At 45.8% G+C, this 63,476-nt stretch overlaps 1 protein-coding gene across 1 annotated transcript; it reads left to right on the top strand.

Annotated features, from left to right (window-relative positions):
* Positions 1 to 3,760: 3,760 nt before the first annotated feature.
* KIF3C (kinesin family member 3C) lies at positions 3,761 to 39,749 on the top strand. The gene is made up of 8 exons (XM_027966582.3): positions 3,761 to 5,985; positions 22,677 to 22,778; positions 23,406 to 23,528; positions 24,612 to 24,730; positions 25,204 to 25,320; positions 36,569 to 36,677; positions 36,837 to 37,009; positions 37,249 to 39,749. Exons 1-8 carry the CDS (start codon positions 4,447 to 4,449, stop codon positions 37,343 to 37,345), a joined length of 2,379 nt encoding a protein of 792 aa, XP_027822383.1. The 5' UTR covers positions 3,761 to 4,446; the 3' UTR covers positions 37,346 to 39,749.
* Positions 39,750 to 63,476: the final 23,727 nt, after the last annotated feature.

Below are 63,476 nucleotides of genomic sequence, written 5' to 3'. Positions count from 1 at the left end.
TAAGGAGATGATGCGTCTGGACTCCGAGGAAACTGTCATTCAAACCAGAACTAAGAAGCAACTGTTCTGCCATCTTCACAGTAAGCTCTCCCCATGACAAAGAGGAAAGACCCCCAGGGTTTCAGTTTGGGAGTCTGAAGACTGACTAGTTACTTGATTAGCCTGAAGCTTAGAGTCCTCACAATATGGGGATATTAATATTTTCTCTTTTCCTAGGGGGTTGATGTGAGGGTAAAGTGAGTAATGTATATGATCATACTCTATTAACTGCAAATCACTCTACAAATAGGAGTTTATTACTTTGTCTTGCCTCCCTATTTTCTTGTCCTGAACTCTCATTCATTTGCTTAGCAACTGATACTGATTACTTAAAAAAAATTTTGTCAGCACCAGATCTTAGTTGCAGCACACAGGATCTTCAATCTTAATTGTGGCATGTGGGATGTAGTTCCCTGAACAGGGACTGAACCCAGATCTCCTGCACTGGGAGCATGGAGTCTTAGCCACTGGACCACCCGGGAAATCCCAGACAAGTGTTTTTAAAAAGAATATTTTATAGAGAATGAATGGGTAGAAGTAAGAATAGACTGAAGGAGACCAGACTAGACACTCCCGTGGGAAGCCAGACCAGTGAAAATGGTGGCTTGGGTCATGATATTGGCTGTGAAAAGGGAGAAGAAGTTGATAGATCTGAGAAATATTTAGGAAGCTGAGTCGATAGAATCTGGCATTTGAACAGATGTGTTGAGGGTAGGGGAAGAGCTGTTTATAGACCTAGGGACATTCTTGGAGGAGCAAGTGTGGAGGGGAGAACGATGAGTTTGGTGTTCAGAAGTACAACTTCAGGTACTTGGACCATCCAAGTGGCTGCATGTATTAGAGAATTGGATATATAAAAGTGGAGAATAGAGAAGTTTGGACCGGTAGAAATTTAGGAATCATTTAAACACAGAGTGAAGCCATAAGCTATAGTGATCACTAGAGGGTAGCATTGGAAGGAAAAGAAGACTTAGGACCAAGCTTTAGGAAATTACAATATTGAATGTTGGGGTTGAAAGAGGTCAGTTGGTTAAGGACTGCCAAAAAAGGGAGACACAGAATGTGAACAACCTTTCATGCAAAGGACAAAAGGAAGGAAAACTACTATTTCATGACTATCTTCTATGTCCTGGGAGTTTTCACATACGTTATCTGACTTTATTCTCACGTAAACCCCATGAGTCAGTAAGCGTTCCTATCTTCACTTTCCCACTGAGAAAATAGATGTTCAGAGAAGTCGAATAATTTACTTAGGGCCACACAACTTATAAGCAGTAGTCTCCTCCAGTCTCCCTCCCATGTGGGAGGATCTGGGTGAGTGCCTTGTCAGGTGGTGCATTTGGTGGAAAGAACAGGGCTGGAATCCCCTTTATTCAGCACTCTAGTGCCAAGGTTGTAAGCCAAAACATAGAAAGGGTAGTCCAAAAACCAAAGCCAAGTGCAACAAGAAAACAGTTCAAGAGCCAAATGGTCCATTCAGAAGTCAGGTTGCCAAAGCCAAAACCTCACCCAGTAATTGGTTCAAAAGCCAAGTTAATCACAAGCAGTAGAACTTGGTCAAAGAGAGGGCTGAGGAAGGTCAGGAAACTTCAGAAGTGGGGAAGCCACCAGCTAAGCTTCAGGCTTCCAGCTGAGCTAGCATTTGGGTACTGGGGATTTGAAGATGGGGAGGAGGTGAGGAGACAGGTTTTGTAGAATTGAAGAACTGAGCAAATAGAAAATAATGTGACTGGAAATGTTTTGTGGAAAGATTCTTCTGGTGACTCTGTGAAGAAGGGCCTTAAGATGGGAGAATAAGGACAAGTCAGGCCCAATGCATAGATTCAACTCCCCTCTGCAGAATGAACAGGGGTAGGACACTGGCTTGTTCCCTGGACTTGAGAAATTATACTTGATTTGTATCCTAGAGGAAAAAAAAATATGACAACCCAAAAGTGGAATGCCAAATGTAGACCTGGTTTGTCCAGGATACTTAAGGAAGCAGAGCTGTTGGGCAAGCCAAGCCAGGACACATGTATGTCTTAAGGGCTTTCTTAAAAATGAGTCTTCTCATTGGTACAGTACTTTATAATCAGCAGTAGCATTTGAACTTCACAACCACTTTAAAACCAATGGCTTTAAATAGATGAGAAAACTAAGGCTAGGGCAAGGTAAATTGTGTGCCAAAATTCACACAGTTGGGTGGAAATCAGAACTGTAGCTCGAGTCCAGGTTTTGTTCTATGCAAATTCTGTGTCTTTCTCTGTAAAAGAAAAGAGATTGGTCAGGGAAGGCTTCACAGAGGAGGCAAGGGCAGGGTACCAAGTACAGAAGAGTAACAGGCAAAGGCACAAAGGTGCAACATGGAACAGCCAGAAGGCAACAAAACCTGGTTTCTAGTATTGTAAGGGCCTTGAGGACCAGAAGTGCCAGTTCCTAGAATGAGGCCTGGGGTTTATCAGGCGCTTGCTGTTGTTTGTTGTTCAGTCACCCAGTTATGTTCGACTCTTTGCAACCCCATGAACTGCAGCATGCCAGGCCTCCCTGTGCCTCACCACCTCCCAGAGTTTGCCCAAGTTCATGTCCATTGCATCAGGGATGCCATACAGACATCTCATCCTCTGATGCCCTCTTTCCCTTCTGCCCTCAATCTTTTCCAGCATCAGGGACTTTTCCAATGAGTCAGCTGTTTGCATCAGGTGACCAAACTACTGGAGCTTCAGCATCAGTCCTTCCAATGAGTATTCAGGATTGATTTCCTTGGAGACTGACTGGTTTGAATTCCTTTTTGTCCAAAGGACTCTTAGGAGTCGTCCCCAGCACCACAGTTAGAAGGCATCAATTCTTTGGTGCTCTGCCTTCTTTATAGTCCAGCTCTCACAAACAAATGTGACCACTGGGAAGACCATAGCCTTGACTATACAGACATTTGTTGGCAGAGTGATGTCTCTGCTTTTCTGTTCAAAGGAATGAATGTCTAGAATATAGATTCTCTATAGGAGAGTAGCTGGAAGTGAGGCTGGGAAGTGGCAGGAGTCAGAAGATGGAGAGGCTTTAATACAATATGGAAGGCTGGTGTTGGAGGAGGAGAGGGGACCAGAGTGCATGTGCAGAAAGGATGCTAAGAGAGAATCATCTGGAAGGTGGTTCCAGGAGAGAGAAAAGGAAGGCCAGAAGTAAACCAGGGCAGGGAGAGGAAAAGACAGTCAAGAAGAATTTCTGCGTTAGAATGCCTGGCAACACCCTGAAGGGGAGGGGGGTGACATGTAGGGGTCTGGAGGCAGAAAGGCAGGAGCAGGAGAGAGAGAGAGAGAGAGAGAGAGAGAGAGAGAGAGAGAGGATGCTGGCTGTGGAGGAAACAGGTGTGGGCAGTGGATACCCCGCATCCTCCAGCAGCTAGGCTGCAACCTCAACAGTCACTCCGGAGGCTGCAGGCCAGAGAAGGAGGGGCCTCTCGGACTGGAGAAGTCATTAGCAACCTGCCAGAACCGGGTTAACAAAGGCAGGACTACAACTCCCAGCATGCCCCGCCCCAGTGGGGTGACGGCGGGCGGTGGCTGCGCTGCACCCGCTTGGTGGGCGCAGGACCTGGGTCGGCACCGGAGCCTGTCATTCCGGAGGGGGGCGGTCTGCGTGGCGGGGGGGCGGTGCGGGCGGGCGATGCACTCGGGTCCCCAGCGCACTGGCCGCGCCCGGCTCGCGTCTCCCGCCCCGCGGCCCCGCCCCTTGCCCCACCCCAGCCGGGCGGTTTAGCTGGGGCCGCAGAGCGGCGGCAACATCATTCTCGCCGCGGCTGCTCCGCCCCATCCCCTTCTGTTTTTCTCTCTCATTCTCCGGTGGCGACGGCGGGGAAGGCGGAGGCAGAGGCTGCGGCAGCCGCGCTGGCTGCAATGAATGATCCCCCAGCTGGGGGAGAGGACTCCAGGTGAGCCTCTGCCCTTGGGAGGGCCGGGACCCCCGGCCCCCCAGAACCTGCAGCACCCTTCCCCCCATCCCCCGCCATGGATCTCTAGAGGAGGAGGAGGACGAGAAGACAGCTCTGCCGCCCACCCCCATCCCATTTTCCTCTTCCTTTATCTCATTGTTGCCCGTCGCTGTTTACGGCAGCGCTCCCTCTGCCCCAGCATGGGGCGGGCTCTGGGTACTGCCGTTCGGCAGGCGCTGCTCCCGCGGCTGCCCGGCGATTCTGCCTAATTCTCCCTCCGCAGCCGGTGCAGCGAGGACCGGAGAGCGGTGGAGGCCCGGACTGCAGTAGCGGCAGGGCCAGCTCCCAGCATCTCCACCCTAGGAGGCTGCATGCGGGTTGAAGAACGGTGCCTGGGGGCTGGGCCGGCCCCGCTGATCCCGACCTAGGAAGGACAGCAGGACTAACCAGGCTGCGGAGGGGGTCCGGGGGTGGGGGGTGTGCAGGAAGGACAGAGCAGCAAGATGGCCAGTAAAACCAAGGCCAGCGAGGCCCTGAAGGTGGTGGCCCGGTGCCGCCCCCTCAGCCGGAAGGAGGAGGCTGCTGGTCACGAGCAGATCCTGACCATGGACGTGAAACTAGGCCAGGTGACCCTGCGGAACCCCCGCGCTGCCCTGGGGGAGCTGCCCAAGACCTTCACCTTTGATGCCGTGTATGATGCCAGCTCCAAGCAGGCAGACTTGTATGATGAAACCGTGAGGCCCCTGGTAGACTCGGTGCTTCAAGGTTTCAACGGCACCGTCTTTGCCTATGGACAGACAGGCACGGGCAAGACCTACACCATGCAGGGGACCTGGGTGGAGCCCGAGCTCCGCGGGGTCATCCCCAATGCCTTTGAGCATATCTTCACCCACATCTCGCGCTCCCAGAACCAGCAGTACTTGGTCCGGGCCTCCTACCTGGAGATCTACCAGGAGGAGATTCGAGACCTGCTCTCCAAGGAGCCCGGCAAGAGGCTGGAGCTGAAGGAGAACCCTGAGACAGGCGTCTACATCAAGGACCTGTCCTCCTTCGTCACCAAGAATGTCAAGGAGATAGAGCACGTGATGAACCTGGGGAACCAGACCCGGGCAGTGGGCAGCACACACATGAATGAGGTCAGCTCCCGCTCCCATGCCATCTTCGTCATCACCGTGGAGTGCAGTGAGCGTGGCTCGGATGGCCAGGACCACATCCGTGTGGGCAAGCTCAACCTGGTGGACTTGGCTGGTAGCGAGAGGCAGAACAAAGCAGGCCCCAACACCACTGGAGGGACCACCACACAGCCCACTGGTGGTGGCGGTGGTGGAGGGGGTGGAGGCAGTGGTGGAGAGAGGCCGAAGGAAGCCTCCAAAATCAACCTGTCGCTGTCCGCCCTGGGCAACGTGATCGCTGCTCTCTCGGGTAACAGGAGCACCCACATCCCCTACCGGGACTCGAAGCTGACCCGGTTGCTCCAGGACTCTCTGGGGGGAAATGCCAAGACCATCATGGTGGCCACCCTGGGGCCAGCCTCTCACAGCTACGACGAGAGCCTCTCCACCCTGCGCTTCGCCAACCGGGCCAAGAACATCAAAAACAAGCCCCGGGTGAACGAGGACCCCAAGGACACACTTCTGCGGGAATTCCAGGAGGAGATCGCCCGCCTGAAGGCCCAGCTGGAGAAGAAGGGGATGCTGGGAAAGCGACTCCGCAGGAAGAGCAGCCGCAGGAAGAAGGCCGTGTCAGCCCCAGCCGGGTACCCGGAGGGACCGGTGATCGAGGCCTGGGTAGCCGAAGAGGAGGATGACAACAACAACAACCACCGCCCGCCCCAGCCCATCCTGGAGACAGCCTTGGACAAGAACATGGAGAACTACCTGCAGGAGCAGAAGGAGCGGCTAGAGGAAGAGAAGGCGGCCATCCAGGACGACCGCAGTCTGGTGAGCGAGGAGAAGCAGAAGTTGCTGGAGGAGAAGGAGAAGATGCTGGAAGACCTGCGGCGGGAGCAGGAAGCCACGGAGCTGCTCGCCGCCAAGTACAAGGTAAGAGTCCCCAAGGAAGCAAGGGCTCTCCAGAGGCCCCCAGAGGGATCTGGGCTGGCAGGCTTTGCTTTGAGGATCTGCGGTCTGGCCTGAAGCAAGGTGTCCTGCCCTTCTGCCAAGTGCTCCCCTGGAGAAGCCTGGCAAATTTCTGCGGCTCTGGGCTGCCAGGCAGAGCTGCTGAGGAGCACCTAAAAGGAAACACAGACTCACACACAGAGCAAAACCAGGCAGGCAGCCTCTCAAGCTCGTGAGCTTGGGCTGGCCTGACCTGCAGCCTGGCAGTCTCTGCTGGTGGCCTCCAGAACCGGTCAGGCCCATGGACAGCCAGGCAGGCGTTGAGCCTCATTTAGGTGTGGGTTCTCACTCTTGCTTAGCTGCCTCCCTTGTGATGGCCTCCCCTTGCAACACCATCAGACCTCACGCTGCTTTAATACCTGACATTTGGATAACACTTCACAGTTTCCATAACTGTGTACGTGCTCTCAATTGATCCTTATGGTAGCTATCTGGGGTCCTGGTTGTTAAATCCCTATGTTTACAGATGAGGGGCTAAGGCTCAGAAAAGTGACATGAGGTTCCATCCTACAAAGTAGCAGAGCCAAGCTGGAACCAGTGGCCCTTGGGCCCTTTCAATTCTTGAATGGCAAGGTGGGACTATAAATGGGTCCTGCTCCCTGTGAAGGCAGTCCAGCAGTCCACAGGGCCTATTGCTTGGAAGTTTAGGGAGGAGATCATGCTGAGGGTAGGAGAGCACCTCCGGCTCTACACTGGAAACCTGGAGTCTAGGGCTAGATGTACTGTAGCTCATTGAGTGACCCTGTGTTTATTGTGTCTTCCTTTCCTCAACCCTCAGTTTCCCTTTTTGTAAAATAGAGGGTTGGCCTGGGTGATCTCTGAGGTTCTTCTAATCTGAGCAGCAAACCAGCTAGCTCCTAGTAAGACCCAATTCCCCATTACCCTGAGAGACCTCAGGGCCTCAGCATTCCCACAGCCCCAGGGACACCTCCAGGCCCCAGTGGAGCTAAGCTGCAGAGGTCCCCCTGCCTGGCTGGCCACCGACCTATTAAATTTTGTTGTCACAGATGCCAGGAGTCCCTGTCCCAGGCGTTTCCAGGTCCATAGAGTCCTTAACTGTGGATTGGAGGAAGGGTGCAGGGAACCATGAGCTGACGTCTTGCTGGGGAGAGCAAAACACTATCGTTTCTTAGTCCCTCTCAGGAGTGTGGGCTGGGGCTCAGGGAAGCACCGCCTGGGAGGGAGCATGGCAGCAGCTGGAGGAGGGACAGTTGAGCTGCACACCATTGTCTGTGTTATGAGAATGTGCTGCTGCACCGGGGGGTTCTGGCCTTGCTTCTTTAATATTTAATTCACCACCAGGAGCTCAGCAAGGGTTATGCTGAGCCGCTTCCTCAAAGAAAGGATCAGGGGCCTGGCACATTTGGGGTCCTCCTGGAAGAAGCAGGATGTGAAAGCCAGGACAGTTAGACTCAGCTCTTCCAGGAGAAAGGAAATCTGGGCAGTCTAGTGCTTTCCACCGGGAAATCTTACAGGGGTGGTGTGTCATCAGTTTCATCACCAAGAGCCTCACCGCTACCCATTGCTCTCCACCTCCACCCATCCTTAAAGCCAGGGGGCAAAAGAGGCTAAAAGGGTGCTCTTTGCCCCCGAAGACATGGGTAGAAGGGATAGAGCGAAGGATCCACTGGAATCCTTTCCACTGGGAACAATGGATCTCCCACTGCTGCCTACTCCCTGGCTCCCTCCATAAGATTCTTGGAGCACAGATAATGGGGCAGTCAAGAGATCAGTGGCCAGTGGCAGAATTCTTGCAGTAGAGGCATAGCCCACTGAATCTCCCTTCTTACAACTGCCAGAGGCCTTGGGAAACTGAGGCCCAGACTCACCTAGGGCCACACAGGTGAGTTAAGGAGAGCCAGACTCTACACTTGGTCTAGCTTCTTTCTATTACACTAGAGTCCTGCTGTTGTTACCTTGCTACTTGATAATCAGAGTAATTCATTTTTATGTAACTCTTATATTTTGATCTCATGGCATCCTCGCAGCTATCTCCAGAGATGAATATTACTATTTCCATTTGACAGTGATGAAAGCCAAGGCTGCCGACAGTCTCAGTGACCTGGATTGATAGGTGGCAAAGTCAGGACTGGAATCCAGGTCTATGCTGTGCTGTTTTCAGGTCTTCACAAATCCCTCCATGTGTGCTGTCTGTGTGACTCGTGACGAAGGCCTTTGCCTCTCTAGGCCTTGGGTTTCCATTTGCCTAATGAGGGGAAGTCTGACGCAGCTCCTTGGGGACTGGGTGACATGGTCATTATGTGCCAGGCTTTCGGATATAAGCAAAGGGGGAGGGGCGTCTGGGAAATTCCAGGAGAGGAATGATTCCACATCCTGTGACTTCTTGTCACACCCAGCCCAGGACCAACAGCAGCCAGCAAGCCCAGAACAGAGCCTGGACAGAGGACCCCAGGCTTCCTAAGGCACTGCTGGTTCAGAGTTGGTTGTTTGGAGGATGGAGGAAACAATTTGAGGGCCCTTGAGGGATCCACTGGGTAATGAGGGGAGGAGCATGGCAGAGGTCCTCCCAGGCCTGCCTGGTTCACAGGGTTGTGCTGAAGATGAAGTGAGATCATTAGTGTGAGGGCATTTGAAATAAATGGAGGGCATTAACAGCCGCTGGGTGGCTTCTGTCTGCCAAGCAGGGGTCCAGTGATCTCCAGGACTGATACCTTTATTTCTGGCTTAAGGTTTTCTTTCCCCTGCCATTTCAGCTGCCTTGCCTGCAGCTGTGGGAGCAGAGCCAGGCGAGAAGGATCTAGGAGCCCTCCAAAGGCAGGAGCTCGGATCCCTCCTGGAAATGAGTTTCTGCTCCCCATGTTCGACACACTCCAGCTCCCGCTTTCTGAGATATGACATCAGCTCCCCTTCTCATCCCCCCCTCCCCAATTCCCTTCTTCCAGTTCACACTGCCGCTGGGGGCAGTTGAGCAGTAGCTGAGGCGACCCAGTGCCCTCATTCATTCTCTCTGACTCATCTTACAGTCTGTCTCACCCGTTTTTCCTGCCCACCACCTCTGGGGTCCCCATTCCCTTTGTTCTCCGCTCACTGTGTACAAACACAGTGCCTATCTCCTAGGAGTCTCCTTTCATCTCCTCTCATATTTACCTTGAACCTTAGGGGGTTCGAGGTGTGCAAACGTGTGAGGGTTGGTGATTGTCATCAGCGCCCTGTTTCTGGGTAGTCGTTAGCCATCCACACTTCCACCGTGTCTCCGGGGGGCTTGAGCGCGTACCAGACCCGAGAGGTAGGGGGAGTTGGTCAAGCCACAGGCCAGACCCACGACTGAGGTTCCGGCTCTGCACAACAGCAATTCCAGTGTGTGCACAGTACAGTCTCACTACCTTGAGAATATGCAATGTGTGTGGGTGGATCGAGAGAAAGCCCACTTTCATTGTGCAAGGAACATGTTTTAATACCTGTTTTCATTTTGAGCTTAATTTTTTGAGGGCTTGGACTAGATGATTTCTAAAGCTTTGGTTCTAGATCTTTAGAGGGAAAGAAGGGTGTGTAGGGGAGGCAAGGGCTGCAGATGATACAAAATGCAGGCTCGAAATGAAGAGAGGCCTGGAAGAGGTAGAAACAACACACTGCTTGTTGATCCCCACGTAAGTAGGTCTGGAGGGGGTGGAGGGAGGGGGCTGCTTGGCTAGAGCCCAACTCTCTCTGTAGTGGGTATGGGAAAGAGACCCTGCAGAAGCCGCCCCTGAAGCCAGAGGGATGAGGTCACTACAGAGAGTACAGGCTGCTTGAATTTTCATTGTCTGTCTGTCAGTCCCCCTTCTTCCTCCACTTCTCAGCATTGGGATTCACCATAGACAGTTTCGCAAGAGAAGGAGTCTGACGCTCGAGAAACAACAGCACTAGCAAGAATCATGCCATTTACGTAGCACTTGTCATGTGCCAAGCCCTATACCATATATTGTATCCAGATTATCTCATGTAATCCTCACAGACACCTTCCAAGAAGGTGTTATTACTGTTTCCATTTTATACTTGAGACAACCCAGATTTTGTGACTTGCCCAAGGCCTCGTGATATGTATATGGCAAATCTAATTAGGTCCAGGTCAGTTTGACACAAACTCTGATCCTCTCGTGCTTAAAGAATTATGAATACCGGGACTGGTTGCTGGGGAGGTAGTGAAAAATGACAGCAGTGGGGGTACATGTGTTGAATTTGAGGTGACAGAGTCCAGTGAAAAGCGGGAGATGGAGAGGTTTGGTTTTTTTAATGATTTTTTTGTTATAGATCATTTTTTTAAAGTCTTCATTGAATTTTTTTTACAATATTGCTTCTGTTTTATGTTTTGGTTTTTTGGCCACAAGGCATATGGGAAACCTAGCTCCCAGACCAGGAATCAAACCCACACCCCCTGCATTGGAAGGCGGAGTCTTAACTACTGGACCGCCAGGGAGGTCCCAACAGGGGAGTTTAAAAACAAGTACAGGACTGGAAATGGAGTTGAGGGGTCATCTGTAGAAGAGGGCTCAAATGAGACCCTTGGCCCTCTGTTCTTGACCCTCCTTCCCTTAATGTAAGTGACTCCCAAATCAAGATCTGTCTGGGTCTTTGCTGACCTTTTTTTGTAGAATGCTGCATTCAGAGGTGATGTCAGAGTCAGGCAGGCCTGATTTACCAGTTCTGAGACCTCAGTTTCCTCATCTATAAAGTGGGATAATAGTACCTATGTCATAGTGCTCTTGAGAAGGTGACAGTCAACATTAAAGCATTTTGCACAATTCCTAGCATGTAAGCGTTCATAAATAATAACTTCATTACTGTTATCTTCAGTTACCTAATGGATGTCTTCACTTGGCCATCTTTCTGATATGTTAAACACATCACATTTTGTTGTGGCATTCAAGACCTACCAGAGCCTGGTTATCTCTCTCCAATGTCACCTACCTAAGAAAGCGATAGGAGAACTTAACAGCCAACTCCTCTACCCCATACTTTGAACTTAGGATGTTTCTCACTGCCCTTCTGCTGATTGTACTGTTTTTATATCACAGGTTGTCCTAGTAACCAGGGAGTGAGAATTACGGCAGCAGGTTAAACTCAATGTAAAGAGCTTCTTGATAGTTAGGATTGATCTGCTTCAAGAGATAATGTCTCCAATCCCTGGAAGTGTCCAAGGAGAAGCTGAACATCACAGTTGCTCTAAAGGGATTCAAAAGCCAGAAAAGTCATTGAACTAGGTGATCTTTAAAGTTCCCTCCTCTTCAAAGTCCTTTATTGTTAAAAGTAGCATTTTTTTAAGCAAAATATAGAGTGTTCAGTTCATCTTTTTGAAAATTCAGGTGATAAGATTTAAATGTTAATGTATGAATTCAACCAATAATGGAAGATATTTTCAGCTTTCTATCATGACTGGTTAGAGAAAGACAATGAGAAGAAAAAAATGGGAGGAAAGACAGGAAAGAAATAGAGAGGAAAGACAAATGGAGTCAGAGCTGGGGAGACAGATGGAGAGAGAGAGAGAGTGGGTGAAGAGATGGACAACAGAATTTCTGGGGAGAAGAAAGCCCAATTGGGAGAGAAAGTGCTTTAGAGGAGAGCATGAGGTAGTACTGTTCCGCTGGCATGATCTTGAGGTTAGTCTTCAAACAGGGGTGTGTCCAGTCTCTAAAGAATCCCCAGTAATCCAGGGAGCACCTATGTTCCCAAAGCTGGTCTGGTTCCTTCCCCATGTCCCCAGGGACACTAGCCGCATGCCAGACCCTCTGAGATTTATAGGGCCAGGAGATCAGGGAACTGTGTACCCTGCCCTCCCCACCCCCCACCACTGCCACCACCCATTCCAGCTGAGTCCTCTGTGATCCTTGAGAGAAGCAAGTAACCAGAGCTCCAGGCTGGGTCTGGCATCTAGGTCAGAGTCCATGGCTTCTTGGCACCACTGAGAGCAGTGACTTACATTCCTTCCTGTCCCTGGCGGTGTGATCAGTTAACAGAATTGCCGTGAGCTGGGAGCATTTTGTAATATAAAGATCTGACCTGCAGGAAGTATGTTAAGACATTGCCATCAGAGGTTCTGCGATTCAAGTTATGTTGGGACTCAGCAGGCCTTTTGGTCCAGTCTTAGGTTTCTCTTTCTGTGTGTTGGCTAGAGGAGTGTATTATCATATTGCCCTTAGTCATCTCCAGCCCCCAGACAGCACAAGATTGGATGAAGTGGCTATGATAATGTTCTTATTGTGCTTTGAGGACTAGGAGGAAGGGCCTGGAATTCAGCAGAAGGGCACGCCCTCCCATCTGTGCCCTGCCAGTCTGCTGCCCCTGGCCAGTCTGGGGGCACTTCTGGGGCTGACTGGGCCTGAGAGCTGCTGAATCAGGTAGCCTGAGTAGATAAGAAATGGTCTCACTTCCACCCAGTCTAACCCTTCAGCCACGACAAGTCTGCGTAAGGTGGATTCCAGTGCTCTGAGCTTGTAGGGTCCCTGCACTGGGGGGGGGTTGGTGTATATCTAGAATTTTGAATATCCTGAGAAATGCCTGGGCATTAAATCCTGGTCGGATTCAAGACTTACTTTCTAGTCATCTCCCTTTGCTCTCAGATATACTCGGCTTCCCTTGTAGCTCAGTCGGTAAAGAATCTGCCTGCAGTGCAGGAGACCTGGGTTCAATCCCTGGGTTGGGAAGATCCTCTGGAGAAGGAAATGGCAACCCACTCCAGTATCCTTGCCTGGAAAATCTCATGGACAGAGGAACCTGGTGGATTGCAGTCCATGAGGTCGCAAAGAGTTGGGCACGACTGAGCGGCTAACACACACACATACTCAATTGAGGGGTACCAGGCCCTGGGCTGAACTGTGTGTCTGTAATGGTAAGGAATGGACCTGCAGGCTTTCTCTTTCTTCAAGTGAGCCAGCAGAATAATAACAACAATTGGAATAATAACCGTAGCCACCATTTCTTTAGTGCATGCTTAATGTCAAGTATGGGCTCCCTGGGTGGCTCAGTGGTAAAGAATCCACCTACCAGTGTGGAAACACAGGAGACTTGGGTTCGATCCCTAAGTCAGGAAGATCCCCTGGAGAAGGAAATGGCAACCCAGTTCAGTATTCTTGCCTGGAAAATTCCATGGACGGAAGAGCCAGGCAGGCTGCAGTCCGTGGGGTCTCCAAGAGTCAATCATGACTGAGCATGCATGTACAATGTCTAGTACTCACTGTATTCTCGAGTTGTTTTATTTAGTCCTCACGCTAGCACCATGAAATAGTAGTGTTTTAATCTCCACGTGACAAATGAGGATACTAAGGCACAGTAATGAAGGAACAATTTGAGGTCACATGCTTATGAATGTTAGCCAGGAATATGAACCGGTATCTGCTTGATTCCAAAGCCCACGATCTTTCCTCCACCCTGTATCACCAGCTCAGAAAGGGGGCTTCATGCCAGATCCCTGGCTAACAGATCCCAGTGGGAGCTCTTGTCTGCTGAGATGCTGAACTCATCTCTGTCCTTACACATGATGCAAACCCCAGCCTCAGACCTCCGTCTGGGGCCGTTCATTCATAGAATCAACAAATCTTGAACGCTGTGGCCAAGAATATAAATCAATAGGTAGGGTTAACTTTGTCTTTAAATTGTTTAAATTTCTGGAGTGAATCACAGGAACTCACTAATAATGGTTATCTCTAGGGGTTTTATTAATAATAGGAAGGAGGCTTTTTTCACCTTTTTTTTTTTTTTAACAGCAAGCATATAGGGCTTCCCTTGTGGCTCAGTTGGTAAAGAATCCTCCTGCAATGCAGGAGACCCTAGTTCAATTCCTAGGTCAGGAAGATCTGCTGAAGAAGGGATAGGCTACCTACTCCAGTATTCTTGGGCTTCCCTTGTGGCTTAGCTGGTAAAGAACCTACCTGCAGTGTGAGAGACCTGGGTTTGATCCCTGAGTTAGGAAGATCCCCTGGAGAAGGGAAAGGCTACCCACTCCAGTATTCTTGCCTGGAGAACTCCATGGACTGTATAGTCCATGGGCTCATAAAGAGTCGAGTGAGCGACTTTCACTTTCGCTATATTACTTTGTTAAAAACAAATCTAGAATTTTTAAGGGAGAAAAATATGTAAAAGAAATGTGTTAACACATGGTTGGAAGATTGGCTTAAATGAATAATTGAGGGAGACCCAGGGTCGAGAATAACTCTTAATGGTACTCAGGTTTTGGTAATCCTGTGACTTGGACAAGTCAGTTCCCCTTCTGGTTCTATAAGAAACGATCAATCAATGATTCCTTGCTTTCTGCACTATTTGCTGATTCACGGTGGAAGCAGCAGGTCAGGAGCCCAGGTTTAGAGACCAGCCTGGATGAGGAACAGTAAGGGCTGGAAAGGAATGACCAAGCATTGCCTGGAAGCTGGAGGCTGAACGACCCAGGGTCTGTAAACTACGGAGTCTACACTTTATGCATCCTTAGGTCTCATCCAGTTCTGACATTGTATTAATAGCGTTCTTTTGTCTGGCTGGGTTTTTTCCCCAGTGTTGGAGAGAAACCCTTTAGGACAATGCAAATAAGTGAACGAAGTAGAGGAGAAAGACAAAGTTAAGGATCAGATCTGAAGTGATCATGCTTTTCCTACTCAAGCAGATGAGCTGATTTTTTTCTTCCTGTTTTTCTCCAAGGTGGACTGAAGCGTTTCTGGGCATTCGTATCTTGTCCAGTGCAAGACTGGAGGTGGAATCCAGCTCATCTCATTCTCTGGCCAATATGTTTCCTGATCTCTTAGTTCCTTCTTTTTTTGGCTGCACTGGGTGTTCGTTGCATGAGGGCTTTCTCCAGTTGCAGTGAGCAGGGGCTACTCTTTGTTGCGGTGTAAGGGCTTCTCATGGAGATGGCTTCTCTTATTATGAAGCAAGGGCTCTAGGCCCATGGGCTTCAGTAGCTATGGTGCTCAGGCTTAGTTGCTCTACAACATATGGAATCTTCCTGGACCAGGGATTGAACCCATGTCCCCTGCATTAGCAAGTAGATTCTTATCCACTGTACCACCAGGAAAGTCCTAATTTTTTCTTCTTTCGGATGAGAAAATTACTAGCATGTAGTGTTTTGAGGCATCCAAGGAGACCCAAGGCAGGAACTCAGACTCAGTTTCCTGATTTATGTTCCTGAGGGCAGAGAATCACTGAAAATAGCATTCTTCTTCCCCTCGCCATTGTTTCTTTCATTTCTTTTTCCCTTACTGCTGGTTCCTCAAGATCTATAACCAGAGGCCACAAAAGGAGAAACAGGTTTGTGACTGTAGGCGTGGCTGTATTCCCTAAGAGGTGGGACCCAGGATTGCTGCCCTGGTTGTTTGTTCTGTGTGATGAGTGGTGGATAGGTGTCAGGTACTGCAACAGGAAGTAACCTCTGACATTTGATTGTACATTATCATTTACTAGGTATTTCTTCACCTGTTCTCCAGCTCACCATTCTTACCAAAGCCTGCAAGGTTAGTGAATATTTGCCCCATTTTACAGATGAGAGAAACAGAACTCCAAGAGCTAATGCCCTAGATTTCTTAGCAAATAGGATGGCAGAGTGTATGCCAGGATTCATGTTCTCTAATTGACAGGCCTGGTGCTCTTTGTTTCTTTCCACTATGGAACTTGTGAGGTGGCCCTTCCTGTGAGCATTCGGGCTTCACCCTCTCTCAGGGACCCTAGTGATACTGATGCCCTCCCCACAAGCACACACTTAAGAGCCCTATCCCACTCATCTCAGAGGCCCCCATAAGAACTTCACACAGGCAGAAGCATCTTCAGCAGAACCCTGCCTGTTTCATCTGGAAGAGAAAGAAATGGTGCCCTGAGCTTTCCTGATGATTCCTGAGTTGGCAAAGGTGCAAAGACCAAATGCTACTTTCCCCCAAGGCACTTCCCTGCTCAAATCCAGGAGAAAACTGTGGCACAAGGACTTGGAATCAGGAGGCTGGTGTTTAAATACTACTTCTGCCATTTACTGTCTCCATAACCGTAATCTAGTCACCTCACCTGTCTGAGGATGGGATCATATTCATTATCTCGTGAAGTTCTTTTGATGATTAAATAGGATGATAAATGCAAAAAGCACCCAACCCAGGCATATGGCAAATGGCAGCCAGGATTCCTGTCTCTTGCAGAATGTCATAGGTTAGCTGGCAGTCACAAGGCAGAGCCTGTTTGGCTTCTCTGTAAAATCATACTTGATGGTATCTCCTCAGAGGGTGGCTGGCTGCGCCTGGCTGTCTCCTTGCTGGTTTTCCAGACCAGCGTTTAATGAGCACTGGGCCTCCTTTCTACTCCTGATTTTGCACTTCAGTTGCTCCTGGGATGGGAAGAGGGCAGCTTCTGAATATCCCAGGCTGTATCTGCAGGCTGGCCTGGTCCCTGTGGTGATCTTTGCTATTAACTGGGAGAATTTTGCAGGAACTAATAATGCCTGTGGCCGGGGATTTGTTATGTAAGTGAATTTTGAAACACTCCAGTCAGTAACATTCGGGTAACAAAAAACGTGTTACTATGTCTCCGGTCAGTAAATTGCTAATTGTCACAGCAGCTGACCTGCCTCTAATACCCTAAGCAAAGGCCCTAATCAAATTGGGAAATTATTTGGAAAGTGTGTAGTCAATATAGGAACGGATACACATGTGCATGTGTGTGCTCAGTCACTTCAGTCGTGTCCCACTCTTTGCAACACCATGGACTGCGGCCCACCAGGCTCCTCTATCCATGGGGTTATCCTGGCAAGAATACTGGAGTGGGTTGCCATTTCCTCTTCCAGGGCATCTTCCCGGCCTAGGGATTGAACCCATGGCCCCTGCATTGGCAGGCAGATTCTTTTATCACTAGCACCATCTGGGAAGCCTCAACAGATACACATACCGACTCCTTAATTATGAGTTCTAGACTTAGAAGTCTTCATCTCTGGGCCTCAGTTTCCTCCTCTGTGAAGCACAGGGCATTGGGGTTGATGATTCCCTGAGGTCACCTTAATTGTCTGGTGATTTGTTTCCCTCTCACAAGAGTCAGACCATGTCCTTGCAACTCCCTGCCCTGTTTTCCGCCCCCACAGCCTCTGCTGGCCTTTTAGTTACACTGGACATATTCAGAACCAGTAGAACCAAACCCAGCCCTGTCTACAGGCTCCACCCACCTGGACTCTTTTTCCCTGAGAAATCGCAAAGGCAGCATTAACTGGGGCAGCTAAGAGCTCTGGGGAACTTTTCCTGGGAACTGGAAACCCCATATTCTGCTTTGTACCCTTCCAGCCTGAAGTGGGCTTAGAGATTTGAGACATCCTTGTCCCCTGCCCTCCTTAGGTGATAAAGGCAGAGATCTCTGAGGAAAAGGAGGAGATGGTTACTGGTATCCTCAGAAAAATGAGAAAAGCAAAGAAGAAAAAAACCACCACAAAACTGTTTCGAAGCGAAGAACCAAAGTCACGTATGACATGTCTCAGAGCATGGGGGTGATGCAGGCAGCGATGGACTGAGGCTGGGGAGAAGAGGGAGCTCAGACTCTGCACCTGGATTGGGGGCCACCCCCAGGTTTTTGTGCCAGGACCAGCCCCCTTTTCTAGCACAAGACAAGTTCTATCAGGCTGGCTTGAGTGACAGTGTAGGCTGGGCCAGTGGACAAGACTTGGCAAGAAACCAATAAGGCACATTTGGCTGTCATTCAGACCATGTCTGTGCTGGGTCCTGGCAGGTCAGGCAGAGACGTGTAGGAGCAGTGGACGAATGGAATGGGGTGATACGGGCAGTCAGGCATCTCCCAGAAATTCTCTGCCTGGAGCCCAGGCCCTGGCCAGAAGGAAAAACCCTGAAACAGAGTTCCAAGGAGGAGGCCTAACACGAAGTCAGATGAGCAAGAACCAAGACAGAAACGAATCCTGGGCATGATGGCATGCGGGTGGCAGTGGGAGGAGCCTTGGGACTTGGCGGCCCTGGTAGCCTTGACTGATGCATCAGATTCCAGGCCTGATGGGCAGCCTAAAGTCTGCCTGTGTCCAACTTCTTGAGCTGGGTGTGGGTAGCTGGAGAAGGTGGGGGCTGAATAAACAAAGAATTGTTTTAAGTCACGTCCATCTCCTCACTTTAAAATCACCAAAACACAAAAAAGCAAGCATAAAAGTTTATGTTGGAAGAGGGGAGAGCAAACCTTTGCAAGCCTACCACAGAGCTACAGAGAATATAAATAGGAGACTCAATTTTATATCTATTGTTAAGCCAAATTGAAAATCATGATAATACTTCATGACTGTGAATAAAAGCGGTTCCATTATTTATTGCTGGCAATGGTTTTAAGTGGTAAAACTGTTAGAAAGGTAACTTGACAGTATGTTCTAAGATATACAAAATGTTTATAACTTTTTGTCCACTTCTGTAATTTCCTTCTAAGAAAATCATCTAAAAGATAAAAAATTGGGAATTTTCTGGCAGTCCAGTGGTTAGGACTCCATGCTCTCACTGCTGTGACCCAGGTTCAACCCCTGGTCTGGGAACTAAAAGCCTATAAGCCGAGCAGCATGTCCAAAAAAATTGTATGCATAAGAGTGTTTCTTGTAAACATTAACCAGCCAAACAAACTTTCTTATAATGGGGTTTATATTATAAATTATCCACTCTAAATATTATGACTCCTCTGTCCATGGAATTCTCTAGGCAAGAATACTGGAGTAGGTAGCCATTCCCTTTATCAGGGGATCTTTCTGACCCAGGTATTGAACCCGAATCTCCTGCATTGCAGGCGAATTCTTTACTGTCTGAGCCACCAGGGAAGCTCAAATATTATGCAATCATTAAAGTAACAGAAAATTCTTTTGTTTTTAAGTTTTTGTTGGAGAATAGTTGATTTACAATGTTGTGTTAGTTCAGGAAATTCTTGAGCTATTTGATAGTGTGGAAATAGCAAGATATAAACTTATATTTTGGAGAAGGAAATGGCAATTCACTCCAGTATTCTTGCCTGGAGAATCCCAGGGACAGAAGAGCATGGTGGGCTGCTGTCTATGGGGTCGCACAGAGTCGGACACGACTGAAACAGCAGCAGCAAACTTGTATTTTATCCTATGTCTATAGATATGAAAAATGATGTGTGCATACGGAAAAATCTGGGGTAAAAAGCTAATTTATATGATGAAGAATATGTGAATTTTTTCGTTTGTTTTATTTCTGTGCTTATTTTGACATTAGTGAATTTTTTTTTCTGAAAGCAAAGACAATAAAAGGTTAAAAATATGTCCCCAGAATCCCTTGATGAACTGTGAGTTATTCAATCCAGTACTCTTGAGATATCACATTCCATAAATATATTATCTTTTGTAAAGAAGAACTTCCCTTTGTCCTAAAAATTCAAGGTATAAGCTCTTATTCTCCCTACCAGAGGTTGATTAGAAAAGCCTAGATCTTTGCTTTTCACACCTTTTGATGGTATAGTTTCCAGGTCCATTCTCTCAGCCTTTCTCTGTCTTTGCCATCTGAAGAGTCCTATTTTTTTTAAGCCCTTGCATGGTTTTAGCCGCCCTTTTCTGAATCTTCTCTCTCCTTCAAGTCCCCAGAGATACAGTGAGAGAACTGTAGACAGTACTCCAGATTCAGCTGCATCATGGTTTTATATTAGGGTAGAATGATTTTTGTTTTGTTTCCAAAAAAGCCTTGGTGATGGTACCTGGCCAGATACTATTGGCTTTTTTAGCTGTGGCAGCATATTAAGCCAATGTATTCTGGGAACCATAGAGAATTAGTCCTCGCTTTTCCTCTTTTTGTGGTTTATAACTGACTGCTCACAGCTATCACTTAATGAAGATTTAGGATTACTTTTTTCCCCAATGTAAAACTAATTGAAGCTCATCTGCCATTTTTTGGTCCTTTCACATGGCCTAGAAATTCTCCTGCTCTTTCCCACCTGCAGGGATTTGGGGGCATCTGTGAAGTTGGCATTTCACCCTGTGCACCCTTTCTTGCATGGCTTCTGACATTTGAACATTTTTCCATCTGGAGAGATGCCTGTTTGTTTCCTTCCCCTCCTTCCCCTCCCCTTTCTCTGTTCCCTCTCCCCCTCCCCCATGGAGTAACCACTGATGTAGGACCATGCCAGGAGCATTTTAACCTCTTAAGTTCTGGCCACTGGCTTCCTCGTGGACTGGAATAATCTAGTCTGTCTCTGTAGAGTAGTCACACATGATTCCTCTTGCTGGAAAATGCTGCTTTTCTATTAGCAGGTTCTGCTTCCTAAAACACTGCACAGTGTCTGTGGTAGGAAGAGCCTGGGCTTGGGAATCAAGCAGACTTGGGTCTGGAGTCTCCATTTATATGCAACCGCCATGGTGTGACCTTGGATGGATTACTTAACCTCCCTGAGCTTTCATCAGAAGAATGATGGTGCTTATAGTCTGTCCCTAAAGCATGTCACACAAGTTACTGGAGGGGGTCTCAGATGCTGATTCCCTAGGCCTGTGGAGGGCCGGAGATTCTGCATTTCAAACAAGTTCTCAGATAATGCTGGTTCTGGGGACTGCAGAAAGCAGTGATTCTCCAATTTGATTGCACCCCCAAATCCCCTGGGAACCTTTAAAATCCACCGATGCCTGGACCTCACCACCTCCCTGCTGTTGCTGCTGCTGTTGCCGCCAAGTTGCTTCAGTCGTGTCCAACCCTGTGCGACCTCACAGATTGCAGCTCACCAGGCTCCCCCTTCCCTGGTATTCTCTAGGCAAGAACACTTGAGTGGGTTGCCATTTCCTTCTCCAATGCATGAAAGTGAAAAGTGAAAGTGAAGACACTCAGTTGTGTCCGACTCTTAGTGACCCCATGGACGGCAGCTTACCAGGCTTCTCTGTCCGTGTGGTTTTCCAGGCAAGAGTACTGGAGTGGGATGCCATTGCCTTCTCCCCACCACCTTCTTACCCTCCTCCATTTCCAGTTTAACTGGTGGTACGGTATAGTCTGGGATTTCCCTGGTGGCTCAGACTGTTAAAGAAACTGCCTGCAAGGCAGGAGACCCAGGTTTGATCACTGAGTTGGGAAGATCCCCTGAAGTAGGAAATAGCAACTCACTCCAGTATTCTTGCCTGGAGAATTCCGTGGACAGAAGAGCCTGGAGGGCTACAGTCCACAGGGTCACAAAGAGTCAGTTGGATATGACTGAGCAACTAACACTTTCAGGGTGTAGTCTGGTCATTGAGCCTTTTAAAAGCTCCCTAGGTGATTCTAATGTACACCAAAATCTTGAGATCCATTGCTTAAAGGGTTATGAGCAGAAATAAGTGTGAGACACCTGGCACATAGCAGGTGAGGAGAAAAGAATTATTTTCTTCCTCTTGATTCCTTGCCCTGTGCTTCTCTCTCCACCCTCATCCCCAGTCTTTAAATCAGGTAGAAAAAAGCAGGGCATCAGCTGTGGCCCTGTGCCTCCCTCACTCGAATCTTCTCTAGAGCATCTGGTTTGGGAGAAGCCCCACCTCTGACCCCCTCCAGAAGCCACCTTCAATTCCTGTCCTGCTCTGTCATCCATGATGTATGGGATACAGGGACCCCCTGCTCTCTTTTGCCAGCACTCCCTGCTTTGAGAGCCCTCAGTCGGTCAGCAACTTCCACTGGGAAGAATTCCAGTGGGGAGGCAGCCAGTTTCTTTTGGTGGCTCAAGGTGATTTCAACCTTCCAGGAGGCCTGGGATGAAATCAGAGAACAGCTGGGCAGCACCCTCAGACTAGCAACAGTGAAAATGCATTTTATGTAGTCACAACTGGCACAATTTATCCATGGCTGTTATTCTTAAAGCTTCAGATTCAGTGAGCACCTACACAATGTCTGTGCCAAGCACCAGGTGAGGGGCTGCACATAGCACAGGGCTCAGTGGGGAGACTGGTTCACCTCTTTATTAACCAGCTGCATGACCTGAAGCCAGTTGCTCTTAGCTGCCCTCCTTATTGATTGAGGTCTCTCTGAGGGTAAAGTTGGAGGCACCTGGCCAGTAACGCTCAGCGGATGTCTGCTGGCTGTCTTTCTCAGAGCAGGGGTGGCCCCAGGGTTACAGATGTGAGAGATGAAGGGTAATTGGGCTGAGACCTTGCAGTGAGTGGGTGGAGCTCAAGTCTTTCTGGCCATCTCCAAACGCCGGCTGCTTCTGGGGCCCCAAATGCCCTTCAGTGCTGGGGAGTCTTCTCCCTGTGTCTTTTCTTCTGTTTTCCAGCTGAAGAGCAGACCCTTTCCTGCTGCCTGAATGAAAGCCCCCTTCCTGAGTCAGGAGCCAGTTAGCTAAAGGGCCAGGCTGCTCAGAGACTGTATCCTGCATCTCCCTGCCTCCTGAACACCAGCTGGTCCTGGTTGCCAGGATTAGATTGCCGCCCGCATTCCCTTCCCCGGGCATGATGAACCAGCCTTCCATCCGTATCCAAAGCAAACAGATCAGGTGCCCTGTATTCTCTGAGGGCTTCCCTGCCTTGTCTCACCTAATGGTCTTGCTTACAGTGGGAGCCTTGTGCTGGGGCCCACGAGGCTAGAGGGGAAAACTTCCTTCTTGGTGAGGGTCATGAGCCCCCATCTGGGACATATCTTCTGTTCTCGCCCTGAAGGGCAGGGAAGCCAAACCTCTCAAGCTGGGGCTGCTCTGGCCCTTTGAAAACCCATCTCTTTACCCCTCTGTGTCCCCAGGCCATGGAGAGCAAGCTGCTCATCGGGGGCAGGAACATCATGGATCACACCAATGAGCAGCAGAAGATGCTCGAACTAAAGAGGCAGGAGATTGCCGAGCAGGTGGGGCTGGGGGCTTCAGGTCCCTGGGGGGTGGTGCATGGCCTTGAGGTCAGGTCTGGGGGGCTGAAGGCAGTGAGTCATCATGAACTCAGGGTCCCTGGAATTACAGGGCTGAAAACCTAACTCTGTGCATCCTATGGGTCCACCCGCCCAGGTGCTGGCTCTCTATGATGTCAGCTTCTACAGGGCACCCGATCCTAATTCCCAAACCTCCCACAAAGGTGTGAGTTCTTCACCAACTGTTTCCGAAAGCATCAAGAACCACAGTTTGTTGGTCTTACCCATCAGCTGTGATACTACACAGGAGAGGCTGAGACAGCTGAAAAGCCAGTACCTGGGCATCAGTGGATGTGGTTGACGGCCCTGGAAGCCCCAGCGGTTAGGGGCGGGGTCTCCTTCCATGTGGGGCAGTGCCTGCAAAAGCGTGGCCCTGTGAACTGGGAAGAAGGTCCAGAGAGGCCTCCACTGAGGATGGGGTGGGAGCGATGGACCTGGGCTGTGAGAACCTCTCTGTGTCCTCCTGGCTCCTGTGGCCACGACGGAGCCAGGTTCCATGACAGGCAGAGCTCCCTTGGGTCTTGCCGGTATGTGCTGCTCCTCTGAGCCCTGTCCCCTGCCCCGACCTAGAAACGCCGTGAGCGGGAAATGCAGCAAGAGATGATGCTCCGGGACGAGGAGACCATGGAGCTCCGGGGCACCTACACGTCCCTGCAGCAGGAGGTGGAGGTCAAAACCAAGAAACTCAAGAAGGTAAGTTGGCACAGCAGGACCCTGGGTCTGGGTGTGTGTGAGGGCCTGGCAGTCACCTGCCTAAGGCAGGTTGTGCTTTAGCGACCCCTCCCCACTTTGCTTGACCGCTGACCCCTTGAGTTACGTTGCCTGGGTACTGAGGTGAGGAGCCAGGGGATGCAGGGGTCTGGGTGGAATAGAACCTTTTCTCTTGCTTCAAGAGGGGCCTGAGAGGTTGGGAATGCTTTCACTTCCGCTCTGCAGGTTTGCTGCTCTCGTCCTGGGTCACTTGCCCCTGTCCTGCAGTGTCACCAGTGAGTCACTGTTTGGATAGTCAGGCACTGAGCAGGCCAGGGGAGTGGAGACTTGAGCCTGGGAGAGCTCAGAGAGGAAGCACAAGGCCCTCCAGAGATGAGAGTATTGGCCACCAGGCCCCTGTGAGGTCCATGGCCAGGGAATGGCAGGCGCATGAGCTGAGGGCCTAAGGCAGGAAGCCACAGATTCCAGCCTGGATTCTGGAAGAGCCTGGAAAGCCCTTACATTGCTGAGGTGGCTGCTCCAGAGCAGGCCCGGCAGAGGCCCAGCTCCAGCGGCAGTTTCCAGTTTCCATACCTCGCGGTGTGTTAGGAATGGGACAGACAGTGGGGTCGGGGTTGCCCTCCCCACACCCCTCCTTTTGAGAGCCACTGGAGAGGCTGGAGTGGGATAGGCCACCTTGCAAACTGGCTGAGGCTCCCCTGAACCCTGGACCAGTAGTCCTGATACTCAGGTCCTGATTCAGGCTCTTCTGCACCTTGTGTGTGACCTTGAGCAAACCTGTGCCTGAGTTTCCTATCTATAAAAAGAGGGTGTTGGACCGGAAGATTCCCCAGGTCCCATCAAACTTGAGCATTGTACGATGTGGACAGCAGCTGAGAGTGAGCGGTGTAGGAGGGACGAGGCAGCCCTTAAAATAGCCCGACCTGATGGATGGAGGGACATTCACACGGGGACCCTGGCCTCATCCTGGACTGAGCTGATGGACCCTGAGCCTGCAGGCTGGGGGAGTCGAGCCTCGTTGGGTGCCACTCCGTACTGCCTCTGAGCTGCACCTTCCCTCGCCAGCTCTACGCCAAGCTGCAGGCGGTGAAGGCGGAGATCCAGGACCAGCACGACGAGTACATCCGCGTGCGGCAGGACCTGGAGGAGGCGCAGAATGAGCAGACCCGGGAACTCAAGCTCAAGTAGGGCCCCTTCTCTTCCCAGCGGGGGCCCGCACAGCCATCTCTCAGGCTCCGGGCCTCTCCCTGACAGGCTCCTCTCTTTCCTGAAGGCTTCAGTTCTGTCTCCTCACCCATGTCCATGACCCATAGGAATGGAAGGAATGAAAGGGGGAGGGACCCATTGGAGTATCTTCTACCTCCTGTTTTCTCCTTTCTGTCCTCTGCCTGCATTAGATGAACCTTGTAAAGTGCATGCTGGGTGTTGCCCAGAAGTAACTCCTAAGGCCCTGAGTCTATAATCTTTGCTTGAGAAACTGTGATTTCCAGGCTCCATTGTTTCTCTAGGGACCCCCTCCCCCCGACTTTTTGGTTTTTCCATTTTCTCTGTTCCCTCTGCCTCTTTGTATCTTGCTTGTCTCTTCTCTTGCAACCTTCACCTACACTGCGTGGTCTCACTCCCCAAACCCCCATCTCTACCTCATTCCTGCTCCCAGGTACCTGATCATCGAGAACTTCATCCCCCCAGAGGAGAAGAACAAGATCATGAACCGGCTTTTCCTAGACTGCGAGGAGGAGCAGTGGAAGTTCCAGCCCCTTGTTCCTAGTGGAGCGTGAGTCTCCCATCCCACTGTCTGGGCCTAGGGACTCTCAAGCTCACCCCTGATTAGGGGTGGCCAGGCACTTAGGGGAGATGGAGGATGGGTTTTTTCAGGACCAAATACAGGGATCTCCATGAAGGAAGGAACGTTAAATACAATGTCTCGTTGGTCCAGAGAATACTAGCTGGCTAACATGTGGCCAGTCTGGTGAATATTCGTTTGTCAGATGCCCAAAACAACATCAATAGATAATATTGCCAAGCACTTACTGTGTGTCAGACACTGTGGGAGACTCTGCAGACAGAAGGTCAATAAGACACAGTCAGAGCTCACAGTCCAGTGAGGAATACAGAAAAGGAACCGGATCAAGAAAGGACAGACAGGTGAGGTCTTTGTAGCCTTACTCAGCGGGGTGATTCAGCATTTCCACCTGTTTCTACGTCCTAGCTCTTAGTTTGCATCCATTGGCTGGGTGTGCAGCTCCCTCTGCTGGTGGCCCTGAAGAACAAGACTGGACAGGCACACCCAGCGAGTGACTGCCTCACCCAGCCGAACCACTGCCCCTTCGTTGAAAATCTGGGTACAGAGGTGCTCCGGAGGCAGGACACCAGTGCACTTCCCCGGCAATTCTTTATCTATCCTAGGAATATTAATACCAAGTTAGGGCAAGAGTCTCCCCAAAGCTGGAGTGGGAAGCTAATTTTAGAGATCCGTAACTCCTCACTGGAGCATCAGATTGCCTACTTGATTTGCCTACTTTCTGAAGGGCTGATCCTGCCCAAGTCCTGCAATCAGTATCTTTGCTTACTGTTGAATTATTGCATCTCCTAGCCTAGTAAGGCAAAGAGAAAGATTCAGTGTTTTCTTTGTCATTGGGAAGCCTAAAAATTTGGCTCATTCCTCAAAAGCTGCTTGCTTTAGCTTACTCTGCAGTGTTTGCATTTCCATTACTCTTTGGGAAGAACCAATCTTGACATACATACCCCATGTGTAAGTTGGTAAGCAGCCAGTTCATGAGTAAAGGACTTTTCAATGGGGTCAGTTTGGAGTTAAAATCCACCTTTCCAGTCTAAGTAGAGACCTGTAGTAGTATATCATTTATTGCAGATGTTTTCCACCCTGGCTGCATCTAGAATCACCTCTGAGCTGGGCTCCAGATAATCTGATTTAAGGGGTCGTATGGGTGGATCCCAGGACTTTTTTTTTTTTAATTGTTTTTTTCAAAGCCTCCAGCTGATTCTACTGGGAAGCTAGGTTCAGAAACTACTGTTCATTGCCACCTACTGGAGGAAGATGCTGGTGAGGTTTTGTAAGGTTATTTTGTGCTTACAAAGTTCTTAAGGTGAAAGTTTGTAGGTAGAAGAATTTCTTTACATTAGATAGAGATGGATGAGAGAAGCTCTGAAAAGGTATGTTGTGTTTTTTTTTTTTTTTCTTACTGGCTAACTTTATTTTAAAATTTTTTATTGGAGTATAGTTGATTTATATTTGAATTTTTAATTTTGAAAATCAAGAATAATACAAAGAATTCCCGTGTGCTTTTCACCAAAATTCCCCAGTTGTTAGCATCTTGCCACATCTTGCTTGATTAATCCCCTGCCCCCAACAATTTGAGATTAAGTTGCAGACAGTCAACCTTTTACCCATATTTCCTAAGAACGAGGACATTCTCTTACATAACCACAGTACAGTGATCAGATTCAGGAAATTCTGTATTGACACCAGACGAATACACAACAAACAATATTCAATTTTAGCCAGTTAGCTCAATAATATCCATTAAGGCAATTCTTCCCCACCCACACCAGCCCACCTGTGATGGTGCATTGCATTTAATCATGCCTCTTCCTTTAATCTGGAACTGAAAAGGGATCTTGATTTGAGTTTTGAAAATTTCATGCTTCAGAGGAGTTTATTTGTTTCTCAAAACATTGTCCCTGCAATTTTTACTTGACTGCCTAAGCACATAATTCAGACTTCAAAGCATGGTGGTACTTTGCCTGAAGCTAAAATACACTTTCTGCTTAATGTGTATGAATTTTCATTCTTTATTCTGCTGCTTTTTTAAGTTTGCTTTCTTCCTTTTACTCAAATAACTTTAAAATTTTTTTAACTTTTAAAATAACTTCTCTTTTTGCAAAAATAAAGTGGTGTGCATACACTGAAAAACCATACACAGACTTAAAAAAATTAAAACAGCTATCTTAAAATAGCACATGTTAAATAATATTTAGAGTAGATACCAGTAACAGCTTGTAAAATAGAAGTCCTCTACTTGGTATCTTTGCTTACTGTTGATTTATTCCCTCTCCTGCCTAGTAAGGCACCTGGAGAAGGACATGGCAACCCACTCCAGTATTCTTGCCTGGAGAATCCCAGGGACAGAGGAGCCTGGAGGGCTGCTGTCTGTGGGGTCGCACAGAGTTGGACACGACTGAGGTGACTTAGCAGCAGCAGCAGCAGCAGCAGCCTAGTAAGGCAAAGAGAGAAAGATTCAGTGTTTTCTTTGTTATTGGAAAGCCTAAAAATTTGGCTCATTCCTCAAAAGCTGCTTGCTTTAGCTTACTCTGTAGTGTTTTCATTTCCATAACTTTTTGGGAAGAACCAGTGTACATACCCTGTTGGCTTAAATCTGTATACAGTTGTTCACCAGCCCACATTTGTATGTCTCCGTTAGCAGCTTTCTGACTGGATCCCAAAAGGACTGTGTTCCCATGAAATTTTATATTAAAATTGTAAACATATAAATACTTTCACAAGCTTTTTCAAAGTTACGGTTAAGTATATTCACAACTTAACCATGCTATTTCATACAGAATCTGTATGTCCCTCTTCGGAATGCAGAATATTTATTTTGTGTAGGAAATAATCTTGGTAAGGGTAAAAAGTATTAAGGTAATTGTGACATCCCAGTGTTCTCCACTGTACTTAAATACAGTTGATATAAACAGGTATTATAGATTTCTTTAAGAAAAAATTCCAATAAATAAATAACTTCAAAAAAACTTGTTAATAAATACCAGGTAGTCAACTACATGCTATTCTGAATTACTCCTCCAAAAATTATTTTCTTTTTTAATGTCACCTGTCCGTTGTCTGATAACTGCAATAAATAATATTTATCTCAGAACTTTTTAAAAAACCACAAAAATACAACAGAGAAGTAGTAACAGATCTAGGAAGATTTTTATGAAAGCAATTTTTTTTCCATAGCAGTTGGTGGTTAAAGTAAAAACACTTTCCTCCTAATTGGAATTTCCAGATGAGATAATGAGTCAGCACAGAGCGCCCCAGCGTAGCATCCCGGTGTCAGAGTCACTGGCCTGGATCTGTGCCCCAAGCCCCTCCTTTCACAGCCAGAGAGGGGAGGGCCTTGGATGCAGCTTCCCCCATTTCTGGGAGCTCTGGGGCCTGAGACTGTGGAACAAGCTGCCTCTCTGGGAGGACTGGGTCCCACTGTTTGCAATATAACTTGATCAGGGCTGAAAACCTCTTCTGTCCCCAAATATATTTAACGAATGAAGGCATTGTCCCGTTTGCTCAATTCACCTGTGGAGTATTCTGCTTCACTTTGGCCTGTGGTGTTCTGGGGATGAGACACTGAAGGCTACTCAAAATGAGAGGACAAAAGCCTTATTGGAAAGAAATTACCTAAAGTCATGCTGTCCCTCTAGAAAGCTTTTGCTGGAAGAAACATTTCCTCTCCTCCTCTAGCTGCAGGCATCTACCCCCACACTCTTCCCTGCACTTCTTTCTAAAACAAGGAGATATTGTTGGGGAGCCCTTGAAACACACTCCTATCAACTTATTTTGGAAGTCTGTCCCTTTTCTTTTCTCTGTCTCTCGCTGATATACAGTAACTTCAGGTGAGGTCTGTTCCACAATCGCAAATAATTTTGGTTAAAGTTACTTTGAAAAGAAAATATTGGCAGCTACCTTCAACCATCACAGTTTTACAAGTAGGACCTTTTATGTTTGGCTTCTCATAATAGACTTTATTTTTAATTGTATTTATACACAACTGCCTTCTAAGGGTTGTATATTTGGCAGTATCTATAGCCCATGTTTTGCGGTTCAAAAATTTTATTTGTAACTTTAGCCCTTTGCTCTTTGCATTCCTGGCCACTCTAGATTCTTTTCAGAGCGTCATGGTGCAGTAGAAAGAGGCTGGATTTGGGATGTAGAACATTTGGAATTCTGGTCCCTGCTCTGCCTTGAGAAGGTTTCTTAACTTCTCTGAACCCAAGTTTCTTCACCTGCAAAGTCAGGATGATGAAACAAAAATCCCTGCAGGATTGTCAAGATTGAAATGAAATAACACGCACGTGTCTGTGTGTGTTGGGGAGGTGGGGGCCTGTTCTAGGCCACTACCTCGCACAGAGGAGATGGTCCATCAATGGTTGCTGTCATACCAATAAGTCAACATGATAATTTTGGGGACTCCAGAGAAATCAGTTTGTCATCATCCCTTACAAGTGCCATAGAAGGACAGTTTGACTTGTTGCTTTTGTTTTAGATTTTGATTTTTAAATCAGTCTGCCTCCAAGTTTAGAGAGAGCATTCCTTGCTCTAAACAGAATAAGGATAGAAGGTTAAGCTGGATTTGTTACAGAGGCAAAGTTTACCTCAGTCAGAACATTCTCAGCTCTGGGTTGAGTCCCTAGATTTATTCCCAGGCCTGTGAAAACTGAAAAAGAGTCAGAAACAAGAAGTTTTTGCCTTCCCAGGCAGGCGGTGAGCCATGCGGAGGGGGCATGGGAAGGGGGTGGGGCAGTTCAGATGAGCCAAGGGATGCTGCAAGGTGGACAGCTGACCTACAGGGACGGGGGTACCTGATCGATCATGGAGAAAAGTCAGATTTGCGGTGGTGGGTGCTTGTAAAGGACATGGAATGAGAAAACACACCCTGTGATGTTGGCTGCTGGTTTTCAGAATAGAAGAAAGGTATGGTAAGCAGACAGCTGGCAATGAGATTGGGATCAGCCTCTGAGATGGGACTGATATTTTTAATATTAAGGGGAGAATATATATAATCTTGTGATAGAAGTTATGTGGAGAGAGGGTCCTAAGAGAACTCTGAGGATCTGCTAAGCACAGGATAACTGCTGTGGCTTTCTTTCGGGAGGGGTGGATACTCCAGAGCCAGGCCTCCATTCTGGGCTGTCAGCCACAGCCTGCTTACTACAGAGGGATCAATCATGGAAAGTAGGCCTGGGGCAGAGAGAGAGGAGATGGAAGTTTGGTGTCCCAATTACAGACTCCCCTCCCCCACCCCCTTCTTCCCTCCTGCCACCCAGAATAGCCCTGGCATCTTTATTGGGTCAGGCTGCCAATTCACACTGAGCCACGGCTCTGCTCATCCAGCCCTATTCACTTGTCCCGTTCCCAGAGCCTGTAGCCTTCGAGGCACGCTGAGGCCCAGACAGTTGTGTGTGTGCTCCTGAAAGACAGCATGGAATCTAAAAGGAGCATTTGGGAAAGTTCAGTTCCCAGTCTCTTTCTAGTTGTATGACCTTGGGCGCACAAGGCATTTCACTTTTCTGAGCCTCAGTCTCCTTTTCTGTTCCATCTGAACCTCAGGAAGTTGTAAAGTTTTAATGAGATGCAGAGATGCACCTTATAAATGATAAGCTATTATTTTACTGATTTCCCTGCTCCTCTCCGCTAAAAGCCGCCTCCCCACCTCTCAGAGGGTCCACAGCAGCAGAGCAAGCTGGGGCTTCTACAGCTTCCTCCTTCCTTCCTTTTCATCTATGAAGAGGGGTTGGTGGGAACCCCAAGTGGAATCCAGCATTCTTTAAGATAAAACCTGAGACTGTGGTTTTTCACTACTTGCTGTGGCAGAAGGCTGGCATTGTTCTGTCAGGTCCTGCACGGCTTGTTCTCCTAGTCAAGGACAGAATGTCCTATCTCTGAGTTACTCAGCCTGTTTTTTCTTCTCTTCTATCTTCTGTCTGCCTTTTGGCTTTTTTCATTGCTTGTTCATATCCCTGTTTGAAATTAGCAAGTGGAGCTGAGAATAAATAATCATCACAGTTGCCACGTATTGAGCCCTTGCGGTGTATTGTGCTACGCGCTTGTCTTGTTAAATCGTAGCAGTTCTGTAGGATGGTGAGATATCTAAAGCTCAGGGATAATAAGCTGCTTCCCAAGGTAACAAAGCCTAAGGGGTAGAGCCAACATTCAAACTTGGATCTGCCTGACTCTAAACCCTGTTAATTTTTTAGTGGAAATAACTGTCTTGTTTTCTTTCCTATTTTTATTTGTTTTGAATAATCAAATACCTCACGCTCATTAAGTTGCTGAGAGTATAAAAAGTCTAACATACTGTGAGTTGGCCAGAATATAAAGCAATGGGAACTTTCTTGTAGGTATATAGCCACTTGGGCAATATCTAGTAAAACTGAAGATGCACGTTGGAACCATTCCATTCCTGGGTATATACCCCAAAGAAACTGTTGAATATATACTTAAAGATACCCATACATACAGAAGTCTTTACAACAGCACTGTGTTAAATAGAAAGGGAGAGAGAAAAAGGAATTGACCTAGATGTCCATCAATAAGAGAACATATAAAAAACATAAAATGCTGTATTGAAACCTTAAGATAATCAGTATAATTAAATTGTAATCATCTAATCTAGAGCAGCATGGATAAATATAAAAGACATATTTGGGCACACAAAAAATGTATCTGTACTATACAGTACAAAATATAGAAATAGGCATACAATACTATATATATTGTTTATGAATATATACATATATAAATATTAAAACATGCCTGACATTAATAATCACCAAATTCAAGACAGGGATTAATTCTGGAGAAGGAACGTCTTAAAAACTGTGCCTATATTTTACTTCTCAAAAAAGATTTGGTGTTAAGTATAACAAAATGTTAAGATTTAGCAAAACTGGATGGTAGGTAAACAGATGTATATTATTTTCTGTGCTTTTCTGAGTATTTGAAATAACTTATTAGATATAAACTTATACATTTTAAAAATTGTAAAACCATCCAAAGACAATTACTATTAACATTTCGTTGAATATCCAAACTTCTTTCTAAGCATCCACACATGTATACACACTTCTTTAAAATCAAAACAAATTTCATCTTTTTATTTGCTTTTTTACTTAATATGTTATAGAAATCTTTTCATGGCTACATAAAGCCAAAAACAGTATGACTGCATAATATTCCTTCACATGACTGAATAATTTAACTTGTCCATTCTGGTGCACATTTGGTTTGTTTCTAATTGTTTGTACTTGTAAATAATATTGGAGCAAACATCCCAAATTTTTGACCCCATCTCTGATTATTTCCATAGGGAAATTCCTAGGAATGGGAATTTGGGTCAAAGAATATGCATGTTTTAAAAGCAAAGCCTGAGTTTTGTTTTATAAGTAATAGCTTTATTGAGATGTAAACTATACATAAAGTTCACCATTTTAAAGTATATTATTCAGTGGATTTTAGTATATTCACAGTTATATAACAACACCACTGTCGAATTCCAGAACATTTTCATCACTCCAAAAAGAAACCTTAAACCCATTTGCTCCCTAGTGTCCCCATCCCTAGAAAACCACCAGTCTATCCACTTTCTGTCCCTATGGACTTGCCTATTCCAGATAGTTCATATAGATGGAATCATACAACATGTGGTCTTTTATATCTAGTATCTTTCACTTGGCAAAATGTTTTCAAGGTTCTTCTACGTTGTAGCATGCATCAGTCCTTCATTCCTTTTTGTTGCTGAATAATATTCCATTCTATGATATTCCACATTGTGTTTATTTTCCATAAATGAATAGTCATTTGGCTTATTTCTACTTTTTGGCTATTATGAATAATTCTTCTTTGAACATTCATGTATGAGTTTTTGTAGGGCATATGTTTTCAGTTTTCTTGACTATGTACCTCTAGTAATGGAAGTACCAGGTCATATGGTAACTCCATGTTTAACTTTTTGAAGAACCGCTATACTGTTTGCAAAGAGGCTGCGTCATATTATATTCCCACCAACAATGCCTGGAGGGTCCAATTTCTCTGCGTCTTCGCCAACATGTGTTATTATCTATCTTCCAGGATTATAGTTATCCTAGTAGCCAATGAGATATCATGAGGTGGTATCTCACTGTGGGTTTGATTTGCATCTTCATAATAACTAATAGTGTTGAGCATCTTTTCATGTGCTTACTGGCCATTATATATTTTCTTTGGAGAAATGGCTATCCAAATCCTTTGTCCAGTTTTAAACTGGATTATTTGTCTTTTTATTGTTGATCTATAAGAGTTATTTACAGATTCTAAATACAACTCAGAATAGCAAGGAGAGATAAGAAAGCCTTCCTCAGCGATCAATGCAAAGAAATAGAGGAAAACAACAGAATGGGAAAGACTAGAGATCTCTTCAAGAAAATTAGAGATACCAAGGGAACATTTCATGCAGAGATGGGCTCAATAAAGGACAGAAATGGTATGAACCTAACAGAAGCAGAAGATATTAAGAAGAGGTGGCAAGAATACACAGAAGCACTGTACAAAAATCTTCACGACCAAGATAATCACGATGGTGTGATCACTCATCTAGAGCCAGACATCCTGGAATGTGAAGTCAAGTGGGCCTTAGAAAGCATCACTACAAACAAAGCTAGTGGAGGTGATGGAATTCCAGTTGAGCTATTTCAAATCCTGGAAGATGATGCTGTGAAAGTGCTGCACTCAATATGCCAGCAAATTTGGAAAACTCAGCAGTGGCCACAGGACTGGAAAAGGTCAGTTTTCATTCCAATCCCAAAGAAAGGCAATGCCAAAGAATGTTCAAACTACCACACAACTGCACTCATCTCACACGCTAGTAAAGTAATGCTCAAAATTCTCCAAACCAGGCTTCAGCAATACGTGAACCATGAACTTCCAGATGTTCAAGCTGGATTTAGAAAAGGCAGAGGAACCAGAGATCAAATTGCCAACATCCGCTGGATCATGGAAAAAGCAAGAGAATCCTTGAAAAACATCTATTTCTGCTTTACTGACTATGCCAAAGCCTTTGACTGTGTGGATCACAATAAACTGGAAAATTCTGAAAGAGATAGGAATACCAGGCCACCTGACCTGCCTCTTGAGAAACCTGTATGCAGGTCAGGAATCAACAGTTAGAACTGGACATGGAACAACAGACTGGTTCCAAATAGGAAAAGGAGTACGTCAAGGCTGTATATTGTCACCCTGCGTATTTAACTTCTATGCAGAGTACATCATGAGAAACACTGGGCTGGAAGAAGCACAAGCGGGAATCAAGATTGCCAGGAGAAATATTAATAACCTCAGATATGCAGATGACACCACCGTTATGGCAGAAAGTGAAGAGGAACTAAAAGCCTCTTGATGAAAGTGAAAGAGGAGAGTGAAAAAGTTGGCTTAAAGCTCAACATTCAGAAAATGAAGATCATGGCATCTGGTCCCATCACTTCATGGGAAATAGATGGGGGAACAGTGGAAACAGTGTCAGACTTTATTTTTTGGGGCTCCAAAATCACTGCAGATGGTGATTGCAGCCATGAAATTAAAAGACGCTTACTCCTTGGAAGGAAAGTTATGACCAACCTGGATAGCATATTCAAAAGCAGAGACATTAGTTTGCCCACAAAGGTCCGTCTAGTCAAGGCTATGGTTTTTCCAGTAGTCATGTATGGATGTGAGAGTTGGACTGTGAAGAAAGCTGAGCGCCAAAGAATTGATACTTTTGAAGTGTGGTGTTGGAGAAGACTCCTGAGAGTCCCTTGGACTGCAAGGAGATCCAACCAGTCCATTCTAAAGGAGATCAGCCCTTGGTGTTCTTTGGAAGGACTGATGCTAAAGCTGAAACTCCAGTACTTTGGCCACCTTATGCGAAGAGTTGACTCATTGGAAAAGACTCTGATGCTGGGAGGGATTGGAGGCAGGAGGAGAAGGGGACGACAGAGGATGAGATGGCTGGATGGCATCATCGACTCAATGGATCTGAGTTTGGGTGAACTCCGGGAGTTGGTGATGGACAGGGAGGCCTGGCGTGCTGCAATTCATGGGGTTGCAAGGAGTCAGACACGACTGAGCGACTGAAATGAACTGAACTGAACTGAAATACAACTCATATATTGCATGGATGATTTGCAGATAATTTCTCCCATTTTATAAGGTTATGAAGATTTACTCCTTTGTTTTACCTAAGAGTCTTATAGGTTTAGCACTTACATTGAAGTCTATGATTAATTTTTAAGTTAGTTTTTTATGTATGGTACAAGGGAAGAATCCAACTTCGTTTTTTTATGTGTGTGGCTATCCAACTGTATCTGTGCCATTTGCTGAAGAGCCTATTCATGCCCCATTGAATAGTCTTGGTCCCCTTACAGAGAATCAGTTGCTTGTAATAAATATAAGGGTTTATTTCTAGATTCTTAATTCTGTTCCATTGATCCTTATGTCTTATGCCAGTATCACACAGCCTTCATTACTGTAACTTTGTAATTTTTTATTTTTTTATTAATGTATAGTTGAATTACAATGTTGTAATAAGTTTTGAGGGGCTTCCCTTATAGCTCAGTTGGTAAAGAATCTGCCTGCAATGCAGGAGACCCGGGTTCGATCCCTGGGTCAGGAAGATCCCCTGGAGGAGGAAATGACAGCCCACTCCAGTATTCTTGCCTGGAGAATCCCATGGACAGAGGAGCCTGGTGGGCTACAGTCCATGGGGTTGCAAAAGAGGGACACAACTTAGCAACTAAGCCACCACCAATAAGTTTTGAGACTGAAAAAATGTGACTCTTCTCCCTTTGTTCTTTTTCAAGACTGTTTTGGCTATTTTGGAGCTCTTGCATTTCGAGCCTGAGTTTCTAATCATTTTATTATATTAAAACCTATGAAAGAAAATGAAAAGCAGAACCACTAATTAATGGTTTATTGTAGTATGTGAAGCCAGTCTGTGAGTCTGACAGCTAAAATAAGATTGGATTGCCTTTCTTCATTCCAGTCTTCAGTCAGACCTTTTCACTGTGGAAAAAAATGGAAGCAACAAAAGTGAAGAAATGTCTTCTTGTGTTATTACTCTTTTGAGTTGTCAGATTGTATTAGAGCAAAGAGAAGCAAATTCCAGAACTCGCAGTCTGTGCAGCCTCCTGACTACCTGAATGATACGTAATCCTTCATGATATCATTCTCCCTATGTGTTCAGAGGAAATTGATTTAAAATATAGCCTCTTCCCTACAGCAATAGCAGCCAAATGAAGAAGCGGCCAACGTCTGCAGTGGGCTACAAGAGGCCGATCAGCCAGTATGCTCGGGTTGCCATGGCAATGGGGTCCCACCCCAGGTACAGGGTAAGAAGCTGGGAAATAGAAAGGGTGGGTGGATGCCTGCAACGGCTGCTTCCTCTATCTGCCTCATCACCCTTGCTACTCCCATTATCTCCCCGAGTGCCCAGAAGAGGCTGGCCATAAGGCCCAGGGCTCACCTCTGGCCTGATATTCCCGCCACAGGCTGAGAACATCATGTTTCTGGAGCTGGATGTGTCCCCGCCAGCGGTCTTTGAGATGGAATTCTCTCATGACCAAGACCAAGACCCCCGTGCACTACACATGGAGAGGCTGATGCGGTTGGACAGCTTTCTGGAAAGACCTTCCACGTCTAAAGTCCGGAAGTCCAGATCCTGGTCAGTATCATTATGGTCAGTGTGGGCAATGGACTTAGCGCGGAAACCGCAGTTGGGGAGGTCGGGGGCTGGTGGACATTGAGGAGGGTTGTGGTTGTACCCAAAGGGCGTGAAGGGAGACTGATAATTGGGGCTGTGAGGGCTGAGTTCCTACAGAGACAGGATGAGGGAAAGAAAAGTTCTCACTTTTTTCCGTTTCCTGCACCCCCAACCCCCCAACCTCATCTACACCCCTGCAGGTGCCAGAGTCCTCAGCGGCCTCCACCTCCCACCGCACACGGCTCGCTGGCCGCCGCTGCTGCTCTGCGCCCCACGACAGTGCTCGACCACGAGTGACAACCTTCCGTCGGGCTTGCCCCGTCCCCCCCCGCCCAGACCCCCAGGGACGGGGTGGCCAACCCTGGCTCATCTCGCTGCCGCTCGGTGTGCGTGCGTGCGTGCGTGTGCGTGTGTGGGCGCATGTGCGTGTGCGGGCGCATGTGCGTGTGCGTATGTTGGGGGAGGGACCCCGGCAGGCGTGCTTCTGCCGGCTCTTAGCCTCCTTTATTTAATTAATGTTATTTATTCGTGGAACTCAGTTCGTGTGGGAAAGGAGCCCTCGCCTGACCCTGCCGTGCTCACCGCCCAGCCACCACCTCCTCTTGCCTTTAGACCCCACCCCGCTGCCCCAGTCAGCCCTCACTCTCCTTCCGGTCAGTTGTGCCCAGAAAGGAAGACGCAGGTGCCTGTGTGCATTTTATTCTACCTGGCTTCTCCCGGAATCTCCCATCTCCTGTGCCGCCGGTGAGCAGCTGCTGAGCGCTTTCTGGGACTAGAGAAATAGAAGATGTGTGCTGAGGCCAGAAGACATCCATCCTGCCGATGGTGACCGTGTGCTTCGGGTGGAGGGAGAGCCCCACTCTCCGCTTTCCGGGCTTCAAACAGCCTCTTTCCACTTCTCGGGCTCCTTACCAAGGACTCCAGTGACCCCATCTGCGCAGCCCATGCTTTTCAGCTTTGGCAAGAACTCATGGCTTCCCGAACTGTTTACTGCCCACCTTCCCAACTTGGGGAAGGGAACTGTGAACCGACCAGTCGCTGCCTCCTCGGGACCTCCGGGATATGGAACAGTAATGGAGACAGTGTGGACAGTCATCAAGGGACGTCCATTTGTTTCCATTCCCTCTGAGAAGTCACTTTGGCCGACAAGGAATCAGGCCAACTCTCCATCTTTGAGATGCTGCTGCTTCCAGCCCTCATCATTCCCTGCAGCTGCCTGTATCCCCGCTACTAGTGGGAGGATCAGTGTCCTCCCTCTGGCTAAGCAAAGGCACCGGAATCTGATGCTTCTCCCCGCTCATGGAGCACAGGAGATGGAGACCCAGGCACAACCTGCCAACTCTGCCCATTGCCCCTGTTCCTGAATCAGATTTGTTGGGCAGTGTTTTGTTGACAAGACTGACCCTTCAGCATTGTGCAAATTGGTCCCTAAGGAAATCCTTTCACTTCCTTTTGTGACATCCCAAGATGTCTCCGGGTATCTCGGGTAAATTTCTACCAAAAAGAAAGATAAATTGTCATTGACTTACCTTTTAAGTGTATATTTTGGTGGAAGAATGAAGAGGTAGTCATGAATGAAAACACATAGTTTGGGACTGAAAAACGACCTAATATGGAGTCTCCAGTTACTAGAATATGAGGAGTTTAGTCACTGGGGAAAGGCATGAAGCTGACAGGGCTGCTTAAAATCTGGTGTGTGGGAGGTGGTGGTGGGGAGTGGCTACCTGGTTATTCTCTTTCCATCAGGAAATGAACCCTTCTTGGACACAGCTCAGTTTCTACCCTGAGGACCAAACTGTGGTTTGGTTTACTTCAATGATGTCATTGCTGCTGTAACTATGATGCCAGGTGGTTGGGCCATTCATTTTCCACTGGCTCCTGTCCTTCAAGGAAACAACATTTTTCATCAGAGCCCAGAAGATGGTTTGAGACTCAGGATTCAGATCAGAGATTCGGCTGTGGCTAGGATAGGAGTGGTGTGTAGAAATTTTCCAGGTGGCCTGGGCGCAGAGGGACCTCCAGGCCTGCATTGAGCAGCCTCTCCCAGTGATCTCTTTCTTGTTTGTGGATGAAGCCTCATGTGTTACCCTTATTCATCACTTGGACACATCGACTGCATTGTCTGCTCACTTGACCCTCACAGTCTTATAGCACAATGTACCCAACTTCCGCACCCTCAGTTGGAGGGCTGGGCCCAAGGTGTGGTCAGAGGAGGAGTTCCTGCCTGCAGTTTGTGTATGTGTGTGCGTGCGCGTGTTTATGTGTGTGTGTGTGTTTACCTCCACAGGGGACACTTTACACTCCGTGTAAGATATGCTGGGAACAGGGCCACCGGGGTGGCTGGATCTCAGTCTCTCCGTCTCTCTTTCTCTTCTTTTCCTTTTGATGTATCCAACACTTGGTTGACAAAGTAAGGGCCTTGATTAGGACCAAATTTCCATGTCTATTGCTATGGTCTTTATTTAGGACAGCGATTAACAAGGCAGTGGCCCATTCTTTTCACTCTATACAGTTGACGATACAGGACATATGTAATATATAAATATATATATAAAACATTACCCTCTGTCTCCTTGGCTTAGGATGAGATCTCTCTGTCAAGCTGAAATGCACCTGCAGCTCAGTGCTGCCAGCAGCCTGCAGGCCCCAGCCCTGTTCAAATTAACACAGTCGATAATAAAGGAATGAGTATCGTTACAAAGTTGGTTGCCTGCCTTCTCTTCCCTTTGACTCTTTCTGCATTTCTTTTTTATGGTCTCCCTTCTTTCTCTTCCGTGGTTTTTTTCCGAGAGGGGTTCAAGAGTACTTGGAGCCCAGCGGGAGTGATCAGCACCTGGGAACACTGGCTACTTCATAACGGGCTCCATCTGAGCAGTGGGGCCAAAGGGGCAGGACTTGGGCTCTAGGCTGAAGCCTGTGCCCGAGTTATGGCAGCAGCTGTTTGTGTTCTAGGCTAGCAGTCCCCTTCCAGTTCGTTTTGAGCTATGAGCAGATTTCAGAACTGCCTAGATGCTGTCCACATTAGCTGTCAGTATCATTTCACAGCTCTGCCCCTTCTGTTTCTCTGTTTATCAGCCAAGAGAGATTAAAACGGGCAATAATGTGGGAAAAGCACATCCGTATGCTTGGCACATGGTGGGTACCGAATTAAAATAATTAAAAACTAGTTTCCTCTCACCCTGTCTTCCCAAGGCCTCTTTTCCTCCCTCTGAGTTCGTCTGCTGGCTCCTTGTAGTGTGGCAGTCTTAAAGGAAATGAGAAGTAGTTGCTGCTAAAAAAATGTAAAGCCCAGGGAGTTGCCTGGCAGTCCAGTGGTGGGGACCAGGTTAGATCACTGCTCAGGGAACTAAGATCCCACAGGCCCCGTGGCACAGCAAAAAAATATAAAATGGTGATATTGATGGTTTCCTGGAGGGGCCTCCTTCCTTTACTCTGGGCTCCAGCCCTGAGATCTAAGGGGGTTCTGGGGCTCTGCTGCTTTAGGGATTTGTCAGGTATTTTTAGGTATCGATAATTTGCTGTCATGCTAAGTCGCTTCAGTAGTGTTTGACTCTTTGTGACCCTATGGACTATCCCCCCAAGCTCCTCTATCCAAGGGGTATGGACTGTAGCCCGCCAGGCTCATCTGTCCAAGGCATTCTCCAGGCAAGAATGCTAGAGCTGATTGCCATGACCTCCTCCAAAGAATTGTCTCCTGCATTGACAGGCAGGTTCTTTACCACTAGTGCCACCTGGGAAGCCCAATCTTTATACACCTATAGTTCTCCCAGGTAGGAGTTATTGTCCCTAGTTTACAGAAGATATAGGGAAACTTGGCCAAAGATGTGGGCTTAGTGATGAGGCGGTGAAGCCTGTAATATTTGATTCTGTGCCTCATCTCACTAGCCCATCTGTACCTTGGAACTGATAGGCACCCTACATGTTCCACAAGTAGTGCAAGCCTGGGACAAAAGGGAAGAGTGGTGGGAATAAACCAAATCTCCAGACCCTTATTCTTGAGATCCTATTTTAAAGCCACGCATTCCTCCTATTAGCTGTGGGCTCACTTGAGTGGCTGAGCTAGGTGGTTCCAGAATTCCAGTGAAACAGCCAAAGGGCAGAAGCTTACCCTTGGCTGGGGTCTCTTGTAGACAGCTTTGTTGTTGATAAGGCAACTGCCAGGTTTCTTTTCTTCCTGGGCACCTGATCTCCACAGAGTCACTTCTTTCTGTTTTCAGTTGCCTAAGGCTAAGTGTGTGTTAATTAGAACTCTTCCCCACGACTAAAGATTCTCTTAAGCTGGCCTGAACAAAATAAGGACACTCAGAAACATGCTGTGGACCCCCAAGGACAAGGACAGACTACGTCCTCAGGAACAACCTAGTACCAGGGACTCAGACCCTACAAGGACCCTCTTTATCTCACTGCTCTTCTGTCTGTGTGAGGTGCATGATCTTTCCTCAGCTGCTCCAGTCCGTGACTTAGAAAATACATCTGCCAACAGCTGTGTTTACATGACTCAGTCATTCGGAGAGACTTAGAAGTCCCAGTGCCAACTTCCTGGGAATGTGATTCCAATTCAGTGGTTTGGATCCGATGGATGGGAGCATGATATATGAACGTGACCTCCAAGAGTCCTACTTCTGTAACCACACGTATATGGGGTGATGGTGGTAGAAATATATTCCTCAAAAATGTTGGCGGGGCTAGCAGTAGGGGTGGAGTGTGCTCCGGGCAGTCAACAAAACAGATGTTCGCAACCAGTGTATCCATCACACAGAATGGCTTAAGAAAAATTTGCTCTGGGATCATCTTTTTCTTTTTTTTTCCTGGCCGTTTTTCTTATAACTTGCACTAAAATTGCCACCCTCAGAGGTTCTGCCTTATTACATCTAGGATAGATCTATTTGGTGGACGCTGCAGTTTGCCTTTCCAATATCCATTCTTCCCTTGTCTTTACTTACACAATAACTTTGTTCAAGGAGGGCAGTGCACCTAACTGAAAATACTCATATTCCCAGACTGTGCAGCGATGACACCCATAGGGCATAGTTTTGGCCAAGGAGATTTAAGTGGAAGTCAGCTAGGGATTTCTGGAAATGTTTTTGCTTTTCCTGAACACTCAGTTTCCCTCTTCCTGCCTAGAATTCAAACACACCTCCTGAAGTACATTCTTCACTGAAAAAAATACACCACATTTACTGAGCACCTCTTATCCTTGTATTCTAAGTTCTGTTCCAAGTGCTCGGTGTACATCAGTGAACAGAGCAGACAGAAGCCTCTGTCTTCATGGTGCTTAACTCTAGGATGGGGAGAAAGACATAAACAAGAAAAACCTCTTGTAGGTTCAGATGACATTATTTGTGACCCCAAAAATCAGAGAAAGGAAATGGGGAGCTCTAGATGCTGATGGTAGTGGTAATGGAGGTGGTGATGGTGGATGGTAGCCATTCCCTTAGTAGTCACTTACCAAGAAGGTGACATTGGAATAGAGTCTTGAAAGACGCAAGGAAGTGGACTCCAGGAGAGAGAAAGCAAATGCAAACTTTATAGATGAGAGTGTGTCAGACTTGTTCAAGGAGCAGCAGCCACATTGCAAGCTCGAGGCAACAAGCATACCAAGTAAAGATTTATGGACTGGAGAGACCGTGAAACGAAGTCCTTGGGTGGCGGGAGAGGTGAGGGGGTTTTGCTGCTGCACCAGCTTGAGTCTGTCTACTTCTAGACTTCTAATGGTGCCAGACAAACCCCCAGAGGTTTAAGCCAGTGTTGGAGGGATTTGCCAGGGATCTGCTTGTGAGAAGAGCACCTCCAAGTGATTCTAGTGAAAACTCACTCAAGTCCGAGAAAGGTGGCTGAAGCCATTTGTGATTCTGAGTCATGCTCTGGTGGGGCTGCCCTTCAAGCATCAAGTCCACCTGCCTGCATAAACACCAGAACTGCCCTCGAGGATGGTAAAGGCAGAGGACACAGAGGGTGCTTCAGAGCCCCTGTGCTCAACCACATGCCCCCTCTTCAAAACCAGGTGGAGTGAGGTGGTGAGGGGCTGCTACCTTGTTTGGGCTAGAAGACCAAAGTGATTATTTATTAATATCCAAAACTCCCTTTTTGCAATAAGGAAAAGTACACCCAGAAAAGGAAAGTAATTTCCCCAAAGTTACATGAATGGTGTGCAAGCTGGGCCTGGGGAGCATAAGGACTTGTTTTCTAGACACACTATTTATGTTTTTTTTGTGTTTTTAAAAAATAATTTAAAACTTGCAGAAAAGTTGTAAGAATCACACTAAGAACTCCCCTATACTCTTAGCAATAGCAACCCACTCCAGTACTCTTGCCTGGAAAATCCCATGGACGGAGGAGCCTGGTGGGCTGCAGTCCATGGGGTTGCTAAGAGTCGGACACAACTGAGTGTCTTCACTTTCACTTTTCACTTTCATGCATTGGAGAAGGAAATGGCAACCCACTCCAGTGTTCTTGCCTGGAGAATCCCAGGGACAGGGGAGCCTGGTGGGCTGCCGCCTATGGGGTGGCACAGAGTCAGACACAAATGAAGTGACTTAGCAGCAGCATATTCTTAGCCCAGAGACCCTGTTCAAGTTTTGCCAGCTGTCCCAAGAATGGCCTTTATAGCAAAAGGATCCAATCCAGGATCATGTATTGTATTTAACTGTCACATCTCTTTAGTCTTCTTCTTGATCTTTACACCTACCTTAACATTCTTTAATGTTACAGGCCAGTCAATTTGTAGACTGTCCCTCAATTCAGATTTGTCTGAGATCTCCCTTGATTAGAGTCAGGTGATGCACAGAAGTGATGCTGTGGTCCTTTCATCGTATCCCGTCGGGTGGAACATGATGACATTGCTTTGTCCTGTGCTGGTAATGTTCAGTTTGATCACTTATTAAGGTGGTGTCTGCCAGGTTTCTCTACTGTAAAGCAGTCACCCTTTACCCATTTGTAAGTAATAAGCATCTTCTGAGGAGGTACTGTGCAGTTATGTAAACATTCCACTGCTCTAAATTTCACCCATGATTGGTTTTAATATCCATTGATAATTTCCTGCTTGAATGAACTATTATTATATGGTTGACAAACAGTGGCCTTTAAATTCCATTATTTTTCCTACATTTATTAGTTGACATTAATGTGTTAGAAAGAAACTTGCTTTCTCTTCTCCTTGTTTTTTGTTTATTTATATCAGTATGGACTCATGGATTCTTTTGATATTCAAAGAATTGTAATCCATCATTACTATGAGGTGTTTTTTTTTTTTTTTTTTACTATGAGTTGTTTTGACACTCAGATTATCCCAGATTTGATCAGTGGCAGTGCCATCAAGCTGGCTTCTGTGTCCTTTTGAAATTAATGTTCCTGTTATATATATATATTTAAATTTATTTATTTACTTGGCTGTGTAAGGTTTTAGTTGCAGCCTGTGAGCTTAGTTGCCCTGAAGCATGTGGGATCTTAGTTTCCCTAATCAAGGATCAAACCTGCATTCCTTGCATTGGAAGGCAGATTCTTAACCACTGGGCCACCAGGGAAGTCCCAAATGTTCTCACTATGTTTTAAATACATCCTTCCAGTTCAGTTCAGTCGCTCAGTCATGTCCGACTTTGTGACCCCATGAATCACAGCACACCAGGCCTCCCTGTCCATCACCAATTCCTGGAGTTCACTCAAACTCACGTCCATCGAGTTGGTGATGTCATCCAGCCATCCCATCCTCTGTCATCCCCTTCTCCTCCTGCCCCCAATCCCTCCCAGCATCAGAGTTTTCCCCAATAAGTCAAACTTTCTGGTAAAAAAAAAAAATGTTCCAGATTTATCACAAGAATCCTGATTCCTTTTAGTGAATGGTATGCTGCTGCTGCTGCTGCTAAGTCACCTCAGTCGTGTCCGACTCTGTGTGACCCCAGAGATGGCAGCCCACCAGGCTCCCCCGCCCCTGGGATTCTCCAGGCAAGAACACTGGAGTGGGTTGCCATTTCCTTCTCCAGTGCATGAAAGTGAAAAGTGAAAGTGAAGTCGCTCAGTCATGTCCGACTCCTAGCGACCCCATGGACTGCAGCCTACCAGGCTCCTCCGTCCATGGGATTTCCCAGGCAAGAGTACTGGAGTGGAGTGCTGTTGCCTTCTGGAGAATGGTATACTTACTTCTAATGGCAATCTCTACCACCAGGCTCTCTCTATGCTCAGGCTCTCTTAATAGAGAGTGAAAAAAATATATATATAGTACATACATAGTTACACATACACACACACTTTACAACTGTATTGACTTTGCCTCTCTATCTATGAGTTCACACCAATTTCTCCAGTTCCAATGAACATCTAGAGTTCATTCCACCATTCCTGTTTTTCATATTTATAACTCTTTCCCCTGACAGTTAAGAAACCTGACCCCTATTAACCTCAATATATTTATTGATACTTATTTGCCTAATTCCTTTGTTTGTGGCCAATTTCTTGACCCCCACACAGCCTCCCCCTAGTGGCTCAGTTCAATTCAGTTCAGTCGCTCAGTCATGTCCCACTCTTTGCAACCCCATGAACCACAGCATGCCAGGCCTCCCTGCCCATCACCAACTCCCAGAGTCTACCCAAACCCGTGTTCATTGAGTCGGTGATGCCATCCAGCCATCTCATCCTCTGTCGTCCACTTCTCCTCCTGCCCTCAATCTTTCCCAGCATCAGGGTCTTTTCAAATGAGTCAGTTCTTCACATCAGGTGGCTTAAGTATTGGAGTTTCAGCTTTAGCATCAGTCCTTCCAAGGAACACCCAGGACTGATCTCCTTTAAGATGGACTGGTTGGATCTCCTTGCAGTCCAAGGGACTCTCAAAAGTCTTCTTCAACACCACAGTTCAAAAGCATCAATTCTTCAGCACTCAGCTTTTTTTATAGTCCAACTCTTACATCCATTCATGACCACTGGAAAAAACATAGCCTTGACTAGACGGACCTTTGTTGACAAAGTAATGTCTCTGTTTTTTAATATGCTGTCTAGGTTGGTCATAACTTTCCTTCCAAGGAGTAAGCGTCTTTTAATTTCATGGCTGCAGTCACCATCTGCAGTGATTTTGGAGCCCCCCAAAATAAAGTCAGCCACTGTTTCCTCTGTTTCTCCATCTATTTGCCATGAAGTGTGGGACCGGATGCCATGATCTTAGTTTTCTGAATGTTGAGCTTTAAGCCAACTTTTTCCACTCTCCTCTTTCACCACAGTGGTAAAGAATCTACCTGCAATGCGGGAGCTGCAGGAGACTCAGGTTCTATCCCTGGGTTGGGAAGATCCCCTGGAGAGGGAAATGGCAACCCACTCCAGTATAGTTGCCTGGAGAATCCTATGGACAGAGAAGCCTGGTGGGTTACAGTCCATAGGGTTGCAAAGAATCGGACATGACTGAGCAATTTGTCACATAGCACACAGAGCTGCCACCCTGCTCAGCTGTCCTTTTCACATGAGCGCCAACATCTCTGGGAGGCCATGGTCTGCATAGCCATGTTTAACGACCAGATTGCCAAGGAGGGAGGAAGAAGGGGAGGGAACTGGGAAGTGTGGAGGGAGAGGGAGACACATATTTGAAGCAAAAACCTTCCTGTACTTTATATTTCTCTCTGTGTGCTGCAGCAAATTTAGAAAAGCACAGGAGGATGAGAAAAGAAAGGATGTGAACTGTCCCTGCTCTACCAAGAGTCACTCAGTCGTGTCCGACTCTTTGCAACCCATGGACTGTAGCCCACCAAGCCCCTCTGTCCATGGGATTCTCCAGGCAAGAATACTGGAATGGATTGCCATTTCCTTCTCCAGGGCATCTTCCCAACCCAGAGATCGAACCCAGGTCTCTCGCATTGCAGACAGACGCTTTAACCTCTGAGCCACCAGGGAAGCCAAATTGAGTAGTTAGGAAGAAATTCTTTTTTGAATGGTAAGAGGGGAAACACCCAGTGTGCTCACCACCCAGGAGCACTGCACACACATCTGGCTTCCACTGAGCACTGGGCCTCATGGGTGAATTGGCTGTAGCAGGGCCCCTCTCCTGTATGCCCCTAGTCCTGTATGCATCCAACTCCCTAGGGCATCTAAAATGATGGCTTTTACCCCCTCACCAGCAGTTTCTCATGGTAAGAGACACTGTAGAATTTACAAAGAATAAAGAGCCCTGTAAGTGTAAGGGGTTATTATTATGGTTGTATCAGGATATTAGATCAGTTGCTTAAAAGGGCATCCCAAATAACTGGGGTTTAAACAAAACTGTTTTATTACTCTCCCATATGGTAATATTGGTATAAGTGGACCAGGGCTGGTTTGCTGACTGATAGGGCTATTCCATGGGATTAGAAACCTACATTCTCTCCACCTTGTTGATTCAACATCTTTAGAGTGTTGTTCTTGTCCACAGGGCCAAGACACTCATCACTACATCTGTGCTCCCGTCCCTGGAAAGGGAAAACGGAGGAGTAGAGGGAGTAGTGCCCCGATCCTTAATGGGAACTGGAAGTTGCATAATCCTAGTGGCCAGAACTTTGTCATGCTCACCTTCAAGGTGGGGGTCTGGGTCTTTATCCTGGGTTGCTAATAATCAGAGATTTTATTATGGCACAACTGTGTGGAATGGCGCTGTTATTTGGTCACAAGATGAGCCCTGTATTCTCTAGATTCCTGCAAATTCCAGATGTGTGCTTCTGTCACAGACAGCAGAGCCGAGACTTGCAGGACTTGGACCTTTTACAGTTTTGGGGAGAGAAAGGAGAGCTCTAACCAAGAAAAAGGAACAAAATTAGCTACAGAAGTGAATAGGTAGAATGAGAAAACATAGCACTAATTATACAATTTAAAAGCCGACAAATATCACATCACAAAATTCAGAAAAATAGTATGATATGCTTACTGTTTAAAAACCTGATAGACCTCTCTAAAATTTTTCCCTGCATTTTCCGACTGTGCACTTTTGGATGCGTCTGAATACACCATAACTTTGCAATATTTTCTAGCCAGAAAAACATACAAAAACCCCAGATGCATAATTAATTCAGTGTCTCTTTTTAAAAATATTATTATTGAGAGTTTAGAAAAGTTTCTTTCTGCTTCACTTTATTATTGGCGCGTGCATGCTAACTTCAACTGTGCCCAACTCGTTGCAACCCTATGGATTGTAGCCCACCAAACTCCTCTGTCCGTGGGATTCTCCAGGCAAGAATATTGGAGTGGGTTGCCATGCTCTCCTCCAGGGGATCTTGCATACCTAGGGATCGAATCTGCATCTGCCTCATCTGTTGGTAGGCGGGTTCTTTACCATTAGCGCCACGTGGGGAAGCTGTCATATATTATTTTAGAATTATGATTTAATTTGGCAAAAACCTCTATCAAATTTCTTTCATATACGTGCTACAGGATTTCAGGGCATTTCAAGTTATTGATATATGTGTGCAATAACTAATCTTAGATACTGTTTGAAATAATAATACTCATTGACAAGTTTGTTGATGATATCCTAACTGTGATGGTTTATTATTAGTTTTTTATATCTTCATATGTCAGCATTGGGGGGATACAGAAAACATACAACATACACACAGATGTATTAGCTGTTTTAGTACTGTTGCAAGATTGTGTCTATAAGCACAAGAATTCTGATAAATTCTCTTTTGCACAACTTCCATCAAAAAGAGGAAAATGAACTGTGTGTTTATGATTAGAAACACTATGTTATGTATATTCCTGACAGGAGGGAATTTTCATTTTGATCAGGGATTGATGAGAACCAAATCGTCTGCTTATACTATTTTGCATGTCTGAAAACTGGAAGAATTTTCTACAGACGAGCTTTTGGCTCTGTAAATTTCAGACCTTGTCTCTCCTCACTATTCACCGATGTCTGATGCCAGGTACTGGAGGACTCTTTGTTACCAGTTTACGGTCTCTGGCCCTGCACTTTAATATTTTGCCACCTGAGTGAGTGAGTGGGCAGAGTGAGTTGTGAGGGGACTCTTGGCAGGTCTTCCTACCCTAGGTCAAATAGCAATATTCATCTAAACATTTAGACTGTGCGCCACATAAATATATCCCATTGAACCAAGCTAAATATGTCCCCAACTCAACTTCCTTTTAGTTAGATCTAAAATATACATGTAGCCATGACTTGAGGGTGTCAGGGAATTAGGAGTGGAGACAGTGGTTTTAAGTGACTACAGTAAAAATATCTTAGTTTTAGAATTCTTTTCCAATTTTATTTAATTAATTTTTGGCAGAGGGGCTTGCGGGATGTTAGTTCCCTGACCAGGGATTGAACCCAGGCTGTGGCAGTGAAAGAAAGTGCCAAGACCTAACCACAAGACCACCAGAGAATGTCCCCAATTTTATTGAGATATAATTGACATATAGCACTGTGTAAGTTTAAGGTATATAGTCTGACTATTTTATTTACATCCATCATGAAATGATTTCTACAATAAGTTTAGTGAACATTACCTCTTATAGATACAAAAATTGAAGAAATAGAAAAAAAAAGATTTTTTTCCTTGTGATGAGTGTTCTTAAGATTTAGTCTTTATGGGCTTACTTGGTAGATCAGTTTGTAAAGAAGCTGCCTGCAATGCAGGAGACCCCGGTTTGATTCCTTGGTAAGGAAGACCCACTGGAGAAGGGATAGGTTAACCCCTCCAGTATTTTTGAGCTTCCCTTGCGGTTCAATTGGTAAAGAATCCGCCTGTAATGCGGAAGAACTGGGTTTGATCCCTGGTTTGGCAAGATCCCCTGGAGAAGGAAAAGGCAATCCACTCCAGTATTCTGGCCTAGAGAATTCCATTTACTGTATAGTCCATGGGGTCGCAAAGAGTCAGACATGACTGAGTGACTTTCACTCTCTTAAAAACTTTATATATAATGTACAACAGTGTTAATTATATTTACCCTTAGTTCTTACTTATCTTCTAACTGGAAGATTGTACCTTTTGACTGCCTTTATCCAACCTGGTTCTCGCCAACTTCCCCACCCCTTTACAACCTGTAACCACAAATCCGTTCTCTTTTTCTAGGAGTTTGTTGGTTTCTTCATTTTGTAGGATAAGTGACCTACCACACAGTATAAGTGACTTACCACATATTACTTCCTGGTACATAGCATAGTGATTCGATATTCCTATACATTGCAAAATGGTCACTGCAATAAGTCTAGTTAGCATTTACTTTTATAATTTTTTAAAGAAACATGTGACTATATGATTACATTGTCAGGGCCCTCGGCCCCTGCAAGCAGGGTGTCCTGGGGTTTAAGCTTCCATATCTTCATAGTATGGCTTCCCTGGTGGCTCAGTGGTAAAGAATCTACCTTCCACTGCAAGAGACACAGATTTGATCCCTGGGTTGGGAAGACTCCCTGGAGAAGGAAATGGCAACCCACTCCAGTATTCTTGCCTGGGGAAATCCCATGGACAGAGGAGCCGGACACAACCCTGTTGACTGGACAGCAACAATAGCAACATCTTCATAGTAAATCCACCTCAGTACCCATAGGTGTCGACAGAGCTTTCATGGCAGTGATTCAAGGTAGAAACCAACTTTGCATTCCCCTCGGTAACCTAGCCCTGCTTTTCCAGCTCTCCTCTTCATACCACTTCCCTTCCAACCCACGTTCTGAAGACTTCTCTCTTCCTGATAAAGAGGATAGGCAATAATACGCCAGTATCACCACAGATAAATTTCTTAATGTGAAACTTTTTTAACTATAAGATTAATACATGCCTAGTCAGAACAGTTAAAAGAAATAAAAGAACATATACACACATGTGTACACACATTAGAAACTAAACAACATGTAGATAAATAATCTTAATAGTTTTATCTATGTAATTAGGCCACTAGTAACAATGGGCAGCTAAGAGCTGTCCAACCCACCCCGGGACTGTGCCCAGGCCCTGTTCAAAGGCATCATTCATGGAAGCCTGAACTTGTGCAGAGTGTTGCTTCTTAACCTGTGGTGTGTGTGTGTGTGTGTGTGTGTGTGTGTGCATATGTGTACTCATATGGGCACACACAAGTATACACACCCATGCTATACAGCAGGTACTGTGGAGAATGTGCTCTCTGTTTGGTTGGCAATCCTCTTTTTCAAAGATGCTTGTTGAACATGTGCTTCCTCACACAGCCCTGTGTTTGGTCTCTCTCCAAAGATGAGGAAGAGTTTCTAGATCCCAGGTATTCACACAGACATTCATTTTTAATGCCAAGCGTGTGTGACCACCATTTCCAAAGCCAGGGCCGAACCTGGAATGCAGCTGATTAGAGAACATCTTTATTTTAAAATAGGAGTAAAGTCTGATGAGACAGGCTGCTCTCACTGTAGGGAATTTAAGTGCTTGGGGTTGGCCTTCCTTCCTTCCTTCCTTTTTTGCCACACCTCTTTGTCTGTCTGTCTGTTTCTCTCTGTCTCTCTGTCTCTAGATCCAGTGGCCTACAAAAGGGAAATCAGTACTTTAAAAAGAAAACATGGCGGGAAGGGATAAATTAGGAGTTTGGGATCAATGCATACACACTACTATCTACAAAATAGAGAAACAACAAGGACCTACTGTATAGCACAGGAAGCTATATTCAATATCTTATATAACTTACAATGGAAAAGAATCTGAAAAAGAGTATATTTGTGTACATGTTAAGGGAAGCACACTGACTGAAACTGCCCACCCTGGCCAGGCACCATAGTAACCATTTGCATGAGCTGTGTTAGGAACAACGGAGGTAAGGAACCTGGTAAGGAACACGGAACTAATAAGCCACCACCAAACTGAAGAGTTCGGGAAAGGTCAAAAGGAGACACCACATGTCCGACCACCTCCCAGAATCCTTCTTGCTGGCATCCATCTTAGCTGAACAGGCGTGCACCACCAGGAAGGACTCTGAGTCTGAATGATTGGCTAAAAACAACCCGGAAACTAATCCCATCACCATTAAACCCGAGACTGCAAGCCATGTGACAGAGCTGTTCTCCTGGGTTCCCGTACCCTACTGCTCTCCACCGGATTGCTCTTTCCCAATAAAATCTCTTGCTTTGTCAGCACATCTGTCCCCTTGGACGATTCATTTCCGAGTGTTAGACATGAGCCCAGTTTCAGGTACCCCTTCCTGCAGCATATATGTACAACTGAATCACTTTGCCGTGTACATGAACCTAACACAACATTGCAAATCAACTATACTTCAATAAAAAAAAGAAAAAAATCCTCAAAAACAAACAAACAAAACAGGATTTTTAAATATTTTTTTGAGGAAGAAACGATAATATATTTTACCTGTCTACATTTTTAATGAGGAGTGAAGAACTAACAGTTTGTACGTTTACATATAAAACGTATGCTTTTTAATGTAAAACTAATAGTCAAACATATAAAAAAATTCAGTTCTACAATTCAGCTGGTTTTGTACTTGGCTGGTTAAGATACTCTTAGAAATAGAATGGAAATGGGTTTGCAGGAAAGAGAGAAAGAAAAACGCGAGGGAGCTATCCTAGGCTGTCATCTAGAAAACATGGTACCAGGAAAGGACCACGTACAAGAGCGAGTGATGAAGTGATGGGGAATGAGCAGGAACCAGCAGGAAGAGCTTCGGGTTCGTGCACCAGATTCTACCGTCCAGGATCCTGGGACCTAAAGCAAGTGGAAGCTGACCTTTGAGTCCTTTTGACGTCTTGCAAGTATTTCAATGCCATCTTTACAAAGAAAAACAGATTTTCTGCTTTTATGATTACATGTTTAACTTTTGAAACTTCATGCTGAGAAAAAGGGTTTATTTCCCCAGGGAATTCTAAAAGTTTTGCTAGCACTGGAAGGCACGACTTGTGTTTCAGAGATCCTCTTCCCTACTGAACATGGCTGTTAGCGGGAGCGGTATGACAGCTCCCTTTGATCTGCAGAAGCTGCTTGACTCATCTTTGTTTTTGCAGAGCTCAGGGCTGTCATACGCCACAGTAGTTGTCCGCGGCCCTTTCTCCTTGTGAAACTCAACCCATATTTTGATTGCATTTCATTCTAGTTGCAAGAAATGCAGTAGAAACAGTAATAAAAGCAGTTCAATGAAAATGATCCAAAGGAATAAATGGATTTCTGCCCTAAGTGCAGCAGGGAAGAAGCACTCCTCACCCTCAGCCTCTCCCAGCAACCAGAGCCTCAACTAACTCCTTCCAGCTCCTAGGGGAACTGCAGAGCTCCCAGGCAGCCCCCACTCAATTTGCTTTACAAAGGGAAAATAATTCTTAAGGAGCTGTTGGAAACCTGCATTATATCTGAAAAAGGGGGGGGAGGGTAGCAGTGAAATATTTAAAAAGAGAGTTGGAGAATGGAAGGGGATACGATATCCAAAAATACCCAACTAACACGCACTCACATACACCCACACACACTTAGCCAAAGCCCCGTTCCCAACTAGAAAATGGAATCTAGCTCAGGAATGATAATTTACCATATTCTTCAATTCCTCAGAGAAGTGAAGGGCTGTAGTCATGGTGTTTTAGAAAGGGAGTTTCATTCATTCATTCATGACTACTTACTGAATACCTGCAAGGAGCAAGGCTTATGCTAAGCCTTTAGCAATTGTTGATGTCATTCCCATCAACAATTCCTCACCACCCACATAGCTACCATTTCTCCCCATTTCCACTGCAACTTCCCCTCCCCCATCAAATCCTACAAGTCTCCTAACTGGTCTGTCAGCTTCTATCTTCTACCTTTTCTCCCTGCCCCATCCCCATCCCTATCTGCATGGTACATTCTCCACACAATAGCCAAAAAGATATTTCACAGCAAAGAGTTTATATTTAAAATGTAAAATAAAATCATAAGAATCCCCTACTTAAAACTCTCCGATGGTTTTATGTTACCCTTTAAAAACTGTTTTTTTGTTTTTTTTCACAACTGCCTTCAAGGTCCTACACAAACTGACTCCATCTATACTTTTATTACAATCTTATATCACATCCCCCACCTCAAAATACGCAGTATTGACACTGGCACTTTTAATTATGTATATGGTCCCTCAGCTTTGCTATGCTTGTTTCCTGCTCAAGGCCTTTGCACTTGCTATGTCCTTGTCTTGGGACACCCTCCCCCAGAGTTGTAGATGACTCCTTTTCACCATTCAGATCTCGCATCAAATGTCACCCTCTCAGTGAGGTTTTCCCCAAATGTCACCTTCTCAGTTAGGTTTTCCCTGGCCACTCAGTCTAAATTGGTTGCTCTTTCTACACCATTACTCTTTTAAATTTATTTTCTGAAAGCATAGCACTTACCACTATCTGAAGGTGTTTTATTTGCTTGATTTTTGACATAATAGTTTTTAGTGTGGTCCCAGGCTCATAAGTTTTGGCATCACCTGGAAAATCATTAGAGGTGCCTATTCTCAGGCCCTACTCTAGACCTACTAAATTGGACATTCTGGGGGTGGGATCCAGAGATTTGTGGTTGTACAAACCTTCCAGGTGATTCTGAAGAGAACTAAAGTTTAAGAACCACTGGCTTTTAGTAATTACTGCTTCTCTCCCTCTTCCCCCTCAGAATGTAAATCCAAGAGAATGGAAGTCCATCTGTCTTATTCAGCACAGAGCTACCAGCACCAAATATATAGCAGGCACTCAATAAATTGTTGAATGATGACAGAGTGAATGAATGATTGATTGGTGTCCTGAATTCTGTGTCTGGGGGTCACATGGGAGGGACTTGGCAGAGAGCCCTGTGGAACCAGGCACCAGGAATCTGCTTTTGTCTGTATAACACACTGATTTTGCAGGCTAGATAAACCCAAACAGGGAATTCTGAAGTTAAAGAAATGCTTGAAAACTATTGTTCAAAATGTTATTAATTACAGTTTGGAAGCTAGGAGCATATTCCAAGGTCCTTCTCAGAGAACCAGATGGTTTGTAGATTGTATCCGATTAGAGGACAAGGATAATATCTTTTTCTTTCAATTCTGTACAGTTCTTACTACGTAAATCCCAGAGCAGGCTGCTGATTGACAAAGTGGCTTTCTCTTCCCTCAGTCATTTTGCTTTATATCAATCCTGGAATCTAAAAAAAAGAAAAAAAATCTCTAAACCAATTAATTCTGCCTCCAGTGGTTTCTAAAAGCTTTCAGATTGAAACACCAGGTCAACCTCCAGCCCAGATGAAGGAGGAAAAACACCATCTTTGCAAAAGACATTGAACTTTAGAAAAGGTTAGATCAACAAGGAGAACAATAGAAAGGCCTTGGGAACCTCTTAGAAATAATCCGCTGGCTTGAAGCAAATACTAAAGGGCAGATGCCATGCTGGGTACTGGGGTTACAAAGACGGAGAGAGTAGGGTTCATGTCTTCAAGGAGCTCACAGTCTGAGGAGAGAGACAGGCACATACACAAATAGAGCAGAGAGTCAGTGCTGGAGTGATGACTAACTGTGAAGGTTTGCAAAGGAAAATTCCTGGAGGAGGTGATATTTGAACAGATCTGGAGAGCTGTTGTCTCATTGGGTAGGCAGGAAAGGGCAGTCCAGGCAGAAAACACAAATGTGAAAGCACAAAGATGAAAAAGGGCAGGGAAGAGTTCAAAAATGATTACGAGAAATGACTGAATTGGTTACAAGATATATAGAGATATTTAGAGAAATTTAAGTACTGACTGATATTAAAGTTTATTCTTAATTTTTAAAGATATATTAATGATTTGTGGCTATATTGGAAAGAGTTCTTATCTTTTGGTGATACATATTGAAATATGATTTCTGGTTAAAAGAATATGGTATTTGGAATTTGCTTCAAAATAATATGGGAAGGGCAAGAGAGGGTAGGGATAAAGATGAAAAGAAGTTGGCCTTGAATTTTTGTTGAAACTAGAGGATGGATAAACTATATCTTATATGTCTGTCCATTTGGAATTTCTTATAATAAAGAAGTTGAGTGTGGTGAGAGAGACTGCCTAGGGCTGTAGCTACTGTCGTAATAAGCATTCTACAAACATTTATTACTTTTCTCGCTCTCTTAAATGTGTCATTAGATGTGATAACCATATTTCTACTTATAGACACAAGCTGGAGGAAAAAGCTAAGTAAGTCACTGATGCTTTTTCTAACCCAAGTCCTACTTCCCAGAGGTTGCCTTGCCCACTGTTTGAAGCAATGGCCCCGCAAGCACTGCCCTTGCTTACTGTTATGCATGGGAGGGGTGGTTGGTCTCCAAAGTGAATGCAGGTTTGTTTCCAAGGGATCCTGCTGAAGGCCACCCTGAGAGATGAAACACACTTGATCAGGGCTCAGCTGGAGCTCCAGCTCCCAGTTTCACAGTGGGGCAGACAGCTCAGCCTCTTCAGGGTCTGCCTCTCTCTTTTACCAAGGATTGAGCTCAGGCTTCCCTGGTGGCACAGATGGTAAAGAATCTGCCTACAATATGGGAGACACAGGTTCGGTCTCTGGGTCAGGAAGACCCCCCAGAGGAGCAAACGGCAACCCACTCCAGTATTTTTGCTTGGAGAGTCCCCATGGGAGCTTGGGGAGGAGCCTGGGGGGCTACAGTCTATGGGGTCCAGAGTTGGACACAACTGAGCACATAGCTAATGCTCGCATGAGCTCAGGCAGGCGAGGAGCATCCCGGGGGAATCTTCTGCACATGGTGTAGCTAGGACACAGGCCTTAAGTGAGGAAAAAGTGAGTGGAGCATAGGCAGAGGGGACACTTCTTATCTAGACTCCAGGGTCTATGACCTACCATTTAGGGAAAACCAAAAAACAGAAAAAAAGATTGTGGGAGAAGGTGGATATAGAATACACGAATTGCTGTTTTCTGAAAGAAGTCTCATTGGAAAATTGGAATACCCAAGCAGGGCTGAACTGCTTTACAGGTAGGCTAGATGCCTGAGCCACTCGTGGCTGATTTGAAGGGACCTCAGAATAGACTCTCTGCAAACAAGTCCCCTAAACACTACAGAGACTAGACACACTATCATTAGAGAGTATTTCTTTGGTATTAAAATTCACAGGAGGAGAAATACGTTGTACACATATTAGTTACAATTATTATTCATAATTTTCTGCTAATAATATCTTAAATTCATGTAGTATCTTTTTAAAAAAATGTTGTTTTATTTTTTTGCTGTGCTGGGTCTGTTTTGCTGCGAGCAGGCTTTCTCTAGTTTTCTCTAGTTGCGGCAAGCAGGAGCTACTCTTTGTTGAGTGTGGGGGCTTCTCGTTGTGGTAGGTTCTCTTGTTGTTGGACACAGGCTCTAAGCACTCCGGCTTCAGCCGTTGAGGCAGGCGGGCTCAGTAGTGGCAACTTCTGGGTTCTAGAACATAGGCTCAGAAGTTGTGGCACCTGGGCTTAGTTGCTCTGTGGCATGTGGGATCTTCCTGGACCAGGGATTGAACCTGTGTCTCCTTCATTGGCAGGTAGATTCTTAACCCCTGGATCACCAGAGAAATCCCAGACTCTCATTTGATGGGAGAAGTGGCAAGATATATTATAAAGTGGTAATGGACACAGGGAGGCATGATTCATTAGGAATTATTTTTCTTTATTTTTTTTTAAATAAAGCTTTTTTAAGCACAGATTTAAATAACAGAATAATTGTGAAGATAGTTTGGAGAGTTTTCAGATACTCTATACCTACTATTAACATCTTACATTATTAATGTGTTTGTTATAATTTATAAATCAATAGTAATACATTATCATTAGCTAAAGTCCATTCTTTATTCAGATTTCCTTAGATTTTGCCTACTTTTCTGTTCCAGGATCCCATCTACAATGCTACATGACTTTTAGTCAGCTCGATTCCTTTGTCTCCTATTGACTGTCACAGTTTCTCAGACTTGCCTTGTTTTTGATGAACTCGACAGTATTACTGGTCAGGTATTTTGTAGGATGGTCCCTCTATTGGGCTTTGTTTGATGGTTTCCTCATGACTAGACTATGGGGTTTGGGGAGGCTGAGGCTATGGGGTTTAGGGAAGAACACCATAGAGGCAAAGCATCACTGTTATCACATCATATTAAGGATACGGGGTGTGTGTGTGTGTGTGTGTGTGTGTCTTAGTTGCCCAGTCATGTCCGACTCCTTGAGATCCCATGGACTATAGCCCACCAGACTCCTGTGTCCATAGGACGTCTCAGGCAGGAATACTGGAGTGGGTTACCAGTCCCCTTTCTAGGGGATCTTCCTAACCCAGGCATCAAAACCAGATTCCCTGCATTGCAGATGGATTCTTTACCATCTAACCCCACCAGGGAAGCCATATACATGGCTGTACCACACAGCACGTGGGATCTCTAGTTCCCTGACCAGGAATTGAACCCATAGAAGCCCAAAGTCTTTACCACACTCGTCTGCCAAGGAAGTCTCTAGGGTACATACTACTATTAACATGATTTATCACTGTTGTTTTGACCTTGATAACCTAGCTAAGGTAGTGCTTATCCATTGTGAATTTACTTAAAACACAAAAATCTATTTATCTGGCTGCCCTGGGTCTTAGTTATGGAATATATACTTTTAACTGTGGCATGTGGGATCTAGTTCCCTGACCAGGGATTGAACTCAGGCCCCTTGCATTGGGAACATAGGTCTTTGCCACTGGACCACCAGGGAAGCCCCTGAAATTACTTATTTTTTTTTTAACTTTCTTTCTTCTGTGTTCTTTGGAAGAAATCACTACGTACATCCCACATTTAAATGGTGAAGAGTTATATTCCCTTTCTTTGAGGGTGGAGTGTCATCTACACAAAGTATTTGAAATTCTTCTAAGCGGGAACTCTGTCTCTTGTCCCATATTTATTTATTTTTTAATCATTTATTTATGTCAGTGTATACTCACAAAATTTATTTTATACTTTGGGTTATTAATTTTGTTGCTCAAATTATTGGAAGCCATTTTTTAAAAATTAATTTATTTAATTGGAGGCTAATTACTTTACACTATTGTAGTGGGTTTTGCCATACATGGACATGAATCAGCCATGGGTATACATGTGTTCCCCATCCTGAACCCCCCTCCCACATCCCTCCACATCCCATCCCTCAGGGTCATCCCGGTGCACCAGCCCTGAGCACCCTGTCTCATGCATCGAACCTGGACTGGTGATCGATTTCACGTAGGATAATATACATGTTTCAATGCTATTCTCTCAAATTATTGGCAGCCATTTTGAATCATTTATGTCCCTACATTACAGAAATAGAATTCAAGCTGTCCAGAAGCTCCCACCATCGTGTCTTCCAGTCACTATTCTGAACTTGTGATGACATCAATCCCTGGGGTCTGCTGTTGCACTTTATACATTTGGAATTATGTACTCGCCTGTGCCTGGTTTCTTTCACTCAGCATTATGTTTGTGAGATTTACCCATGTTGCTACACTTTGCAGTGGAGAGGCGTTCTCACTTTGTAGTTTTCAACTTTAGACCTTCCCACCCCAAGATTCTGAAATGGGGCATACTTCCCAAACTTATTTTGTTGCAGTCCTAGGTGGAGGTTATCAAAAACAGGCTTGAGATCAGAGCATAAGTCCATTGGGAATTGATTTCAGGAAGCCCTGGTGAGGGCGTGAGGAAGGAAATACAGAAGGGAGGAAGCCAGGCAGAGGAGTTAACAAGTAACTCAGTGGAGCTCAGTCTCACAGGGTCCTCCACTCAGTGGGAGGGTGGTTCTCCAGGGAATCCTCCTTGGGGGTTCTCCATGGGGGCCCTCCACGGGGTGGGGAGTGGTTCTCCAGGGTGTCAGGGGGTCCTCCAAGGGGGAACCTCCCCTGGAGGTTCTCCACAGGCTGGTGTTCTCCTGGGGGTCCTCCATGGGATCATCTATGTGGGGGTTCTCCACTGGGTCCTTCCTGGGAGTGCTCCACGGATGTCTCCATGGATTCTCTGGGAGATTGTGCAGAACTTGTTTCAGAGCTGTCCTGCAGAGAAGCAAAGAAACTTCAGGTATTTATAAGCCAATTCCTTTCAGTTATTGTTTGAAAGTTGAGTATATTAACACACTAGCAATTGCAGTCTGCCCCCAGTGTGGGTGAATATGCACCTGTGTCCAGAGAAAGCTCTTAGGTAGGCTCAGGGTTACAGGTACCAGCAGGAAAAAGCCATCAGAGTGAAGGAGGTCTAGGCCAAGGCAATGGGTATATCACTACTGTTAACACCTTTTCCACCCTGATCTATTTGGATCACACATTAAGTCTATTTTGTCATGGATACTTTATGCTGGTAGCCAGCAGCAATAACTAAAATAAAAATTAATTGACAGATATAAGGCACCTGTCAAAATGATACAAATTTTTAAAAAGTGGCAACCACAAAGCGTGATTTGGAGATACGGAATGAGTATTTTCATACTTTAATAGTAGAACTCTAAATTGTTTATTTTTTGCAGAATGAAATCTGGCAATATCTGTTAAAAATAAGCATTCCAGAGATGATGGATGTTCATTAAATCTATTGTGGTAATCGTTTATGATGTTTGTAAGTCAGAGGATTCTTTACGTTGTACACCCTAAACTTATACAGTGCTGTGTTGTCAGTTATAGCTCAATAAAACTGGGGATAAAATAGGTATTCCATTGCAACTAGTGTATAAATAAGTTCTGGAAATTTAATGACAACACAGTGATTATAGTCAACAATACTATACTTTAAACTTCAAAATCACTATGAGGTTAAATCTTAATTGTTCTCAATACAAAAAGAAGCAATGATTATATGACCTGATGAAGGTGTTAGCCAACCTTACTATAGTAATCATAGTGCAATATACAAACGTAGCAAACCAACAAATTCACACCTCAAATTTATAATGTTACATGTCAATTATAACTCAATAAGAAAATTTTTTCAATGAAAAAAGAAATGAGGCTAGTTAATAGAAGCAGTCTCAGTTCCTGTACTGCACTGGTACCGTGACTATAGTGTTATTTTACTTATCACTTCCCTCCTCTGCCACTCATTTTGGATCCCCCTCACCTTCAGTCAATGTTTCTGCTGGTCTTGGTTGCTTGCCTCTATCCTTGAGGAGTCTTGAGTCTTGGTTACCCAGCCTTCGCTTGAGAATCTAGAGCTCCACCCCAGTAGTTCCTCCAATAGGGGGCCATGCTGGTGTTTTGAGACTCTTGATATCAGTGTGAACTATGATCTCTTGGAAAATCTGAATATCCCCTTCTGCCATTGTTCAGTTATTCTAGTCAATGACCATAAGTCCTTTGGGGGAAAGATTATAAGGGAATTGCTAGTGTTCTGTTGCATCATTTTAGGGTTCATCCTCAAGGGGACTTGGTATCTCCTTCAATTGATGAGCTCTGGGTGTGAGAAGAGGCGCCTGTCTGGAAATCGTAAGGGATTGTGATTTTTCCATCGTACTGGCAGAACTCAGCTTTCTAGTTGTATTAGTTTTATATTCCCCCCAAACAAATCACCACAAACTCAGAAGTTTTAAAAACAACCCCCATGTTATTACCTTGTAGTTTCCCTGTTTCAGAAGTCTGGGTATGGCTTAGCTGAATCCTCCACTTAAGGTCTCACAAGGTTGTAATCAAGGTGTCAGATGGGCTCTGTTCCTTTCTGGAAATCTCTTCTGATGGAGCTTCCTTCTAGAGCTTAGAGTACTCTTCTAAGTTGACATGGTGGTTGATTGAACTCAGCTCTTTGCAGTTGTAGGACAAAGGGGGCTGCTCTTGGCACAGGCCCTCTCTCTTTTAGGCTGCTGCTGCTGCTAAGTCACTTCAGTCATGTCTGACTCTGCGCGACCCCATAGACGGCAGCCCACCAGGCTCCCCCGTCCCTGGGATTCTCCAGGCAAGAACACTGGAGTGGGTGGCCATTTCCTTCTCCAATGCATGAAAGTGAAAAGTGAAAGTGAAGTTGCTCAGTCGTGTCTGACCCTCAGCGACCCCATGGACTGCAGCTTACCAGGTTCCTCCGTCCATGGGATTTTCCAGGCAAGAGCAATGGAGTCGGATGTTGTTGCCTTCTCCGCTCTTATAGGCAGTTCACCTTTCATCAGCTTGCTTTTTCAAGGCCAGTAGGAGAATCTTAGTCCAGTTGGCAAAGCCTTTTATCAGTTCAATTCAGTCACTCAGTCATGTCCGACTCTTTGCAACCCCATGAATCACAGCACGCCAGGCCTCCCTGTCCATTACCAACTCCCGGAGTTCACTCAGACTCACGTCCATTGAGTCAGTGACGCCATCCAGCCATCTCATCCTCTGTCGTCCCCTTCTCCTCCTGCCCCCAATCCCTCCCAGCATCAGAGTCTTTTCCAATGGGTCAACTCTTCGCATGAGGTGGCCAAAGTACTGAAGTTTCAGCTTTAGCATCATTCCTCCCAAAGAAATCCCAAGGCTGATCTCCTTCAGAATGGACTGGTTGGATCTCCTTGCAGTCCAAGGGACTATCAAGAGTCTTCTCCAACACCACAGTTCGAAAGTATCAATTCTTCAGTGCTCAGCCTTCTTCACAGTCCAACTCTCACATCCATACACGACCACAGGAAAAACCACAGCCTTGACTAGATGGACCTTAGTCGGCAATGTAATATCTCTGCTTTTGAATATACTGTCTAGGTTGGTCATAACTTTTCTTCCAAGGAGTAAGCGTCTTTTAATTTCATGGCTGCAATCACCATCTGCAGTGATTTTGGAGCCAAAAAAATAAAGTCTGACACTGTTTCCACTGTTTCCCCATCTATTTCCCATGAAGTGATGGGACCGGATGCCATGATCTTAGTTTTCTGAATGTTGAGCTTTAAGTCAACATTTTTACTCTCCTCTTTCACTTTCATCAAGAGGCTTTTTAGTCCCTCTTCACTTTCTGCCATAAGGGTGGTGTCATCTGCATATCTGCGGTTATTGATATTTCTCCTGGCAGTCTTGATTCCAGCTTGTGCTTCTTCCAGTCCAGCATTTCTCATGATGTACTCTGCATAGAAGTTAAATAAGCATGGTGACAATATACAGCCCTTTATGGTGCACTCCTTTTCCTATTTGGAACCAGTCTGTTGTTCCATGTCCAGTTCTAACTGTTGATTCCTGACCTGCACACAGATTTCTCAAGAGGCAGGTCAGGTGGTCTGGTATTCCCATCTCATGAAGAATTTTCCACAGTTTATGATCCACACAGTCAAAGGCTTTGGCATAGTCAATAAAGCAGAAATAGATGTTTTTCAAGGATTCTCTTGCTTTTTCCATGATCCAGCGGATGTTGGAAATTTGATCTCTGGTTCCTCTGCCTTTTCTAAAACCAGCTTGAACATCAGGAAGTTCACGGTTCACGTATTGCTGAAGCCTGGCTTGGAGAATTTTGAGCATTACTTTACTAGCATGTGAGATGAGTGCAATTGTGCGGTAGTTTGAGCATTCTTTGGCATTGCCTTTCTTTGGGATTGGAATGAAAACTGACCTTTTCCAGTCCTGTGGCCACTGCTGAGTTTTCCAAATTTGCTGGCATATTGAGTG

The sequence above is a fragment of the Ovis aries genome, chromosome 3 (assembly GCF_016772045.2).
Source record: "Ovis aries strain OAR_USU_Benz2616 breed Rambouillet chromosome 3, ARS-UI_Ramb_v3.0, whole genome shotgun sequence".
NCBI lineage: Eukaryota > Metazoa > Chordata > Mammalia > Artiodactyla > Bovidae > Ovis > Ovis aries.
The sequence above is the reverse complement of the archived record's forward strand: the minus strand, read 5'-3'. Positions and strand labels throughout refer to the sequence as shown.

Coding starts and splice junctions, on each gene's coding strand:
- KIF3C (XM_027966582.3), top strand. CDS start 4,447: ATGGCCAGTAAAACCAAGGCCAGCGAGGCCCTGAAGGTGGTGGCCCGG. Junction 5,986..22,676: donor TGCTCGCCGCCAAGTACAAG/GTAAGAGTCCCC, acceptor CTGTGTCCCCAG/GCCATGGAGAGCAAGCTGCT. Junction 24,731..25,203: donor ACCCGGGAACTCAAGCTCAA/GTAGGGCCCCTT, acceptor TCCTGCTCCCAG/GTACCTGATCATCGAGAACT.